At 46.7% G+C, this 71,434-nt stretch overlaps 1 protein-coding gene and 1 long non-coding RNA gene across 10 annotated transcripts; one reads left to right on the top strand and one right to left on the bottom strand.

Moving 5' to 3' along the window:
* Positions 1 to 14,887: 14,887 nt before the first annotated feature.
* KDF1 (keratinocyte differentiation factor 1) lies at positions 14,888 to 67,597 on the top strand. 8 transcript variants are annotated; one of them, XM_053268778.1, is made up of 7 exons: positions 14,890 to 14,933; positions 19,704 to 19,925; positions 27,831 to 27,897; positions 29,338 to 30,427; positions 43,277 to 43,357; positions 66,237 to 66,376; positions 67,400 to 67,597. In XM_053268778.1, the coding sequence occupies exons 4-7, from the start codon at positions 29,359 to 29,361 to the stop codon at positions 67,502 to 67,504; spliced, it is 1,395 nt and encodes a 464-aa protein (XP_053124753.1). In that variant the 5' UTR covers positions 14,890 to 14,933; positions 19,704 to 19,925; positions 27,831 to 27,897; positions 29,338 to 29,358; the 3' UTR covers positions 67,505 to 67,597. The 8 variants fall into 8 exon arrangements, with proteins under 8 accessions (XP_053124755.1, XP_053124753.1, XP_053124752.1 ...); XM_053268780.1 differs by lacking the exon at positions 19,704 to 19,925 and having other exon boundaries at positions 14,888 to 14,933; XM_053268777.1 differs by lacking the exon at positions 14,890 to 14,933 and having other exon boundaries at positions 19,403 to 19,925.
* Positions 21,947 to 26,178, bottom strand: LOC128333352 (uncharacterized). 2 transcript variants are annotated; one of them, XR_008310922.1, is made up of 4 exons: positions 25,143 to 26,178; positions 24,870 to 24,982; positions 24,633 to 24,740; positions 21,947 to 22,155 (listed from the first exon to the last, which is right to left on the bottom strand). It is a non-coding gene; the product is annotated as an uncharacterized LOC128333352 (long non-coding RNA). The 2 variants fall into 2 exon arrangements; XR_008310921.1 differs by having other exon boundaries at positions 24,870 to 26,178.
* Positions 67,598 to 71,434: the final 3,837 nt, after the last annotated feature.

Below are 71,434 nucleotides of genomic sequence, written 5' to 3'. Positions count from 1 at the left end.
ATTTTAAGGCTTCCCCTCCATTCAGAACCTAATCACCCCCCACCCCAATTCCCACAGAGTTTAGGTTTCATTCTTTGCGGTTTCCATATCCGATTCCACGCCTATAGGGCTACCTGTATCTCCAGTTACTCCAAGCTCATCTTGAACTATCTATGCCCAACATAATGTTCTTGGAAGAACAGAATATGCGATTGCACAGCATAACCCTAAGGATCAGGGTAGTTACCTAAGGATAAGTGTTTTGCATAATGAGCCTCAGAGGAATTGGTTTAACCAACACCAATAACAAGGAAAATAAGTAGAGGTGATTGAAATTGGCAATTGGGTTTTCCCCTAGGGAATCTCAGTACAACACTGTAATAATAAGTCTTGTTGCCAGAGAGCTAGTTTGCCTCAGGAGACCAAGGTAAGAAACAGCAAACTGGCCCTTAAGTATCTGGTATTTTCCAAGCAAAACTGTATAAGCCACATAAAGGCTGCATTCCCACAATCACAAGGATCCTGGTTAAAAAGTTAATCAGGATCAGTGAGCCCCACAGAGCTGATTGTGAGAACCCAGAAGACCCATTCAGACATTATGCTGTATGAATGTAGAGATGTCTGTACACTAGTACATGTGTTTGTGTGAATGACTGTACTTGTATTCATGTTAAAAGTGAACCTGGGTACAGTCCCCACAAATGCTTGGTACAGAAAGGAAGTGTACAGCTGTACCTGTGTTCAACATAATGAGTCAATGACTGTACCTGTGTACAGATCTGTAACTTTATATATTGTACACTCATTGTATGAGTGTTCAACATAACATGTGATTGGGACTAGAATTTCAGTGAAATCCTGGTCAAATAATTCCAGTTAACCAACATTTAACTAGGATAGGTAACTAGGATCCTATTAATCTTTGCTGGCTAAATACTGGTTAACTAGAACAATCTGCTCAGAACTACCTTGAAGTTCTGCATTCTCATGATCAGCTCAGCAAGGCTTGCTGATCTTGATTAACTGTTTAACCAGGAACGTTGTGATTGTGAGAATGCAGTCCAATGGCAGCTGATGGTTCCTGGGACTGGGGTGGGGAGGCTAGGCAGGGCATGTGATGTGTGGAACCACAGGTATTGAGGGATGGAGATGGAGCCAATTGTTGCAGCTGGAGAGGTGGAATAGGTGGGTGCCTTAGCAATAACTGGCAAAATGCAGATTTATTGCTAAGGAGTGGGATCAAAATATAAACATGGACACAAACATATAAATCTCAATTGCTCATCAGCAGAGATACAGAAAAATATGGAAAACATCAGTTGCTTTATAGTGCTTAACAGAAAATGTGTAGATTTATAGTGTGTAGATTTGTATCTAACACAGCAGGATCAAAACACAAGCACACACTGTAGCAAATTAAAGCCTTGTCTCAGAGCAAGCTCACATGAGGGAAAGAAATGCTGAATCAGCCCTGTTGAGCTGCTTGGCTAGGCTTCTCCTAAAACTATCCTGTATTATCAGTAGGTTCATAATGCTGCCGCCGCCACCACCCTGAGAATCCCAAGGAAAACTCTATTTCGCTATTGGATAAGTTCAAAAATCTTCCACATGCAAGCCTGCACATGGTGGGGAAACTGATAGCTTCTGACCATTTGAGGATGTGACTGCACCAGAGAAAAATCCCCCTTCGCACCCCCCTTTCCCCCTAGGTGTATTGAGCATAGGCTAGTGTTTCTTATTTCAATTACGTTACAGGTAAACTATAACAGAACAGTATCTAGAATATGCAGAGCACACACACAAAAGAAATATAACATCCCTAATGCAAAGTCTGACTAAACAAACTTTTCCTTAGACTAAACGTCCCTTTTCCTTGAACTCACCAAACTCCTGGTGGGACTTCAAGCCTCCTGTAATCCTGTCTTCCCAGGCTTTACAGTTATCCTTCTGCAGCCAACCTCCATGGCCACATGTCCTCCTGTGCACCTCCAGCCTAGCTTAGTTCTTTCTTGTTCCCAGAATTCCCAGCAATAGCTCTCTAGGTACACCCCCCTCCAGTGGACTGATTGGGCAATCTCTGTAGGTCACCAGCCTGTCAGTCAAGACAAGGATTCACTTCCAGTTAACTTTTTAGAGGGAGGGAAGCCTGGTCACTACACTAAGACATAGATATTTCTCTTACTGGAGAATTGGCTGTTGCTGCCTTTATGTTTCTGATTTTTTTTAATTGTGAGCCCTTTTGGGAGAGGGAATCATTTCCTCATACTTTTGGTTTTGTAAGCCACTTTGAGGACTTTTGTGTTGTAAAAGTGGAATATAAATATTTTAAATAAAATAATAATGAACTAAATTAATTGCCACTATGTACCACTGTTACAAACAAGCAACAGTCTTTCAGGTGTTGTATAAAAAATACAAAAATATTGTGTTTGGTTCTCCAGGGTTGTTTACTACCCTCCTACCACCCAAACTGTATAAGTAAAGGTTGCATTTTGGAGAACCCTCTTACTTTGGCTGAATCAGGAACAGATCTTATCTACAGGCAAAGTGGGTAGCACTCACCTTAAATTTCTCAGTCAACCATGTTGTCTCTGCCTCCATTTTGTGTGCCTACTGCCTCCCTTTGTTGTTCCCTACTGCTCTTGCTTGCAGCTGCTTTAAGAGTTGTGAGGTGGGCAACAGTAGCACCAACCTCAAAGAATAAATGAAAAGCCCAGATCTTTTTGGTATCACAAAGTGGGCTGTCCTAGGACTGCCCTGTAAACCAATCAGAGAGGGACTGGACTGATTGACTCCTCAAGCAGCCAATCAGAGTGGGGAAGCCAATCAGGGTGGGGAAGACTTTTTCTTTTAACTACTCAGAAGAATCCAATCACAATTTTGGTTAGAGAAGGCTGACTGGCTGTTAGTAAGTCTGATCCTTTGCTGGCCTCTTTTGTAGCTGGTCTTTGCTTTACCTGTGGCTTATATAGATTTATTTACTTTTACATGCACAGCCTGTACTTTCCTCCAAGAAGCCCAGAGTGGTGCACATGGTTACATTTTTCTTCCCAACAGCCCTATGAGAAAGGTTATGCTGAGAGATAAGTGACTATCCCAGTCACCCCGTGAGTTTCATGGCTGAATGGGGATTTGGACGTGGATTTCCCCATCTAGTCCAGCACACTAACCACTGTACCATTCTGGCTCAGAGTTCTTTCTTGTTACAGTATTCATAGTAGTATTATATTCACAGTATTCGTAGTAGTACTACATAATATTTATAGTAGTATTCATATTATAGTAATAGTATTCATTTTTGAAATTATTAGGCAGACTGAGCTGATGACTTCAGAATGCATTTATTCTCCACAGAACACTCTTTAGTAGGTGGTCTGTGCTTTACTTGTGGCTTGTACAGTTCTCTTCCGCTGTGTGTGTTTGTAGTGATCAGACTCCCCTCCCCCTAAAGAGTTAACTGGAAGTGAACCCTATCTTGACTGACATGCTGGTGAACTCCAGGACAGCCAATTAGTACACCAGGTGGGTGGGACCTAGAGAGTGGTTGCTGGGAATTCTGGGAACAAAAAGGGCAGTCTTTGTTGGAGATAAGTGCATGCGGAAAGGTTTAGTGAGGGGCAATGGAGTTTACTCCCTCATGGTTGAAGCCAGCATGGAGGTTTCTCTCATGGAATAACTTCATAGATCCTCAAAAGAAAGGATTGCAGGAAGCTTGATTCTCCTCAGGAATTGGGTGAGTTCAAGGAAAAGAGAATTCAGTATAGGGAACAGTTTGGTAGTCAGATTGCACATTAGAAACTTATGTTTCCTTGGGGTGTGTGCTCTTGCATATTCCTGATACTGTTCTATTATTGTTTACCTATAATATAACTGAAATAAGAAACACTAGCCTACACCCATCCACCCAGGGTGTTGCAAAAGCCTCTATAAACATTTAAGTGTGCATTAAGACAACCTATTTTTGTAATCCTACTAAGTATTCTTGACTGTATCTAAAAGCTGAGAAAGCCTCAGACAGAAGCAGTATGTAGTAATTGAATAAAACTGCTTTTTTTGTTATATTCTTTTTACAATCCTCTCCGAGTTGGTTTTTTAACTCAGGACAAGGTGGAGTGAAGGGGGTGGCTTCTCTGGTGCAAATGCATCCTTATACAGTCAGAATGTATCAGTTTTCTCACCACATGTAGGCTTGCACCTGGAAGATTTTTGTATTGTCCAAGAGTCAAATTAAGAGAGGTTTTTTGGGTTTATCTCACCCCAAGCCCCGAGAGTTTCTGTATACAAAAGCGGTGGTGGCGGCAGCATTTTGAACCTACTGATAATACAGAAATGTTTTAGGAGAAGCCTAGCCAGGCAGTTCAGCAGGGATGATTCAGCATTTCTTTCCCTCACGTTAGTTGGCTCTGAGACAAAGGCTTTAATCCGCTACACCTAGTTCTGGTGTCAGGGGTGTAACTACTATTAGGCAAGGGGAGGCGGCTGCCTGGGGGGGGCACGCTTCGAGGGCCACCCCCAGAGGCAAGTCACATGACTATATATTGTGAAGTGTGTGTGTGTGTGTATCAGCGAGGGGCCCATTTTAAAATTTTGTCTCTGGGCCCACTCCAGCCTCGTTACGCCCCTGTCTGGTGTATCAGACTCTCTAACAGCAATGTTGTTATTGCTTAAAATAAATTAAGAGTGCCATGACTTTAAACAGTTTAAATCCACTCAACAGAAGGCAAAAAAAACCCCCAAAAACGGAGGTTACCAAAAAATCAGTGATCAACTAATTTCCTGCCTAAATATCACTGGCTAAATGGTTTAAGCTTTTAAAAGCTTAACTCCCTTATTCCAATTTTTCATTTAGAGCAAGAGTACCATAAAACACCACTTTATTCAGTAGGCTGAAATAACTTCTTGAATTTCTTTATTTTCCAGAATCCAAGCAGGGGAGCTAGGAGGTAGGTTGAGATGATGTTTTATTTTGAACAAAGCTCCATTTCCCAGGGTGACATCGGTCAAATATCTCAGAATGAGATTTCTTTTGCCAGCTACAGAATGTTCTCAAGAAGCTCCCTGGCTAGTGTTTTATTGCTGAAGCTTTTGTGTTCCTCCTTACTCATGAGACATGGTATTTAGCATTGATTTCTGTGTGGCTGCAGGGAATTTTCCCACAGTTTCCATCATCTTCAATCATCCATGAGTATTTATTTCTCTTTCATTTAGGCTCCAGACCATATTATCAGTGTTGCATTCATAGCACTGCTATCAAATTACTATCACCATCATATTTTACTACAACTACTACCAATAATAATAATAATAATAATAATAATAATAAATTTGTAGCATTTCTTTTGAAACACAGCAGTCCTGTATTTCATTTACTCCATCTGGAAGGGTACAGATACCACCTACCAAATACCAGGCTTTGGTGACCTCCCTTTCCTACACAGGGCTGCCATTCAAAATGGGGTCATAGTTCAGTGGCAGAGCATCTGCTAGAAGGACGAAGGCTCATTTCTCTGCCAGCATCTCCAGGGTATTTTCCAAACTAGGAGATTTGCAACGGGTAAAGTGCTGCACAGTGTGACGGAATAGTGCAACGGTTTAAAACCGAGAGCAAAGCATTATTCAATGCTTCATTATAGCCTGGTGGCCATTCATTTTTTCCGCCTATTACAACATGTTTTCAAGGCAGGACTGTCCATATTCTCCTTGAAATGCATTTATCTGCCCTGCCCCCCCCCGCTCCATTTGGGCCATTGGAGTTGTGGCGGGGGGGAGAGTTGACGTGAAATTTTTTTTGTAACTTCTTGGCTGCCTTGAGCAAATCCACCAGCAGGGGGAAGCAATGTTCCAAAACAAAAATCTAGCTTTGCCTTGCATCATCCCAGTTTTGCACAAGCAATAACTGAGGGAGGGGGATTTAAAAAAGGGGGGGGGAATGGTGTGCGTGGGGAGATCCTTTGGAGTGACAATACAGCTTGCGGTGGGTGAAAGGGAAACATGTTGTGAGCCAGGAAGGGGGAAAGACAGGAACTGGCACACTTCCAGAGAAAGAAAGAAAGTAAGAAATAGGAGGGAGGAGGAAGTGGGGAGGTGAGTGCTCCTCCAGTGAGGGCTGTGGGTTTGCGCAAAAGTAAATTAATCATGATTCAGTTCAATGGGCTTCCTTTTAAGTAAGTGACTGTTCTCTCTCCCTACCATTTGCCTTATAGTAAGCAAGTGGGATTGCACAGTAGTAAATTATTTAGTTCAATGGGCTTCCTCTTCAGTAAAAGTGCATCAGAAAGGGTTGGATTCAGAAATCTGCTCAGCTGCACAAGTATGAGTCTCTGGCCAAAGTAGCAAATTAAAAGGAGAATGCACAAAAGAACCTTGGTGGAAAAATATTATTATTAATAATAATAAAACCCCTCTGATCTCCCCCCCCCTCCATTTCCCCTCCCCTTCTGTTCTGACAAGCTCAAGTTTATTTATTTATTTGATTTCTATACCACCCTTCCAAAAATGGCTCAGGGCGGTTTACACAGAGAAATAATAAATAAATAAGATGGCTCCCTGTCCCCAAAGGGCTCACAATCTAAAAAGAAACACAAGATAGACACCAGCAACAGTCACTGGAGGTACTGTGCTGGGGGGTTGATAGGGCCAGTTATATTGGAAGAAAGCAGAGGAGGGAGGTATGGGGTTTGGGAGCTGTGGGGAGGAAAGGAGGGGAAAGCCAAGATTTCTCTCTGCCTGTTTCTCTCCCCGTGGCGAGGGGATGGAGGAAGCAAACAAGGGCGGCCGGGGGACTGGGGGGGGGGGAGAACTGTCCATATTGCAAAACACTGCAATGCATAAACTTCATTGCAAGTCTCCCTACCACGGAAAAATACTTTCCTGCAACGCTATTACCATGTTATAGAGGCATAACACATCATTAAAATAATGATTCATTATTTGACATTAAAACAAGGTATCAAAAATATGGACGGCACCCTGCTGACAGTGCAGTGAGTGTGATGTCAAAACACTGGCAATACGGAGGGGCACTTATGGGGCACGTGGCAGCGTGTAATCTGGAAAACGCTCCGGTGGGGCTGGGAAAAGACTCCTACCTGAATCTAGAGAAGCCGCTGCCAGTCATTGTGGACAACACTGAGCTAGGTGGCCAAATGGTCTGACTTGGTGGAAGGCAGTTTCCTATGTACCCCACCCTGACTTAAGCTAGGAATGCCTTGCTGTCACCACAGCATGGCTTGATGGCACATCAGTCATTCACACAATCAAAAACTGTGTTCTAACTGGGTTTGGGAGCTGTGTGTGCCCTCAATTTTCAGTTGTGTGGAAGCAAGGTAGAAATAAAAGCAGGGTAGCTTTCTCTCCTACCTTGCTTCCACGCAATCATTTCTATGCAGCTTTTCTTAGGAACATAGGAAGCTGCCTTATAATGAGTCAGACCATTGGTCCATCTAGCTCAGTATTGTCTTCACAGACTGGCAGCAGCTTCTCCAAGGTTGCAGGCAGGAATCTCTCTCAGCCGTATCAGATGCTGCCAGGGAGGGAACTTGGAACCTTCTGCTCTTCCCAGAGCGGCTCCATCCCCTGAGGGGAATCTCTTACAGTCCTCACACTTCTAGTCTCCCATTCATATGCAACCAGGGCAGACCCTGCTTAACTAAGAGGACAAGTCATGCTTCCTACCCCCAGACCAGCTCTCCCTACCTTGCTTCCACAAAACTGAAAATTGGGAGCACACACAGCTCTCAAACCCTGGTAGAACAGTTTTTGATCATGTGAATTACCTCAGAATCTCAGTGCTCACATATTGCCACCTGCTGCCTCAGCAGCATGGCCTGAAAAGGGGGGGGATGGTGGTCACGTTTTTCCTTCACCTCCAGCAGCAACATGTTTTGGCTGTCCCCAAATTCATTTTGTGTATGTGATACTTTCCAGGTCATTCTGAATGAATCCAGATTTATTTCAGACAGCTTGTACCCTTGGAGCCTTGGCATTTAGCAAGAACACATTTAATCTGCTTTTTTTTTTTTTTTTTTTGCATTCCATCATCAAGCAACAGCTCAGCTGTTCCCCAACGCTTCTGCTTCTCTGCCCATACCTTGCATCCTCTTCACACCAAGAACCCGATTTCCTTCCAGGGTTAAAGGAACAGTAGATTCCAAATTATGCCCTTATGTTGCATGATTACAGAATCACAGTGCAGTTTGTTTGTTTTTCCCCTTGCGAGGCAGAGACCAAGTCATCTCTGGATCGTCCTTCCTTCCTCTACCCTCCCTTCTCTGTTATCACTCTCGACTACTGCATTGACTCAGCTCTGCAAAGCATCCGGCGGCACAACTGATGCTTTTACGCAGTCAGGGCTGGCTGTAGCCGTTTCAGCTTTGTATCCATTTCTACCACTTGGCTGAGTATATACGACAGCAAATTCCATTGCCAGGCAAGCAAGGTGACCCAGAGAACATGTTTCAGGCAAGGTGACCTGGTGCCACCACATTTAGGCTGCAAGTGGAACCTGCTTGTTCTGATTCTTTTCCTCTTTGTCTTCTGATTCCACTCTGCAGATATCTGCATGGAGAAATATATCCACAGGCAACTCAGTGACGTCTGTAGATGCACATAGGTTGAGTAGTGGAGCTGCTAAGAAAGCACACTCACTGTACAACCTTTTCCCCAGAGCTGTGTTCAGGGAAAAACTCTGCACATTTGCAGCAGAAGCACTCTGCACAGTGCTGACTGGCTGGTGTTAGTGCCATCACTAATCTACCTCCCCACCATTCTGGAGTGGTTTTTTCAACAGTTTAAAAATTCTTGCTTTTAAAAAACAGGCTTTAAAAAAAGTAATTGCTTTTTAAAAAATCAATAAGGGGACAAATAGTCACTGCACTGAATGGGTGCAAACGTGATACTTAAAACGTATCCCATCCCCTCCAAAAGGCACACTGCCTGCCTGAACCAAGCAGGGTGGTGCAAGCTTGCTGGCTGAATCAGCATTTGAATCACTGGCCAGCAGTCTATCAAATGCATTGTAAAAATGCAGGGAGGAAGCCAGGCTCACCAAATGGAAGGAAAACAATTTAGAACAGCACCTTTTTAAAAAATTGCACTTTTTTTTTAAGCCCTGCCATCATGTATGTGTATGTGTGTATTACACTGGCCCTTATGGGTTACAGTTCTTCATGAAGTCCACAGAGAGAGAGACTCAGGAGCTTGATTAAGGCTACTATGAATCTGGGCTTGGTTTTTACAAGGCATTTGCTGTTGCTACTTGCTAGCTAGTAAACCCCTGCTGACTGGGCAAAGAGGCACCTTTTACCGTGGTGATTCTCTTTATTTAGCAGGGGGAGAGTAACTGGCCCTATCCACCCCCAGCACGGTACTTCCCGTGACTGTTGCTGGTGTCTATCTTATGTTTTGTTTTAGAATGTGAGCCCTTTGGGGACAGGGAGCCGTCTTATTTTTTTGTTGTTTCTCTTTGTAAACCGCCCTGAGCTATTTTTGGAAGGGTGGTGTAGAAATCAAAATAATAATAATAATAATAATAAAATAGTATTTGCAGCTCTGTTGCCAGATTTAGCTTGTTTAAAGCCAAATTTTGGGTTACAGCCCATTTGACTCACGAGTATACCCCTTAGGTTCTGGCCACACAGGCTCCTCTGTTTCCTACCTAGGCATCTTCAGATCCACTTGCCAGCTCACTGGTGGCAAGTGCTCTCAGTCCTCTGGCAAGCAGGACACCCAGCACCACACAGATCTCCTCACCAGAGGCCTCATTTCTGCTGCCATTTCTGAGAAGGAAAGAAACAGCAGGAATCCTTCCTGAGCAGTAGGAGGGGACTCCCACGGCTTCTTACCATCTCCAAATCCCAATGCACATGGCAGTATTTATCTATATTTATTACACTTATATACCACCTCATACAAATGTCTCATGGAAGTTTACTAATAAACAATAAAAACAGAATTAAAACCCACATTAAAACCGTTTAAAATAATAATCAAAATTAAAATAGTTAAAAACAACCAATTAAACAGCAGTAAAGTAAAGTGTGCCGTCGAGTTGGGGTCGACGGGGAGACCCGAGTTCAAATCCCCATTCAGCCATGAGACTAGCTGGGTGACTCTGGGCCAGTCACTTCTCTTTCAGCCTAACCTACTTCACAGGGTTGTTGTGAGGGGAAACATAAGTATGTAGTACACTGCTCTGGGCTCCTTGGAGGAAGAGCGGGATATAAATGTGAAGAAGAAGAAGAAGTTGTTGTTAAAATAATCGACATAGCAATACCAGGGGATAGCAGAATAGAAGAAAAGGAAATAGAAAAAAATCACCAAAGATCTACAAACTGAAATTGAAAGGCTGTGGCAGAAAAAGACCCAAATAATCCCAGTGGTAATTGGCGCCCTGGGTGCAGTTCCAAAAGACCTTGAAGAGCACCTCAACACCATAGGGGCCACAGAAATCACCATCAGCCAATTACAAAAAGCAGCTTTACTGGGAACAGCCTATATTCTGCGACGATATCTATAACAACAGCAACAACATTGACAATAAAATTCTGGCATCCCAGGTCCTTGGGAAGGACTCGATGTCTGGATAAAACAAACCAGTCAATAACACCTGTCCAACTGTGTAAATAATAATAATAATAATAATAATAATAATAATAATAATAATAATATATCACTGCTGCCCGATATAGGTGTTTCCCATCGTCTGGAAAACATAACAGCGGGGGATTCAAACCGGCAACCTCTGGTGTGGTAGTCAAGCCATTTCCCCACTGTGCCACAGCAGTAACACCACCATAAAAACCCATTTACAGCTTGATGAAATAAATGCATTTTGAGTGCTCTTTAAAAACCTGCTAGAGATGGGGAACAACAGGGAATTCATTTCAGAGCCTTAAGGCAGCTATAGAAAAGGCCTTACCCTGCAGACAAGCTGGGGGCAGCCACAGGCGGTCCTCCCTCAAAGATCTTAAGAAGTGGTGGGTGTCCTGAAGGAGAAGGGCACTCTCTTAAATACCCTGGGCCCAAGCCATTCGGGGCTTTAAAGGTCATCACCAACACTTTATAGTTTGCCCGGAAACATATGGGCAGCCAGTGGAGTACTTTTAAAATAGGAGTAATGTGGTATCTTCGGGTTGCCCCAGAGACCAACTTGGCTGCCACATTTTGTACCAATTGCAGTTTCTGGACTACATACAAAGGCAGCCCCATGTAGAGCGCATTGCAGTAGCCAAGTCTGGAGGTTACTAGCAAATGTGCCACTGTTTTAAGGCCACTCTCTTCCAAAAAATGGCCGTAGCTGCTTATCAGCCTAAGTTGATAGACCTGCTTGTTGCCTAAGAGGGTCTCTGCCTGTGTGCCAGAAAAGGATCAGAGGGAAGAGAGGGGGTTGGTGGCAACCACAGATAATGGCTGCATAGTGAGCTAAACCTAAAGTTGTGGACCCCTTCTTCACTCACCACAGAACTCTGCATTACAAATATTTTAAAACTGTTATATGTAGCACTTATTAACAGCGCCACATAGATTCATAAGAACAGCCCTGCTGGATCAAGCCCAAGGCCCATCTAGTCCAGCATCCGGTTTCACACAGTAGCCCACCAGATGCCTCTGGGAAGTCCACAGGCAAGAGGTATGTGCATGCCCTCTCTCCTACTGTTGCTTCCCTGCAACTGCTATTGAGAGGCATCATGCCTAGGTGGCTGGAGATGGCCCACTGCCACCAGACTAGTAGCCACTGATAGACCTGTCCTCCAAGAATTTGTCTAAGTCCCTTTTAAAGCCATCCAAACTGGTGGCCATCACCACATCCCATAAATTGTGAATTCGTGCTATACTTGATTTCTTTGAACTCTTTCTATTGGATAACATTCTAAATCCTAATATGATGCATATTCCTGTATTTGCTCTTTGTTGTAAGGCCAGCCCTTCTTTTTAAAAGTCCTATATCCCATTCTAAGGTCACCTTAAGTGGCACAGTGGGGAAATGCTCGACTAATAAGCAGAAGATTGCTGGCTTGAATCCCCGCTGGTACTATAGCGGGCAGCAGCGATATAGGAAGATGCTGAAAGGTGTCATCTCATACTGTGTGGGAGGAGGCAATGGTAAACCCCTCCTGTATTCTACCAAAAAAACCCACACCTGGAGTCGAAATCGACTTGACGGCACACTTTACCTTATCCCATTCTAAAGCAGGAAGGTGGCCCCCAAATGCTTGAATGGCCCTGCAGAGAGAGGTTGCCACTTGCACTCCATGAAGCAAGAGGAGGCATATGTCTCAGGCAATGGCTTCTGGGGCCATTAAGGACAGCAGTGTGGGAGGCAGGCAGACCTGACCCATAGGGCCCGATCCACTGGGGAAATGCTCCTGCACAGGCCTCATTGATAGGAACAGAAGTTTTGATGCAGCTTGAACAGGAAAATGTCTCAGACTTGAGCTGTCCCCAGTTGTGGGAGAGAAGGGCTGGAGTGCATTTGGCTTTGGGGAGGGTGCATGGGGGTCTCGACCCCAATAGTCTTTGAGCCAGGCCCCACAAGTTTTGGCCACTGGTACCATTTCAGGGACGGATGCTCATGATGATTTTTGGCAATGTCTACCTCCTCTGGAGCTGGTGGTATTGCACTTACAGCTTTCTCTGTGATCACCCTTTTTTTATCTCTACTCCAGAATGATTAGGGTAAAATTGCAGGGTTAGGGTAAGACTAGGGTCAGGGTAAGGGCCATAGTGAACAAATGGTTGTACTCTCTCCATGGAGTAATCTTTGGAGTACATTCCTGCCAATTTTCACTTCCATTCTTCTGAGAATGATAAACTTTTATAATCGTTTTTTGTGTTTTTAAAATGTTTTAAACATTTTAAAAACAAAAAAATGATTATAAAAGTTTATCATTGTCAGAAGAACGGAAGTGAAAATTGGCAGGAATGTACTCCAAAGCTTTAAAAATACCATTGCAAATGTGGATGCTGTAGGCCTGGTGGTCAGGACAATAAAAGCATGACAACACACTGAAAGTAGAAAGAATTGCAGTTTTGCCTCCTATCTCCCACCTCTAGAGGTGTAGAGTGACTAGATTCACAAATCCAATCAAAAATCACGGCGCGCATTGTCAAAAATCAGAATGAGCATTCATCCCCGCCCCCAGATGGTACCCCCCACTCCAGCTGGTTCATGTACTCCAAAGTGCTTTGTGCTGGCTCTGGCTGCAAAGCTACATAATCTCAGAATCAGAATCTCACTGTAGCATCTAGAGTTCTAGAACATGCCAGGGTTGCTCCAATCGGCAAGCAGAAAAGATGCTTAAACTAGCAGGCAGCCCACCTTGTGCTGAAGATGCTTTCAGGCCTTTGGCAGAGCATTATTCATCTGGGAGCTCAGCCACCAATAAGCAGCTTTGACGTCAGCACCGGCTCTGTCTGCTGACTAATAGTGCAGCCTTTTGCTCTGGGATGGTGTAGGATGCCACTCAGGCAGCAAACCTGCTGACGGTTCTTTCCTGCCAGTGCTGTAGCCAGTGATTCTAGACCGACATTCGGGTTAGGGAAGCATCTCTGGAAGAGAGGCAAGGAAAGCATCCTCCCCTCCACCGATTCAGAGATGAACCAAGGACTCAGAGCATGCTTAAAACTCCCCAGTGCTCAAAGGATCACTTGTGCACCTCACTGCCTTCCACTGGTTGCTGAAGGCTCTTTCTGGCATATGTGATTTACTGTGTTAATTGACTCCGTGACAACTCTATTCCGCCTTTGATTTAGAAGCCAAGAGGCTGGTTATTCTCTTTGGTTAAATAATCAAAGAGATCCATTGGTGGGAGGCACTCTGGCTTGCCCGTTTCATTGCCTAGCATTTCAAGAGGTTTTTTTCATACTAAGGAGGGAAGACAGGCAGTCATTCAGGGGCGACTCTAGATCAAATAGTTTGGGAGAGCAAAGGGGTGGCAAGCAATATTATTAGCAGAGTGAGGATTTTCCTACGCATTCAATATGTATGGAAAAAAGTAATTAATATTGTTAGTTTTGACCTTATAATAAAGATTAATTGATGTTTTCAAACTTATTCAGAAAATGGGCCAGGTTTTTCTTTGAAAATACTAAGGACGTTCACATGACCTATCTGCTTGGAGCCAGGGAGGACTGGAGAGGAGAACCTAAGAACAGCCCTGCTGGATCAAGCCTGAGGCCCATCTAGTCCAGCATCCTGTTTCACACAGTGGACCACCAGGTGCCTCTGGGAAGCCTACAGACAAGAGCTGAGTCAAGCTCAGTGCTTGATCCCATGTTAGTGAACTCCAGACAGAGGAAAAACAGCCCTGGTGAGTTCTCGAACTATCTTATACCAGCCAGTTATCTCACTGGTCTGACAGTCTTGAGCCAGTGGAGAGCATTTTCGATGGCATGCTTTAATGCTTTCCCACCTGCGGTTTTTGAGGTCAGATAGTGGAAACTCCACTTCTGGACTGGAAACGGCCATGTGGCACAGAGAAAATTGAAACTGTGATGCATGCATGCATGCGCTTTTATATTGTCCATTCTATCAGGATATTTGCATCATTTTATTGCCTCGCTTCTACTGAATATGCCAGGCAGATCAGCTGAGTTTTATACCTTGTAAGGGGATCCCTGAAGCAGAGCCAATTGCTGTGGGTAAATGCGGCGAGCTTCATGTCAGGCCTTCCCCCACTCAGGTCTTGCAGGGAGGACCCAATCTGGTGGGGAAAGAAGTAAGCATCCATACATCCACCCTGAAGCGTTTACACTGGTCCTGGCAAGGAGATGTTGCCTCGCTATCAACAGTCAGCATAGCTTCGCAGGATCGGGAGCAGTTCTCACGAGATCTCAAGGTACTTGCCCCAGCTATCAGGAGCTATAAAAAGGAGGACTGGCCAGAGATAGGAACCAGTCCAGGAGGAGGGCTTGATATGGAAGGAGGCTGGGTGTGTGTGGGTGGCAACACAAGGGTGAGTGGAACAAGCCCTGCCTGTAAACATTAAAACTTCCCCAGCTGAAAACTTTGAGGCTACTTCAACCTCCTTTGGCAGCCAATGGCTTTACCAAGAGTCTGATACACCTCCTTTCTTTGTGCAGACTTCAACATCATTTATATTATTTATTTATTTATTTATTTATTTATTTATTTATTTAACGCAGTCAGACAGGTGTTATTGACTGGTTTGTTTTATCCAGACATCGAGTCCTTCCCAAGGACCTGGGATGCCAGAATTTTATTGTCAATGTTGTTGCTGCTGTTATAGATATCGTCGCAGAATATAGGCTGTTCCCAGTAAAGCTGCTTTTTGTAATTGGCTGATGGTGATTTCTGTGGCCCCTTTGGTGTTGAGGTGCTCTTCAAGGTCTTTTGGAACTGCACCCAGGGCGCCAATGACCACTGGGATTACTTTGGTCTTTTCTGCCACAGCCTTTCAATTTGTAGATCTTTGTATTTGGTGGTTTTTTTCTATTTCTTTTTCTTCTATTCTGCTATCCCCTGGTATTGCTATGTCAATTATTTTGACTTGTTTTTCTTTCTTCTCGACTACAGTTATATTATTATTATCATTTTACATTTTATATCCTGCTCTTTCTCCAAGGAGCCCCTTGGAGGAAGAGTGAGGCCAACTGTACTGCAGCCTGAAAGGTCAGGCAAGAGCTGAAAAATTTAAGAGTATAGCATTACTACTTGGATTAAGTATTCTGATGGTTAATATGTAGTATATAGATTTTTAAGATGGGGTGTGTGTGTGTGTACTCTAAGGTCACATGTAGCAAATCCCGTGGTACATGGCACATCTTGTGAGAGAGTGTTGCCCAGAGGAGAGAAAAGGCGTGGGGTAGGGCTGAGTGGTGGACAGAGGTGCAGCTGCTGCTGAGGAGGGAGTGTTGAGGAGGAGGTGCTGCAGCAAAGGAACACAGGAAGCTGCCATATACTGAGTCAGACCACTGGTCCATCTAGCTCAGCATTGTCTTCACAGACTGGCAGTGGCTTCTCCAAGGTTGCAGGCAGGAATCTCTCTCAGCCCTATCTAGGAGATGCTGCCAGGGAGGGAACTTAGAACCTTCTGCTCTTCTCCATCCCCTGAGGGGAATCTCTTGCAGTGCTCACACATCAAGTCTCCCATTCATATGCAACCAGGGTAGACCCTGCTTAGCTTAAGCGGACAAGTCCTGCTTGCTACTACAAGACCAGCTCTCCTCTCTGAAAGAAGAGACATTGAGCAGCGCCATCTGTTGCGCGGCTGAGTCTCCTTGCAGGGAGGATGGCCAAGCCGGGGCGAAAGAGCACACGAAGGGCCATCCCTACAGGCTGGAAGGGAATCCCCAGCTTGGCCGTTCTCCCATCCCAATCGGCCATCCTCCTCACGAGGAGACTCAGCAGGCCGCCGCAATGGAGGCTGGTAGTAGGAGCAGCTTAGGCCACCAATGCCGCTCTGGCTGGGGGTGGGGCTGGCTGAGTGAGGGGGGTGGGTGGGGATAAGGTCCCAGAATGCAGATGATCTGCGTGGCATAAGCTAGTTCTGTCTTAACTTGTTAAAATGTCGATTTTGCTGTTGATGGCTATCTGCTTGTTGGTTCTGGTCAATGATTGCAATAAAGTAATCTATCAGAAGGCTAAACTAAAGGTTTACAAGAGAAATGCATTTTTAAAAATTGAGCCTGTCAATATTTGGTGTTCTAGCTGGAGATTTATTGTAAAATTTAGGTGTGCCCTACAAGGAACAGAAGATTAAAAAGCAAACAGGTCTAGGCTGCCATCTAGTGGGCCTCTGGGTGTTTGTTGTTCCTTTTAAGAAGATGCTTTTTTTTGGAGCAGCTTTAATCTCAAAGATCTGAAAGCTCTGCTACACTAACTTAGTTAATTAACTAGGTCCCAGTGATGAGAGAGATCTGTATCAGTGCCCCCTGACATGTGGAAAGCAAAAATATGCAAAGATCAAGCAGCAATTTCCTTCAAAGTCACAATGAACATCAATAAGTTAGTTTTTATTGTATTTTAAATTGTTTTAATTATGTTAATGTTTTAATTGGTTCTATATTGTGAACGGCTCAGACTTTTTCGTATGGGGCAATATATAAATATACTAAATAAATAAATAACAGATCCCAGGCCAGAATCCTGACTCAAGGAGTCCTAATAAGGAGCAAGAACTTCCTCCTGGTGCTGTGGTCTGTGCTTGTTTCCTGCAGGGTACTTTTTCTTGATGGGTAAAAAGCCAACAGATACAGATTTTCCCAGCATAGTGATTTAGTGCTGGGGAAAGCTATACATGTTGAATTCTTGCCTGCAGTGCAGCTGTTACAGGGAAGAAGCTTTGGGGGTGGGGGCGGGGAGACAGTAACTGTACTGCATTTTGTCAAGATGCCTGAACCTGGGGAAACCTCTAACAAGCAGGCCTGGGTAATGTATGCACTCTGATCAGGGCTGTATGTGCATTCAGCATGCATGTTTTGAGTGAATGACACAAACGGTGAATTAAGTGTCGTTCACATGACAGCCACCACTTAAAAGGTGCCTCTTTGCCTAGCTAGCAGGAGTTTAAAAAAAAAAACACCAAAAAACCTTAACCACAATAACCCAGAATCTAAGTTGACTGTGGGTTACCAGCATTAGTGAGTGGGTCTTATGGCAGCAAGCATGAATTGTCCCCTTTGCTAAGAAGGCTCCACCCTGGTTGCATTTGAATGGGAGACATGTGAGCACTGTAAGATATTCCCCTTAGGAGATGGGGCTGCTTTAGGAAGAGCATCTGCATGCTTGCATGCAGAAGGTTCCAAGTTTGCTCCCTGGCATCTCCAAGATAGGGCTGAGAGAGATTTTTGGAGAAGCTGCTGCCAGTCTGCATAGACAATACTGAGCTAGACGGACCTATGGTCTGACTCAGTATATGGCAGCTTCCTATGGTTGTTTAATGGCCTGAAATGAATCTGAGATTCCTAACTTGGCATGCGTTCACACAATCACACTAACATCAGTAACCCATAATCTAGATTCAAATGACTGTGTGAGCAGACCCAGGATGTTGTTTGTATGTTCAGGTGTCTGTAGGCATGTATATGTACACAGTGTAAATGACTGTATAGGCATTCATTTTGAAAGTGAAACAGGTTACAGGTCCGACAGGTGCATAGTACAGATAGAGTGTGCTGTACATGCATTCCAGAGGTGCTCTTAGATAATTTTGGAGCCTGGACTTAAAGGCCTTTTGTGGGCTACCCTGCTGCCGCTGCCAATAGATAAGCTGCTATGCATTCTTCTTTATTCCAGAACATGTTCAGGGAAAGCTGGAAACTTTTTTGCGGGGGAGGGGAGAGATATTCGGAATAAGATACCTCCCACTGACTGGCAGGGAGATACCACATCTTGCAGGGACAGTCCTGTCACTTAGATTAGTGGACCACTCAACATTTGGAGGCCCCCCCAGGCCTGCAGGAGACTGGACCTCTGCCTGGAAGTCCAGTCCAAAGAGCGCCACTGCATTCAACATAACTTGTAAAGAACGGTACATCCATACAGATCTGCACATGCACACATTGCACAGAGATTCTACATGCATTGAACATAATGTGTGAGCAGGGCTATTGACTCCCAGTACTTCACAGACATAAAAAGGAAATGCTTGTATAAGAACAGCCCTGCTGGATCAGGCTCAACGCCTATCTAGTCCAGCATCCTGTTTCACACAGTGCCCACCAGATGCCTCTGGGGAGCCCACTGGCAAGAGGTATGTGCATGCCCTCTCTCCTGCTGTTGCTCCCCTGCAGCTGGTATTCAGAGGCACCTTGATATTGAGGTACTTTGTGAAAAAGCAGAAAGAAGATTAGGAGCTATCATGAGAACTGGAATTGCTTTATAAATCACCCTCTCAACCAGACTGTCTCTTTGGAAACACTGGCAAGTTAATGCCTGTTGAGGAAAATGGGATAACTATTAATTCTGAAGGGAACTCCATTGCATAGGAAAAAGAAGGGTGGGGGGGGGAGAGAGAGAGAAATAAGACACAGCACATGCTCACACCGTTATTACAACTTTCCCCAACTCTGCAGCTCTCTTCCTCTCCGTTGCAATTTTATCAGTGACCCGGACCCCTAATACATTAAATCGGGGCTTAGTGGACAGGACTTAACACTGAAAACAGTTTCCAGAGGCAAGACAACCCCATTCTGAGGTTGGGAATACGAAGAAATAACTAGTAATGCCTTTGAACATGTACAGAGTGCCCTACCTTCACCCCAGAGTAACTGCAGAGAAAGACCCTTCAACTCTGATATTCGCCAGCAGGGTTAAGCCCAGAACTATCTGGGATTAGAGATGTGTTGCTTTTCTTGCTATCATCGTTTTTATCTCTCTGGTTTGGTTTTATTTTAAAACTTCGGCTGCCGCGCGTTCAAAGGAGGGCAAGAGCGCGCTGGGGGCGTGGAAGGGAAAGGACGGGTTTGGCTCCTGAGGAAGTGCGTCCCAGGAAGCCACCGTCCCGTGACGTCACCTGGGCTCAGGTGAGGGAGGGGCATTGGACGCCGTTCACCTGGCTGGGCAGGTAATGCCGAGGCGGGGCTGGGGGGACGGAGAGACCGGTGGGGTTGAAGAGGCGAGGCGAGTGCGCCGCTGGGGTCCCCCAGTGAGCTAGGCGCCCCCCCCAGCACCAGGCCTCGCCGGTCGCCCCTCCCAGCGCCCCCATCCCTCACCTGCGTGCTGCCGCGCCCCAAATTATTAGGAGGGGGCTCCTTTCTCGCAGCCACCCACGGAATCTTCCGATCAAAAGGAGGAGGGGCCGGGGCCAGCTTGCGGGGAGCCGGCCCGGCTGGGGAAGGTGCGCCGCTTTGACCGTCTCCAAAGCCTACCGAGCTGCAGGAAGGCTGGTCTTCGCTCTTTTACTAGACGAGATCAACACTTGCACGCCAGCCCTGCGCACGTCTACCTGGAGGTCGTCTGGATTTCGTTGGGGATCCCCTCTTCAGTAAGTATGTCTGGAACTGCAGCATTCAGGGCGAGCAATGCAGGGGTGTGTTGTTCAAAGGTGCACCTAGGAAATTTTGGAGCCTGGACCTAAAGGCCTTTGGAGCACCCCCCCCCCCCCGTCTTGCAAATTAAGCATCATCATGCTCTGCTGGGTGACCACACCACCTGGGACAGACCAAAGAGGATTTGGAGACCCCCAGGGGCTGTGGTTGTCCAGGACTTTGGCTCCAAAGGCTGGGGGTGGCGGGTAAGAGTGCCTCTGGTGTTTCTTCAGTAGTACCCACCCCGCTCCAAGGGCTGCACAAATTTGGCCCTGTGGCAGATGTTGGACTGCAATCCCCATAATCCCTGACTGTTGGCCACTGTGTCTGAGGAGGATGGGAGCTGTAGTCTAAAACCAGCGGAAGGGCCGAAATTGTGCAGCCCACCCCAAAGACAAGATTTGAACACCCCCAGTCCTCCCTGCTTGGTTAGGATGGTTCGGAGCGCTCTTGACTTCTCTGGGATTCACTTGCAAATAAGAACAATTAGGACTGCAACTTTAGCACAGAGTTGTACAGAGATTTTAAGATGTGGAAGCTAATTTAATCCAACATAGCTCTGCTTTCCAACAATTTGTTTACTGGTCGGTCACCCACTGCTCCACCAGATTTTACTACATGGCTGCATTCCATTTCCCCACCTGGAGCAGGCACACAGCTCTTCCTGAATCACAAAAATATCTTTGAGAATATGCTTGCCCATTTCCTGAAGATTTTCTGCAATGCACAAGGCTCTTGTAAGCATAACTGAAATCAATTTTCTTAAAATATCTGGATGAATTAATCCAGAAAACTGCTACCACTTTATTTTGCCCTTGCAATCCATACAGCTACCATACATGTCAATCTTCACTGAAAGTAAGAAAAGAATCCACCGATTACCATTCAGGGACAATCTAGATTGTATTGTTGTTTACTACATCTCTAGATAGATAGATTGCAAAGCAATTTAAGTAGCTGAGGGAATGAGAAAATACCCAAAGGGGATCACAATCTTAAAAAGAAACACAAGGAAAATATCAGCATTAGTCACCAGAGAGAAGCTGAGCTGAACTGAATTGAATATTAAGTGCCGCCACCTGCTAAATATGAGAGCCACTACTTCAAAAACTGCCTCTTCACCCAGTTTAGCAGAGGCTCTGGGGAATGAAGGGTGGGAAGATGATGGGCTACAGAGTAACTAATCTGTCTTGTCCTTGATTTTCCTCCTGCAGAGCATTGATAGGTCATCACCTGCTCAGTTCTAGCTATTTTCTTTACAGTGGAACCATTGCCAAAACAAAGTGACTGACTTGCTCCTAAAGCTGTTAACTTTGTTGGCTCTAGTCCTTGGTGGCTCAGTGGGAAAGGCTTGCATTAAATGTTGGAAGAGAGGTGTGTAGAAGAAGTCAACTGGGCAGTAACAGGAGTTAACAAGGTGTGGTGGGTGTGGGCGACAAATCACCATCAGGGAATTTTTAAAATGTCAAACAGCAGGGGTGACATGATCCAGTGATTCCAGAATAATGCATGAAGGGGATTCAGTAGTCAGATCTTCTGTTTGTTCAACACATGCTTCAGGCAGTCTCATTTGTTGATTCGTCGATCCCACTGTGCAGCAATGTTAATGGTACTATCTCAGTAACACCAATGTTCAACACTGAATGCTGGCCATATACCTTAATTGTTCCTGACTGTCAAGGACATTCTGATTTGAGCCTAAGTTGTCCCTCATTACTCTTCCAAAGCCCTTAATTCTCACCATGCATTCATGTTGTTCTGGATTTTCCTGCATCTATATCCAATAGCAGATGGAAATTAATTAGTTCTTTGCTCAGCTGCCTTTTTACACCTGGTTCTATATACTCCTAGTTCTGCTGAGACACCCCTGATTCATTATTGACTTGTATATTGCTTGTCAGTATGTAAAATGTGTCCTTTTTCATGTATGTGTTCTTAAAAAAATGTTATGCCACCAATCAAAAAGGCTCTTAAAATGGTTGGTGAAGTGAGTTATTTTTAAATCAATAAAACAAAACCTAAAATCTATACATTATTAATAAGCAGGGGTGAAGAAATGTTGGCTCAGTTTATCAGCCAGACAAAATTGTTGAGCTGTGTTGGTACATTGCTCATCTGGACTTTTTTTCACTCATCGGGCATCATTTTTCACTCATCAGACTAGTAGACTAGTGGATTTCTGCAGCCCTGTTAATAAGAATATTTATATACCTCTTTTCAACAGAAACAGTTCTCAAAGTGGTTTATACAACAAAGTTATAAGGAAATGATTCCCTGTTCCCAAAAGTTCACAATCTAAAAAGAAACACAAGGGAGACACCAGCAACAGCTACTGGAGGGATGCTGTGCTGGGGATGGATCTTTCCTGCTAAATATATGAGAACCAGTGCTTTTAAAAGGTGCCTCTTTGCCCTTTAGCTGAGAAATGCTCTACCTAGGAGCAGCAAAACAATTCAAGATCAGCTAGTTGGCCAAATGCCATTATGAACAGGAAGATTTTATCTTGCTTCCTAATTGAATTCAGCTTGTTGGCCATAATAAGGAATAAACTTTGTTAGCCACTCCATTAAAAATGTTCTCTGGGTGGCTCACGACACAGGATTAAAACATACAATAAAAACACAAATCATAACAGACAAAAAGGAAGGAAAGAAAATACAAAATACAATACAAAGCAGTTTAAAAACTCATTTTAAAATTAGTTAAAAATCAAATCAGATCTGAAAATCAGAATTTAAAAGCCTTGGTGAACATGTAAGCCTGTCGGGGAAGAGGGTGCCAGCACAGAAGAGGTCCTGCTACTCACTGCTGTCAGCCTTGGTTCCCAAGGAAGTCATATCCAGAGCAGAGAGAGGGCATGCTAGAGAAGGTGCTCCAGGTACACCATTGATGTGTATGCCACAAAAGTATTGCACAAGTGCAGATTTTAATACCTTGTGCACAATTCCACATCCTAAAAATCTTGGCTATCATAAATATTTAACTGTAGGGTTGCAAAAATAGGCTTGAAGGCATGTAAGGCAAAGCCAGTGAAAATCCAAGAAGCCAGCTGAGGCATAATCAATTGTCTTTTTGTTTTTTAAAAGGCCTTTAAAAAAAATCTTTATAATTTGCCCCACTCTAACCAACACCGATCCTTTCTTGGCCACAACCTCTCTACCTCTTTAGGGCAGTTCACACGATCAACACTGAGGTAGGAGGAGCCTCCCACCCTAATTTGGGAGCATGCATAACAAGGTTGGAAGCTTGATCATGAGCAAAGCCCCAGCTGGATAGGACGGTTTTCCTTCCTACCTCATTCTGAAGCTGGGGATGGAATCTGGGTAGGGTCTGCTTGTCCCACTCAGCTGGGGCTTAACTCATGATCAAGCTCCTCACCTCTGAACTTATTTTTAACTTATCAGTAAATGGGAGCTCACACGGTTTCTGAATTAGGGTAGGAAGCTTCTCCTACCCCAGGGATTCCCAAATGGTGATACTCCAGGTGTTGCTGAACTACAATTCCCATCATCCCCAGATGTAACTTATTGAGGTTGGGGATAATGGGAGTTGCAGTTCAGCAACATCTGGAGTACCACAGGTTGGGAACCCCTGTCCTTCTCTAATGTTGAAGGTGTGAACCAGTGCTCCCTGTAACAGGGAATCCCAGATATTAACTACAGATCCCAGCAGCACCAGCTGCAATGACCCTTTTCAGGGATTTCCTGTGGCTTCGGATAGACTTGAGTGCCCTCTGCCCATCCCTGTAACTAACATAAGTGGGAAAGTGGTTTGGTTTTTTTAAAAGATGTACAGTAAACAAATGGGTAACTGTATGCAAAATTGCTAGATTACTCTCCTGCTCTTTTACATGGGGCCATGGTTTTAATGATGGTGGCTGAGAGAATGAACTCTCAACAGTGGCCATCATTCAGACGATTTAGTCATGATTAAGTGCCATTGAAATCAATGTGAAGTTGTTAATGGCTAATTTAAGCCTCGTTAATTTCAATAGGGCTTAGTCTAAATGATGCTGGGCATTTATAGACGCAGTCACACATGCATGCTAGATTACTCTTAATGCACTCTAAAAGGGTGTCCAGGAACCTCGGTTGAAAATGCCATTTCAAGAGCGCTATCGGAGACACTTTGCTTAGAGCATATAGCTCCAATATTGTATCATGTTTGTTAGCTTCCAATCAGGGGCATAGCAAGATTGGAGCAGGCTCCAGGACAAGATGGAGTGGGGTAGGGGGGCTGCCCCACTTTCTCCCCGCTCCCAATCTTTGTGCAGAAGAACTGTACGACCATAAATTACCTAAGACTAGGATCTCCTAAGAACCTCTCGTCCAATAAGCAGTTGGGTTAGCCTTAAATGTCATGCAGTGCTGTCCTATACATCAGGGGAGCCAACGTGAGGCTCTCCAGCTGCTGTTGGACTCCAACTCCCTTTAACCCCAGAGGCAATGAACTGGGGGTGATGGGAGTTGATGGGAGTTGTAGTCCAACAGCAGAAGGAGACTGTTCTCCGCCACTGCTAAACATGTCTACTCGGAAGTAGGTCCCAATGTGTTCAATGAGACTTTTTCTCAGATATGTGTGTGGAATTGTGGCCTGAGGAACAGAAAAGTTACACATTAACCTTTTAACCTACCTAAGCCCTGAATGGCTTAGGTCCAGGTTACCTGAGAGAGTGCCTTTCTCATCAAGATCATCAGGAGGGGTCCGTCTTTTGGTGGTGACATGAGATCAAGCCACCTTAGTTGTCACCCCTGGGTTGTGGAAGACGCTCCCTGTGGGATATAAGAGAGTTATCTTCCTTTTTTATTTTAATGTAAACTGCCCCGAGCCACTTTAGGAAGAGCAGTATATAAACAGAATGAATACATAAATAAACGTTGTGCCTGGCTCAACTGTCTTACACGTTTTTGAGGTTAGTCTGTTTGTAGTTTATCCAATTTTGGCCCTCTAGACTAAATTCAGTAATTCTGTCAAGTGTGTTCATTGTCTGGCTCCTAAATCTTTGGCCTGGTTCCTAGATCCAAAGAATATTTGTCAAGAACAGTTTTATTAACACACATTTTGTATGTTTGGCATTTATATACTTTTTTCAGGTGAACCTCCCATAGAAACAAGAAAGCTTAAATAAAGAATACATTAAGCCACATGTTTAGATTGTTACGCAGTGGGCTCACTTCTTTCTTCTCTTCTGCCCTCGGAGCAAGATGGTCTCTGGCCGCTCTGTAGTGGCAGTTGTGAGAAGGAGAGGCCACCCCAACTGGCCCTCCACCTCTGCCTCCTGGCCACCACCATTATTTCTCTTCACTTCAATGCTGGAACTCTTGCGCACTCTAGAGCATCTGCACGTTAGTACTTGATTGCTCCCCTCACCTCAGAGATCTCCCCACCCGCACCTGAGCTGCACTCCTTCTCCTCCTCCATCCCGTTGCTTCCATCCCCCTGACCCTTCTTGGTCGTGGCTACAGCATTGCTGCCGCCTATTGACCAAGCTGCAGCCCCCTATCCCCAGAGACCTCCTCACCCGAGCCCTGCTCCTTCCCCCAGGAGCAGCAGCAGTGGTTGACCTGGCCATTCCTTGCTGCTGCTACCACCATGGCCACTCATTCCCCTTAGGCCACTGACAGGCCCGGGCCTGTCCATTGCCTGCCTGCCTACCTTCCCGACAATGACCTCGGTAGCCCCAAACAGCAGCAGTGGTTGACTGGGCCCTTTCTTGCTGCCAGCGCTGCCATGGCTGCTCATTCCCCTCAGGCTGCTGACAGGCTCGGGCCCGTCCCTTACCCTTCCTTCTGTCTCTCTTCCCCCTCCCTTCTTTTTCTCTCTTTCGCTCTTCCCCACTCTTCCCACCCCCACTTCATGTTCTATCTCTCTCTCTCCCTCCCTGAGTTAACAGCTCTTGTTCATCTTGTTTCCTCATCTAATTCACACAACGGCAGCCTCCTTCTCCTGAAGGTGCTCTTTCCTCCCTCACAACCCGTCTTTTTGCAGACCCCTGCCTGCTATCCTTTTATATAGAGAGAGATTCCTCTCCTCTACAATCAAGAACATCTTCCGACCAGTAACAGTTGCATTCCAACTGACTTTAACCATCACAGGCTCCTCCTCCTTATCTGTATATGGACTCCCCACTGCCCAATCACCACAGTGCCACAGGCACCTCCTCCCTATCTGCATATGGAATCCCCACTGCCCAATCACCATGGTGCTTCTGCTCTCACAGGCTCCTTCTCCCTATCTGCACATGGAATCCCCACTGCCCAATCACCATGGTGCTTCTGCTCTCACAGGCTCCTCCCTATCTGCATATGGAATCCCCACTGCCCAATCAGGTGCTTCTGCTTACGAACTCTGTCAGCCAATCACCTCCTTTCTGCCACGTCCCCACACGTGGCCCGTCCTGGAGAATTAATAATATAGATTATTGCTGCTTCTGGATTGTATTGCAGTGTAAATTCTCAGTTCCTGTCATCTATATATTTAAATCTTCTCCCATCATACTGCTTGATAACATTATATTATCCCACCCACCACCCACATATGAAGGACCCTTGATGGACGTGGAATTATCGACTCAGCCACCATTTAGATCAGGCCTACTCAACTTCGGCCTTCCTGCAGATGTTGGCCTACTATTCCCATAATCCCTGGTTATTGGCCACTGTGTCTGGGGATTATGGGAGTGGTAGTTCAAAAACAGCTGGGGGACCTAAGCCAAGCAGGCTTGCTTTAAGGGAATGACCATATAGAGAAAGTGGGTTAGTTGGCTTCTGTAGCTGTTGCAGTCCAGGCTTCCCTTGAGGTACAGTGACTCAAAACACCCTGGAGCAGTGTTCTTTCTAATTTATTTCATCTGTGTGCGGAATAAGTTTTGTTCTGGGTGGCAGTATCAATGCAGTGTGGGTGCACGTGTATTCAGAACGGGGCCTTCCTGATTCAACCTGAGCAGGATCTAAAATTAACTGAGTGGATATCAGAAAATGTGTGAGTGCGTGCACATGTCCATACCCTAGAGAGAACACTGCCCTGGAGTACCTTGTGCCTTCTTGACAGCAGGCCTGAAGTAACTTTTGAATCCTTTCATAAGCAAACAAGCTTTGAGCTTCCTTGAATGTATATGTGGTGCCACCTCTGTCCTCTTTCAAATCCCTTCTCTCTCCCCACTTTTCTTGTCCTTTGGGTTATCCCCTTAATCATTTCCAGAGTTGACCAACCTTTATCAAGCAGCACTTGCCCACAGTTATCTTCTCCCCCTCCCTCTGTTTCCTCATTGTCTGTGATAGTTTGTGTTGGTGTTGCGCCCTGCTCGCAGAGTCACGTTCCAGTACCCCAGTGGAAATGTAAGAAGACTCCAACACACAGGCAAGGGTTTAAACTGAAGAATATATTGTAGAAAAGGCACTCACATGATGTTGCAGCTCAGTAAGTCCATTACACATAAATAAGTATATACATCAGGCACATGGATACAGCGTTCACATAGTTCAGCCGGGTGGACCACAGTGTAGCAGCATCTGCCACTGTGGATACTTTGCTCTTCTCTGAGCCTCCTTCTTATACTGGCCTTGGCCAATCACTGCAGATCATTACTCAGCAGCTTGTAATCGGCCTCACATGTTGCTAGTCACTAATCACAGTAAATACAGTGACTTGCAGTTTTCACCAGAAGGCATGTTACTACAACACCTAACAGAGATATATCCTGACAGTTTGTAAATTTGCTGGGGGCAGAGATCTATCTATTTTTACCCATTCCTAAAAGCACCTTGTATACTGGTGTCCAAATTATACATAGAACTTGCACTTGATTAAAACTTATACTCTGAATCGACTTAACTTCTTTGTTTTGGTCTTTGTAAGCATAGGATCTTCTGAAATGGATGAAGCAGCTGCTTAGAACCTCTGTTCATCCCAAAGAAGGCAAGAGAGAAGGTAAATCACTCCATAGATAGGAAGCTGGAGTGGAGGAGAGCTGGCCTTGTGGTAGCAAGCATGAATTGTTCCCTTTTCTAAGCAGGGTCCACCCTGGTTTGCATTTGATTGGGAGACTACATGTGTGAGCACTGTAAGATATTCCCCTTAGGTGACTGGGCTGCTCTGGGAAGAGCATCTGTATGTAGAAGGTTCCAAGTTCCTTCCCTGACATCTCCAGTTAGAGCTGAGAGAGACTCCTGCCTGCAACCTTGGAGAAGCCGCTGCCAGTCTGTGTAGACCAGGGCTACTCAACTTTGGCCCTGCTGCAGATGTTGGCCTACAACTCCCATAGTCCCTATCTGTTGGCCACTGTGGCCTGGGATTATGGGAGTTGTAGTCTGAAAACAGCTGGGGGGGGCCCTAAGTTGAGCAGGCCTGATGTAGACAATAGTGAGCTAGATGGACCAATGGTCTGACTCGGTAGAAGGCAGCTTCCTATGTTCCTCTAAGCATGCCTGTGTATGTTCTAGGAAGGACTAATATATATTTCTGCCTTCAAGAAAAGCCATTGTTGAGCTCTGTATAAATGAGAAAAAGCAGCTAGAAGGCATAGTTTATTTTTCTGATTCTGCAAAGCTTGTTCCTTTGCATAATTTTTTCTGCTGTTGATAGTCACAAGATAATCACATGTAGAAAACCAAAGCCCTACCAGCCCCACAACTGCTGGAAATCTTATTTAGTGACCTCTCTGGCTTCTGAGACTTTTATCAGGCATTGTCCATGTAGGACGGGATCTAAGGGCCACACATGGTGTTCAGCACCCATGCTAGAGCTCTTCCTGCATTTGTGTGAAATTGAGTGAGAAAGAAACAATGGCAAGCATGTCAATCAGAGGCTGCTGACCCTTCCCAAATCCTACAGTGAACCAGCTACTAGGTCCCTACATCTCTATTCCACGCACTGTATCACAGGCATATCGCTATAATGGAGCAGAGGATGAGGGACAAAATGTCTAGGAGGCACCAGAGGTTCACCCTTGCCCTCTGTCTCATGGGTCACCCAGACACCAGGTGGCCAGTGTTGCCAAGCCCGGCTTCCACCCTTCCCAGCCTCCTGGCCTGAGGCCTGCTGGCCTTCATGACCCCTGTTGGCCTTGTGGTCACATGCTGCCATCAGCCAGCCTGCCCCCCTCCCTTGGTGAGCCACGAAGTAGTCTAATAACATCATGGGACCAGCTTGCACCAGTGTGGTGATGTCATCAGGCTACGACGTGGGAAACGGCACCGGTGGCCGTGCGGTGTGTGAGTGGCAGACCACTCACGTGCTACTCACCACAGGTGGTGTTGGTGACAGAGACTCCAGGATCTGGTGCTATTGGTCAGGTTGTCTGGTTTAATATGGGTTCATTCTCTCTCTCTCTCTCTCTCTTTTTTACCCCCCTTTCCCACCCACCATCAGGGGTCCAAAGGGCAGCAAGTCATGCTTGGAAGGAGACCAGGGCATCCTGTAAACCTAAGCAACAATTACCTGCCCCCTCAAGATGTCATACCGCCAGGGATCAATTCACCTAAGGCAAGCGATGTTAGCCTGGAAGTGTTCAGCGGCTCCACCCCTGAGCTCAAGCCGACCCGCAAGACAAAACGGGATAGGAAAGCCTTCAAAGCCAAGCCCAGAGATTTCAATGGGAAGGGGGAAGAAACCAACACCTTTATCCCTGGCGCCACAGACACTCCCCAGCCCCTGTGCTGCCCCACTCTGTCCCAGGCCTGGAGCGCTTACAAAGCTATATTCTGCTGTATTGTGACTTGTGGGGACTGCTGTAGGGACTGCCAGGCCAGTATCCCATATCCGTACAATGAGCCATTGACAGATGACGGAAGGAACCGTGATTCCAACGGGCGTTTGCCAAACACTCCTGCCAGTGGCTCCCCAACTGAAAAGAATGGGAGCCAACCCAAAAAGAACACAGTGGGCAGCAGTTTTAGCTACCCTGATCTGAAACTTAAAGGGGTTCCGGTCTTCCAGAACCAGAATCCTAGTTCCCACATGGACACTGATTCGTGTTACAAGGAGCCTTTTCCAGACAAGACCTCCAGGAACAGCATTGAAAAGCAGCCTTTCCCCAGCAGCCACCGAAGCTCTGAGGAACATTATTCTTTCCATGAGTCAGACCTTGAGTTTGGAGAGCTGAGCGGCTCCATGTCCAGTAGGGAGATTGACGTCTTAATCTTCAAAAAGCTGACTGAGCTCTTCAGTGTCCACCAAATCGACGAGTTGGCCAAGTGTACATCGGACACGGTCTTCCTGGAGAAGACCAACAAGATCTCGGACCTCATCAACAGCATCACTCAGGACTACAACTTGGATGAGCAGGATGCTGAATGCAGACTGGTCCGAGGGATCATCCGCATTAGCACCCGGAAGAGCAGGGTTCGGCCCCGTGTTCCTCTCCCTGCCCTCCCCAGCCCTGAGGAGAACATGAACCATGGCAATCTCCCAGATAGCGGCAACGAGACAATGGTGCCATCCATGGTCACCCGTGAAGAAGGTACGTGAAGACCAAAGGGCAAAGAACAAGGCCCAGAAAAGGGTAATTCACATGATCAGGAAGCTGGAGCATCTTTCCTCTAAGGAAAGCCTAAAACAGAGCTGTACATCTTTGCCCCTTGAGCCAGTGTTTGCTGTTACAGGGATTTCCACGCTGCAATGGCTGAGGATGATGGAAGCTATAGTCAACAACATCTGGGAATCCCTGTTATAGGGAGCACTGCCTCCAGCTGTTGGACTACAGTGCCCATCATCCCCAGCCACAGTAGCCAGTAGCTGGGGATGATGGGTGTTGTAGTTCATCAGCTGGAGGACCAAAGTTGTGCAGCTCTGGCCAATTGTGTTTGGGGCTTTTAAATAGAAGAAAAATATTATTGCAGGCAGGGTGGTGGGATGAAAAGAGATGGCGGAGGCCTCTAAAACTGTGAATCATGTGGAGGGGGAGAAACATTTCTCCTCTCATAATGCCATAATGTGGGTTTGCATAATGCAACCGGTTTACAGGTGGTTCAATGCAGACAAAGGGGAGCATTTCACGCAGCACCTAATTAACTTACGGAATTCATTGCTACAAGATATGGTGTTGGCCCCTGGCTTAGGGTGGACGTGAGGGACTGGGTATGTTTTTGTTGTTGTTAAATCTGTGGGTTTCTCAGCTCTGCTTCTCTCCTTGGCTGACACCCTCACACACTATCATGTTCAAAAATACACATGTTTTTTTCAAAAAATAATTAATTCAAGCTTTTAAAAAATAATTAATACGAACTATAGGACCATAAAGGAAAGATTGTGCTGTCAAATCAGTGTCAGCTCCTGGTGACCACAGAGCCCTGTGGTTTTCTTGGTAGAATACAGGAGTGGTTTACCATTGCCTTTCTCCCAAGCAGTATAAGACGATGCCTTTGCCATTGTCATTAAAGTCAGCATCTGCCTCCAACAGCTTCCTATATCACTGCTGCCCGCTATAGGTGACTACAAATATATATTTACTAGGCACAGTCTGGGAAGCACACCGGTGGGGATTCGCACTAACAGCCTCATGCTCCCTAGGCAAGCTGCCTCCACCTGTTAGATTTATATCCTGCTTTTTCAAACCTTGAAAAACCTGCAGCAATCAACGACGACAATATTGCTTGGCAGTTTGCTGTAAAGTTGCAGTCTGCTAGATGGGGGAGTGGGAAATATTTGTGGGGGGGAGTTAAAAAAAATACACACCACAGTTCAAAAATACACACGCCTTTGCTTTAAGCGGGCTGTCCACTCTCTCGTTGGGCTTCTTCCAAGTGCCCAGTGTATTTATCCACCTCGGTGTTTGTTCAGCACTTTATTTTATGTGTTCACTGTTGGTTTATTTAATCATTGGAATTGATTGTGGTAGGCAGGAATCTGTCTCCCCTCCCCTCACATGCTGTGCAAATCCAGATTCTGTGCTAAAGTCGAACTGGCTTCCTCTGAGCCCGAGTTCTCAAAAATGGCCGTGTGCATATCAGCTGTGCAGTGAGTGGGCTTCCACAGCGGACTCAGCATTGAAATTATGTCTGTCTGTTTGCACCTCAGGGATGACTCCAAGGGGTAACAGGTGCTCCCACCCCCCTGATATTTCCCACTCCCCCACCTACCAGACTTTACAGCAAAGTGTCAGGCAGTACTGTCAGAGCTTATTGCAGTAAGCTGCTCTGAGACAGCTTGGAAAAGTGGGATATAAACAGGGATGTTCGAACAGGTCCGACATCGAACCTGTTCAGTTTGAACCCCCACCTACCCCGGCCATTCGGGGAAGGAACATAGGAAGCTGCCAAATACGGAGTCAGACCATTGGGCTATCTAGCTCAGTATTGTCTTCACAGACTGGCAACAGCTTCTCCAAGGTTGCAGGCAGGATTCTCTCTCAGGCCCACCTTGGAGATGCTGCCAGGGAGGGAACTTGAAATCTTCTGCTCTTCCCAGAGTGGCAGCTCCATTCCCTGAGTGGAATATCTTACAGTGTTCAGACATCAAGTCTCCCATTCATATGCAACCAGGACAGACCCTGCTTAGCTAAGGGGACAAGTCATGCTTGCTACCACAAGACCAGCTCTCCTCCCAGCTCAATCTTTTTTTAAAAAATGTACTTTTAAAAGTACTCTCTAGGGGGCAATCTCTATCTCTGGAGGTCCCGTCCCCCAACCCCCGGACCTCCATTATGTGTGAAATCACCCTGTTCGGGCAGTCCTTGACCCATTCCAGGCCTCACTCCCATCGCGGCAGCCTCCAATGGAGGCAGTGCCTTTCCTGCCATTTAAAGCAACCCCCCACCCTCCGAACTGGTTTGAATGCCGGTTGCTGAAACTGGTGGAGCACACATCCATTCCGTGCACATCCCTAAGTGCAGCCAGGCAGGTAGAAGACTCATTAATGACCTTCCCTCTGTAAGTATTTAATCATTGCAAAATCTTTGCTCCCTTGATAGTGTTCTTTGCTCTCTGAGACTTCTTATTCTAGAGTAGGGCTGCTCAACTTCAACCCTCCTGCAGATGTTGGCCTACAACGCCCATAATCCCTGGCTATTGACCACTGTGGCTGGGGATTATGGGAATTATACTCCAAAAACAGCTGGCGGGCCAAAGTTGAGCAGGCCTGTTCTAGAATAACTCCTGGTTTGCCAGGATTGCTTTAAGAAAGGATTCTGTTCCTGGAGGATAAGTCTGCCCAGTATTTATTTATTTGGTTGGTTGGTTGGTTGGTTTTGGTGATGCTGTGAATACAACGAACATTTATTGCCCGCTTTTCAACCAAAGTCCCCAAAGCAATTTACATAGACAGAAATAAATAAATAAAATGGCTTCTGTCCCCAAAGGGCTCACAGTCTAAAAAAGAAACATAGGTTAGATACCAGCAACACTCACTGGAGTGCTGCTGTGCTGAGGATGGAGGATGGATAGGGCCAGTTGCTCTCCCCGCTGCTCAGTTAAAAGAGAATACCACTTTTAAAAGGTGACTCTTTTGTTCAGTTAGCAGGGTACTGGGTACTGGCACCTTTTCCCGGCCGGGATCACAGCACCCTGGCAGGGTTTTGTCTTTGTTCCCTTCCTCCCCGCAGGGAACGAAGAGAAATCCTGCCAGGTGCCACGATCCTGGCTGGGAAATGAGCTCCGAAGCGCCACGCCGGACACTTCCAGAGCTTCGCCATGCCCTTTTCAGTGTCTGCTCTAATTTGGATTCCCAGATGTTATTGACTACAACTCCAGTAATCCCCAAGCAAAAGCCATTGCAGCAGGGGATTCTGGGAGTTGTTGTCAACAACATCTGGGAATCCCTGTTAGAGGGAACACTGCCCCCTTCACATGCGACGGGCCGCGAGCGGACTCACAGACACCAGGGTGCCAAAGTTGCCTATGGAGTGAGTGCCTCTCTGGGTGCTTACATCCACCAGGAGTATGCACGCATCGGAAGAAAACTGTCTACTGGGTTATGCATCAACTTCAAGGCATACTGCAACTTCCTGCACCTGCTGCTGATCGTCTGAGGTACTTCATATGTTAGTTACTTATGTACAGGAAAACCTCGCTATTCGCGGGGGTTCCACTTCCCACCATTACCACAGATAAGGAAACCGTGAATACTTAGTCATTAGGTCTGTGGTATCGTTGGGGTTAGTTTCCTGGAGGTTGGGAAACCCCACTCAGATGGTGGGGGTGTTATGTTAAATAAAGTGCTGTGCCGTAATCCGTGGGCCTTCAGCAGTGCCCCCCAAAGTACTAAAATCTGTTCTCTCCCCCCACTGCAAAACAAATTGTGGTCTTAAAAGCTTTTTTAAAAAACAAAATGAGCCACAAAATGTCTCCTAGTCACAAAATGGCTGGTGGAAATGACATTGGAGGTCATTTCTGCCGACTCCCAACCTGCGGATATGCGGGTCTTAATCTTTTTTTTTTTTTTTTGCTGGTATTAATTGTGTATGCTACGACGACAAATATTTATATAGCGCTCTTCAACCAAAGTTCACAAAGCAGTTTACAAAGAAAAGTACATAAATAAAATGGTCCCCTGTCCCCAAAGAGCTCACAATCTAAAAAGAAACATAAGGCAGATACCAGCAACAGCGACTGGAAGGATGCTGTGCTGGAGCTGGATAGGACTAGTTGCTCTCCCCTTGCTAAATAGAAGAGAATCACCACTTTAAAAGGTATCTCTTTGCTCAGTTAGCACGGATTGGTATGCTGAGAATGGGTGCCAATTACCCAACTGCAGATACACGAAACCACGATTTTGAATCTGAGAATGCAGAGGTCTGCTGTATATATTAATCTAGATAAGAGTGCTGGCACTTTTTTAAAAAGGAAAACAAGCATGACCATTAGCCAACATTAACTACAGGATCTCCAGGTTCAGAGGCAGTATGCCACTTGATTGCAGTTGCTGGGGTCAAAAGAACATGTCTTGTTCATAAAGTTCCCAGAAGCTTCTGGCAGGCCATGTTGGAAACAGGATGCTAGGCTGGATGTTGCAGGCTTGCTTTTATGGGAAGAGTTAAAGAGGGATTCAGCTGATTCCTAGACAAATTCATGGAGGACACATCTATCAATGGCTATTAGTCTGGTGGCTATGGGTCACCTCCAGCCACAGAGGCAAGATGCCTCTCAATCCCAGTTGCAGGGGAGCAACAGCAGGAGAGAGGGCATGCCCTCACCTCTTGCCTGTGGGCTTCTCAGGGGCATCTGGTGGGCCACTGTATGAAACAGGATGCTGGGCCTGAAACCTGGGCCTGATCCAGCAGGGCTCTTACGTTGTTATGTCCCCACTCTAGGGATGTGTGTGCATGGGAGGAGGAGGAGCAAGATGGGCTCCCTCTCCTCTATGGACATCTTCTGATTCACTTTTCACAACATGGTTGTGTCTGCATCTGTTGTGAAAGCACAGGGTGAGAGTGCTCGGAAACAGGATTTACTGGCTCCAGCCATGAACTCGCTCAAGTAGCCTTGAGCAAGCCCCTATCTTGGCCTCTGCAGCAAGGGGATAACGCTGGCTGCCTTATCTCAGACATTCTTACACTGACCCTGTAATATAAGGCACTTTGGTCAAACTGTGGTGTACATGGGCCCCAGAGCATGGCCTAAGGCAGGGCTGCTCAGCTTCGGCTCTCCTGCAGATGTGGGCCTATAATTCCCATAATCCCTGGCTCTTGGCCACTGTGGCTTGGAGATTATGGGAGTTGTCGTTCAAAAACAGCTGAGCAGGGGCTAAGTTTGGCAGGCCTTTATAAATAAAGGTGAAGTTGTCCTGTCAAGTCAGTGTCGACTCCTGGCACCCACAGAGCCCTGTGGTTGTCTTTGGTAGAATACAGGAGGGGTAAACCATTGCCTCCTCCCGTGCAGTATGAGATGATGCCTTTCAGCATCTTCCTATATCGCTGCTGCCCGATATAGGAGTTTCCCAGAGTCTGGGAAACATACCAGTGGGGATTTGAACCAGCAACCTCTTGCTCCCTAGGCAAGGCGTGGTCAGTATCTGGATGGGAGGCCCATGTATGAGGCCACAGCTCAGTGGTAGAGCATCTGCTTTGCATGCAGAAAGTTGCAGGGTAAATCCCTGGCAGCATCTCCATGTACGGCTGGGAGAGACTCCTGCCTGAAACCTTGGTGAGCCACAGCCGGTCAGCATAGACAGTACTAAGCTAGATGGAGCAGTGGTCTGACTGGTATAAAGCAGTTTCCCCTGTTAGATGCAGAGTAAGGAATAGGTTGTCTGTATTTACTGCACACACCATGCATGTGTTTAGTCTGGCAAATTACACACAGGGCTGCAAACGCCAACCAGCATGACAAAACATGGTATCGGCTTATTTCAAGGACTTCTGTCCGTGCCGGCTTTAAGTAATCTGTCTGAAATGAATATAGTGCTGTGGTGAAGGAGCGCAAATGATGGCAGGACGCTGGTGATGCCAGATTGAGCCAAGAGAATGGATGTGGTTCAAGCGGTCTGACTCTGTGAAAGCCAGTTCTGTGATTTTTATCCAGAAGGTGCCTTGAGCAAGCTCAGAGTGCTTGAATTGGCACATAAAGTGTATCCCTCGATTTCTGTTGATGGCCCCTGTGCCATAGGAACACAGGAAGCTGCCTTCCACCAAGTCAGACCCTTGGTCCACCTAGCTCAGAATTGTCTACACAGACTGGCAGTGGCTTCTCCAAGGTTGTAGGCAGGAGTCTTTCCCAGTCCTATCTGGAGAGGCCAGGAAGGGAACTTGAATGCTTCTGCATACAACAACAATAAATATTTATATACCACTTCTCAACAAAAGTTTCCAAAGTGGTTTACATTGAGAAATAATAAATAAATAAAGATGGATCCCTGTCCCCAAAGGGCTCACAATCGAAAAAGAAACCATAAGATAGATGCCAGCAACAATCACTGGAGGTACTGTGCTGGGGGTGGATAGGGCCAGTTACATACAGGTGCGCTTCCCAGAGTGGCCCCATCCCCTAAGGGGAATATCTTACAGTGCTCACACATGTAGTCTACCATTCACAAGCCACCAGGGTGGACCCTACTTAGCAAAAGGGACAAGACCAGCTTTCCCAATACAGTATCCAGTGCCATTCTGAAGGGTCCCCTGACCCTTGGGAACAGCTTTTAGGGAGAGTATAGGGCTACAGTGACTAAGGGGAGATGTGAAGGTCCAGCTGTGTGAGCAGATTTCAACTTTCACATCTCTGTATCCCACCCAATATGTTCATAGGCATTGGGAGGGATAAGATACACCACATTCTGTGCTAGAAGCTATCTTCTGCCCTCCATACTATGATTGTGGTTTTTAGTGCCTGACTTTAAACACAGCTGACTCACCTGCAGATACCTGAATTACCCCTTTTCATTGTCCAGTGCTGATTGGATTCTGTATTTACCCGAATCAAAGACTAGGGTTTTTTCTAAGCTGTTTGATGTTAGACATTGGGAGGTCATCTTACATTCAGGGCCCCCTTCCTTTTGGGTAAATAGTGATGATTCTCTATTTAAACCAATTTTTTTAGGAGGTCCTCATAAATTCGGGGTTGTCTTCTATTTGGGTAAATAGGGTATAATGCCCCTATTGTGCAATATGTCTGCATGTACGCAAAGAACAAGGGGATGATCATCCGTGGGCTCCAAAGTACAGCACAAAATCTATTTTCAAGGGTGCAAAGTTGGGTGGGATGCAGAAGAGAAAAATGAAAGAAAGCAGGCCTACAAGAAAGAACAAGTCAAGAACCGAGCAGGAAAATGGAAAAAGAAGCCCCTGCATGGTCAATATTTGCACAATATAAGTGGAAAATCAGACATCACCAAGACCTGGCAATGGCTTAAGAATGGCAACTTGAAGAAAGAAACAGAAGGTTTAATACTGGCTGCACAAGAACAGGCACTAAGAACAAATGCAATAAGAGCAAAAGTAGAAAAGTCAACAACAAACAGCAAGTGCTGCCTTTGTAAAGAAGCAGATGAAACAGTGAAGCACCTAATCAGCTGTTGTAAAAAGATCACACAGACTGACTACAAACAAAGGCATGACAAGGTAGCAGGGATGATACACTGGAACATCTGCAAAAAATACAAGCTACCTGCAGCCAAACTGGTGGGACCATAAAATTGAAAAAGTGGTAGAAAATGAAGATGTAAAAATATTATGGGACTTCCGACTACAAACAGACAAACATCTGCCACACAATACACCAGATATCACTGTAGTCGAGAAGAAAGAAAAACAAGTGAAAATAATCGACATAGCAATACCAGGGGATAGCAGAATAGAAGAAAAAGAAATAGAAACAATCGCAGAATACAAAGATCTACAAATTGAAATTGAAAGGCTGTGGCAGAAAAAGACCAAAATAATCCCAGTGGTCATTGGCGCCCTGGGTGCAGTTCCAAAAGACCTTGAAGAAAGCTCATCGAGGCGGCAGCGTATCTCCCTCCCTCCCCGGTCTTCTGGATATGACCAGAAGTCATGTGCACAAACACATGCCGGCGACTTCCGGTCACATCCGGAAGACAGGGGCAACGGGGCGGCAGGGAGGTACACTGCCACCCTGATGGGCTTTGAAAAACATGGATGCTGGCAGGGGAAATGCGGCAGGAGGGGTAAGTGCACCCTTCCCTGCTCTTAAAGATAGACCCCTGCCACCTCCTCTGAGCCGGGTCTGTGCACATCCCTAGTAGCTGACGCAGAAGAGGAGAGAATTCTCTCTCTCAAGGTGCCAGTTTAGGTGAGGCAGAACACTGCTCAAGATTTCAGCACACATATTTGCTTTCTCACTAAGTCAAGGGTTCTCAAACTTGGGTCCCCAGATGTTGTTGGACTACATGTCCCAGAATGGCCTTTGGCCAGTTTTTGGACTGCAACTCCCATAATCCCCAGCCACAGTGGCCGATAGCCAGGGATTATGGGATTTGTAGGCCAACATCTGCAGGAGGGCCGGAGCTGAGCAGCCCTGTCTTAGAGGGAACACTGGCGGGACCCCTCTCCCTCAAGGGCTCAGGGACATTCGTTGCTCCTCTCCTGTTCAGTTATAGCTCCACCCCTGGTTAAGGCCCCCAAGCCCAACTTCAGCCATTTATCTATCTATCATATTTTTATGCCACCTGATATGTATATCTCTAGGCGGTGTACAAAATCTAAAATATTTAAATGTCACAAATTACAATACATGACACAATAAAAATAGAATAAAATAGTTATTAAAACAAGTTTTTAAAATTATTAAAAATAATTATTATAATTAAAAGTCTGAGAGAACCAGAGAGTCTTAAGGTTCTTCCTGAAAACAAACAGAAGGAGATGCTCATTTCAGCAGGAAGCTTATTCCAAAGCTCTGGGGCAGCCACAGAGAAAGCCCGGTCCTGGGTCGCCACCAAACGAGCCAGTGGCAATCGTAACCGGACCTCTCCAGAAGATCGTAACAGGCAGCAGGGATTATGACAAAGGAGGCGCTCTCTCAAATAGCCTGGACCCAAGCCATTAAGGGCTTTATAGGTAATAACCAGCACTTTGTATTTCACCCAGAAACATATTGGCAGCCAGTGCTGTTCTTTTAGAACTGGTGTTACATGGTCCCTTCGTGTTGTCCCAGCGACCAATCTGGCTGCCGCATTCTGTACCAATTGTAGTTTCCAGACTATGCACAAAGGCAGCACCACATAGAGCGCATTACAGTAGTCAAGCCTGGAGGTTACCAGCATATGTACCACTGTTTTAAGGTCATTCACCTCTAGAAATGGATGTACCTGACATATCAACCGAAGCTGATAAAAAGTGCTCCTGACCACCACCTCAACCTGAGAAACCAGGCAGAGCTTTGGTTCCAGGAGCACTCCCAAGCTATGTACCTGATCTTTCAGGGGGAGTGTAACCCCATCCAGAACAGGCAGATCTAAACCATCTCTTGGGTCCTGGCTCACCACAGTCAGTACCTCCGTCTTACTTGGATTCAACTTCAGTTTGTTATCCCTAATCCAGCCCATTACTGCCTCCAGGCAAGCATTTAGGGAAGATATGCCATTTCCTGATGAGGTTGGCACAGAAAAGTAAATCTGGGTGTCATCAGCATATTGATAACACCCAGCACCAAACCTCCTGATGATCTCTCCCAGTGGTTTCATGTTGATATTAAAAAGCTTTGGAGACAGTATGGAGCCTTGTGGGACTGCACACTTCAGTTCTCACTTAGCAGAACAACAGTCTCTAAGCAACACCATCTGGAATCTGTCAGAGAGGCAGAAGCGGAACCACTGTAAGACAGTGCCACCCAATCCCACCTCCCTCAGGCGGTCCAGAAGGATACCATGGTCAATGGTATCAAAAGCCGCAGAGAGATCCAAAAGGATCAGCAGAGTCACATTCCCTCCATCGATAGCCACTTGGAGATCATCCATCAGGCTGACCAAGGCAGTCTCAACCGCATAGCCCATACGAAAGCCAGTTTGAAATGGGTCTAGATAAACTGCATCATCCAAAACTGCTGGGAGTGGGGTGACTTGCACAGAACTTGAGCACTCTTACATATGTACAACCTGCTACGTGTGAGGATGTGGAAGGGAGTAGAAAGGCTGATGAGCAAAAAGGTCCTGCCTGCCACAGGGAACATAGGAAGCTGCCATATACTGAGTTAAATCATAGGTCCATCTCGCTCAGTATTGTCTACACAGACTGGCAGCGGCTTCTCCAAGGTTGCAGGCAGGAATCTCTCTCAGCCCTGTCTTGGAGATGCCAGGGAAGGAACTTGGAGCCTAGATGCTCTTCCCAGAGCGGCTCCATCCCCTAAGGGGAATATCTCACAGCGCTCACACTTCTAGTCTCCCTTTCGTATGCAACCAGGGCAGACCCTGCTTAGCTTAAGGGGACAAGTCATGCTTGCTACCACAAGACCAGCTCTCTTCCCTTCTCCCTTCCCCAAACATTATGGCCCCATTCTCTAGATGTTTCTCTCTAGGGCTGTCTTCAAGAAGGCAGGGGTGCTGCAGTGTCAAACTCACCTTTTCCTCAGTGAGGAAAATTCACCTTTGCAACCACTTCCTGTCCTGGAACTTCACATCCCTTTCCGGGTGTCTCGGTTTTGCCAGTGCAAATGCAGAGGTTGCTGGCCCTCTAGGAGTGGCCTGAAGTTTCCGGAAATGGGCATCCATTTCCAGATGACTATTGAAGATAGTAAATAGTCCTTGAAATTTGAATGGCTTGATAGTGTGAAAAATATTAAGGGGAAAAAATCTCCAAGTATAGCTTCAATCGGAGTTGGCAAGCCTAAACGTACAATGAGGCCCTTCCCCACAGTTTGAGAGTCTCGGGTTTATGGGCAGCTCATAAAAGCTGGGAGACTTCCTTACTCTTCCTTAGGCCACTGCTTACAGAGCAAAGAGGCACCTTTTTAAAGTGGCGGTTCTCTTTTATTTACCAGGGAGAGAGCAACTGGCCCTATCCATCCCCAGCACAGCATCCCTCCAGTGGCTGTTGCCGGTGTCTATCTTGTGTTCCTTTTTTAGATTGTGAGCCCTTTGGGGACAGGAAGCCATTTTATTTATTTATTTATATCTATGTAAACTGCATTGGGAACTTTTTTGGCAGCTAGGTTCCAGACCTCACCCATGTTACCAGAAAAATAAAAAACTTTGGGGAAAATAGTTGCATTGGCTGGGAAATGTGGGGAAATGCTCCCATTGGAAAAGCCTAGGGAATTATACCTTCCAATAAGATAGGCAGTTCTCTTGGATACTTTTTGAGCAGGGGCATGGCTAGCATGTGAGGAGCTTGTGTGTTCTCCCCCACCACGTGACCCTCCCCCAACATGTGCCACTCTCCATGAGGGTCAGAAGCATAAGAACAGCCCTGCTGGATTAGGCCCAAAGCCTATCGAGTCCAACATCCTGTTTCCCACAGTGGCCCACCAGATGCCTCTGGGGAGCCCACAGGCAAGAGGTGAGGGCAACTGGTATTTAGAAGTATCTTGCCTCTGAGGCTGAAGGTGGCCTATAGCCACCACACTAGTAGCCAATAAGCAAGAAGGGATGGTGGGCAGGCAGACAGGCAAGTGAACAAATGGGAGATGGGCTGATGGTGTTTGAGGAGACAGAGGCAAGTGAACTAGCGGCACATGCAAGGAGACGGAGGCAGACAGGAGGATGGGCAGGAGGCAAATTGGTGGTGCGGGTGAGCAGCAGCGCAGGGAGAGGCGATAGAAGGAGTAGGGTCATTTTGTGGTACAGGAGGAATACTTGCAAACTGTGAACCCAGTTTACAGAGAGCTTGAGAGGTCATTCACACAAACAAAAATTATGTTCTATCCGGGTTTGGGAGCTGTGTGTACTTCCAGTTTCCAGTTGTGTGCAAGCAAGGTAGGAGGAAGACCTGGCTAGCTTCTCCAGTGACCTCTGTGTGTATTGGGTGGAGCACAGAGAAAGCAAAGGATATTTCTGGGATAGCAAACTTTGTCCCACATGCTGGATTTCTGAAAGAATAATAATGCTCACATCCTAAGCACAAACAGAAGTGAACTCTGAGGGAACCTCTCCAAATTAGGAGTCCAGCAATGTTGTGGAGGGAAGAGCTTGACTGGGGAAGCACTCGCCCTCTGGCACCTCTGAGTTGCCATGAGGCAGGAACCCTCAGAAAAGGTCCAGTGCATTATGGTCTTTGCAGCCAACACTTGGACATGCTGAGGAAGTATAACTTGTCCAACAGTTCACTCTGAACCTTTCCAGATAACCATTTGATTGCCATTACTGAAATTAGGGGTGTGCACAGAACTGTTTTGCCCAGCTTGGTTCAAGTCTGACCCAGACTCGAACCAAACTGGGGATGTTTCGTTTTGTGCCCTCAAACAGATGGCTTGAATTTGAACCAGTTAAAAAACAACAACAACAACCACCGCCAGGTCCAGTGGCTTTGGGGGTGCTGCCGCAAGGTGGTCTCTGCCATTTCCCTCACCCCCCGCTGGCCTCCCTGTGGTCTTCTGGCCTCCCTGTGGTCTTCTGTAGGCCATTCCGGCCCACTTTCAGGCCATTCCAGCCCTTTCTCTGGTGGCGGTGGCCATTTTTTAGGCCACTGCGCATGCACCCTGGCCATTTGCATAGCCTCGGTCATGGCTCAACAGGGACTTGCAGCCTGTTGCGGCTCCCTGACAATTGTGTGTCCGTATGATGCATACTATTTTTTTTAAAATAAAAATTGAAATGGGAACATAGCAAACATATACTTGTAAAATATAATATATAATGTACAAGCACGTCTTTGCTATGTTCCCTATTTTTAGGTATACGTCTTCTTCAAAAATAAGAATTGTGATATAGCCTTCTGTAGGTCGGTGTCCCTCCAAATTTCAACTTTTTAAATCATCTTCCATTCCAGATTTATCTGTTCAGATATCTGTAGAAACCACAGAGGATATGAAAGCCAGGGGCATGCGGCACGTGGCGTACAGCTCTACAGGTAACGTGTCTTCACAAACAGACCATTTTAGCCCCTCTCTTCCTTTCTCTTTCTTGGCTCCCTTTGGTTTAGACCAAGGATTCTCAACGTTGGGTCCCTAGATGTTATTGGACTTCAACTCCCATAATCCCCAACCCCAGTTTCCTTTGGTTGGGGATTATGGGAGTTGAAGTCCAATAACATCTGGGGACCCAATGTTGAGAATCCCTGGTTTAGACAGCTGGGCGAGAGTTCCTTTCCCAAAATGTGATATGAGACCAGGGCAGCCGAAAGACACTTCTAATTTGCTTAACTATAAGGATTGTTCCGGGACAAGCAAGTGACTGGATGTTGGTACTGGTGTTCAGGACTGCCCCTGGTGGGTGTGGCGCCCTGGGCAACTTGACTTGTGTGCAGGCACGAAGGGATACGAGAGCAAGGTAAACAAATGTCCCTGGGCCATGGGGCCTAGGGGGACGACCAAGACACCCCCTTGTCAACTCCAGGAACCCCCACATCCCCCTTGCTCCATTATCCCCCACTGCTGGGGCCAAGTGAAGGCAGGGGGGTGGGGTGAGGAGAAGCATCCAGCCAGCAAAGAAAGTGCTTTACCAGCTAGAGAAGGCAAGGGTCTGCCGTGCATTCATTCCTAGCACTGGCCATGCCACCTGTGCGGATGTACTGATGTAGGGGTGTGTGACCAGCACCGTAGCATGCTCAGTGGCACCCTCCAAGGCTTGTCCTGGGGTGCCAGCAACCTTGCCACACCCCTGTTTGTGTGGAACCCCTTAACATGTGTTTATCATTAGATATACCCCACAAAGGGTTTCCAGAAGCCAAGTGGTCTGCCAGTCGCCTGTGGTACAGAGATGGGAGCAGGCTTGGTGGTCACCTTGCCCCTGAGCTAAAGGCTACTGGCACTGACCCTCTTCCCTCCCACCGTGCCCTTGGGTGCATACGCCCCTTCTCAGTGCAGGGGTAATAGCGCAGCAGTGGCCGCATGCATCTGCCAGCTGCTTCACCCCCTTAGGATCAATCCGTGGTCACTCTCTGCCCTCTGTTTCCACATCAGCAACTTGCTCCCCCATCCCACTCCCCAGAATTACTTTTGTACAGCTTCATACACTCTGCACAGTCGGGAACTCTGGAAAGCTGGAAGGGAGCTTGGAAGCGCATACAGTTGTACAGGAGAATCTGGGCATTTGTGCGGGTTCCGTTCTCCGCTACTACCGCAGTTATGGAAACCGTGAATACTGAGTCATTAAAGTTGTTCCGTTGAGTCGGTGTCACCTCCTCAGTTAGATTCCCGGAGGTCAGGTAAAGTTCAAAAAACTGGGGTAAAAGGCCCTAGAAATGTGGAGTGGTGGGGTGGCCTACCATGGTTTGGGGGTCCCCAACTGTCCATCAATGCTCCCCCCAAGAATTAAAAAATGGCCAAAAATTGTGGGGGGTTTTGTTTACCCCAAAAAATGAGCCATAAAACGGCTCCTAACCTTAAAATGGTGGCCGGAAATGACCTCCAGGGTCACTTCCGGCCACCTCTGATTTAACCCTTTTAAAACCTCCCCCTCTTCCCACATATACTGAGGTACGCAAATCCACAGATGCTGGATCCGTGAATATCAAGGTTCCTCTGTATATGTGCACAATCTCCATAAAGACTGAATAATTTTAACTGAATGCGCCTGGGTCTCTCCCTTTCTCCCCGACATTCCCTCAACCCTAGATATGTCATCTGAACAGGGCTTCTGATCCGTAGGGCCTGGGGTGCCTGTAGGGTGACTGGGGGTTTTCTGCTTGCTCATGGCAATGTATAAGGATGCGGTATTCAATAAACCTGCTCCAGTCTTCTGGAATTTTGGAATGAGCGCACAAAGGATGATTGAATAGCACTTTGCTTCTCCCACCCCTGACCTTTCCCCCTGTGTCACAAATACATCGTTAGTGCCAAGTTTGTTTCATTGCTATGAAATGTTGGAGGAGGAAGGATAAGTTGGGAGGAGATAAGGAACTGTTGCAAATGTCATCACGTGATTTCCTTGTCTTTGCATGATGGACTTGTATTATCAGATAATCGCCATTTGTGTATAATAGAAAAAAGCATTCTAAAGTTAAAGAAACCTTAAATAAGGTTTATTGAGTCTACCATACCTTTCCCCTGCCCAATGTACCTTTGGGCCCCTCTGCAACAAAATTTCTGGCTACAGGCCTGCTGACCTGTCTAATGCATTCAAACGTTCCTAATTTATTCTCTTTCTACTAGCCACCAGGAGAGGCAAAGAGCTATGCAAGGTACTGAAGCCCTGCTCTCTGACCACAGGAAACCATGCTCTGCTCTCTGCTGCCTTCTGAGGTTTCACCATGCATCTTCCAACCTGTTTGCACAGCCTTAAGGGTTAAAAACTTGCTCTCGGTTTTTTAAAGCAAAAGCTGAGGTTCTTGAGATGCTGAACTCTGTCTGCAATATCCTTTTCCATACAAGCAGAATGTATACTCTGGGGCTCTCAAAATCTGTATGGCTGTAGTTGTTTTATTTATTTATATCCTGCTCTTCCTCAAAGAAACCCAGAGCGGTGTACGTAGTTATGTTTATCCTCACAAAAACCCTGCGAGGTAGGTTAAGCTAAGAGATAAGTGACTGGTCCAGAGTCCCCCAGTGAGTTTCATAGGAATGTAGGAAGCTGCCTTCTTTAGAGTCAGGCCATTGGTCCATCTAGCTTTGTCTACACAGACTGGCAGTGGCTTCCCCAAGGCAGGAGTCTCTCTGTCCTATCTTGGAGATGCCAGGGTGGGGACTTGGGATCTCAGATGCTCTTCCCAGAGTGGCCCCATCCCCTAAAGGGAATATCTTACAGTGCTCACGTGTTTCCCCTCATTCAAATGGGAAGTGGACCCTGCTTAGCAAAGGGGACAACTCATGCTTGCTCTTGCAAGACCAGCTCTTCTGCCCATAGTTGAATGGTGATTTGAACTTGGGGCTCCCTGGTCCTAGAGTGCAGACTGAAACATCTAATGGGGAATCCATCAGGGTAATAAAGGATCTCAGGTTTCAGTGGTGGTCACTGTCAAAAAGCAGGTACCAGTCCTTATGCTTACAGACTTTGAGAAGGCCCCATCGCTTGTATTGGATTCTAAGCAGGTACAACGTACCTGTACCCCCTTTCTGTGCCCACCCCCCTTCACTTTCTCAAGTACTTAAGACATCCCAATCCTGTGTGTCTCTCCTTCCTTCCTTCCTTCCTTCCTTCCACATTCCTCCTGTTCTGACACTGACTGTCACCTGCCTTAACTGTGCTTTAAGGATACTAACTGGGATAAAGTTTGTGCACCTGGTATAGCTGGCAGTTGAGCTACGTTCTCCAGGCTTGATGCAGGAATGGCTGGGTGCAGTCCTTTGGTCTTATGTGGGATCTTGGGTTAGTTATAAACAGGGCTGTGAGTCTTTCACACATCCATGATGAGAGTGGGATTTGTTTGAGCTTTGTTTCTTTTTATTTCTGAGTGTCTGGCCTTTATGGCTATATTTATGCCTTGTTTGGTGAAATCTTTCGAAATCCGCAGGGGGTTGAGCAATACTTTCATGGTCAGCTGAGCTTTAGTACTCCTTCTCTTCCTATGGCAAGCAGAAACCAAGGAATTTAGACCCAAAAAAGCTAGGGCTGCGACCTTTAGTTGGATAATTAACCTTTTAATCAACAAAAAAGGCATCCCTGAATATAATCAGACAATGCACTTTTTTAAAAAGTTAGTTTTACAAAAAATAATGGTGCCATCTTAGAGGCATTCTCTTTTTGCTCTCACAGGAGGGAATGCCTCTTCTCAGATGGCGCCTGCTGCAACGTATAGGTATACTGTTCTAAAATAGTATGTGCTCTTATTTTCTTCAGAACTGTTTATATGTGGATTTGATCAATAAAAACTTGTTTGGACTAACTTTTTAAAAAATCAGATGATAGCCCTTTAAAAAAAACAGAGTTGCATAATTCAACTTGCAGAATTCAAGGGGGGCTTCGTGCAGATTGTGTACAGCCCTGGTTATAGTCCAGCTTGGCCCTTGGGCGTGTCTTTTCCAGGCTCTTGTTCTCTATAGCTTGTGTATATAACTCAATTTGAGCTTCTTTTTGTTAACCCCCACCCCCACCCCCCGTTGCTGTTTTTAAGGACCCCCACTGAGCAGAGACTCATCTTTCCAGGACACAGAAACAGACTCCTCCGGAGCCCCTCTACTTAAAGTATATTGCTGAGGAGAATGGACCTCAGGGACATGCACTAGGCAGCAAGTGAGTCTTGCTTTAAGCAGGTCCCCTTTTGTAAATGCCAACTATGATGTCACTTTATTCGGTTAATGTTAAAGCCCAACTTGCCTACTTCTAACTTGCATCTTAAAAATCGGCCTAGAAGCAACACGATGAGCGAAAAGAGACTGACACCAGCAATTGATTATGCCTCCCCAAGAATCCCAGATTCTGTTGCTGTTTGGGTCTGCTGCAAACGTGCCTTCAGGTGATCTGCTGGTGCCTTTCACCAACATCTGGATCATGTTTCACTCTTGCAAGCCTAGAGATGTGAACTGGACTCTCTGTAGCAACGATGGCACTTTACACATGCCTTTCTGAGAGTGGTGATTCCAAAGACAAATGCCAAAGGTTTATGGACTCCTGCCATGCAATATGCTATGTCTGGACTTGGATTTTACCAGCTGGGTGGCGTGTGGAGATACAAGACTGCTGCATTCCCCTCCACCCACCCCGACGCCATTTACTGGTCCAAGAGTGCCTTATCTGTGCTTTGGGCAGATTGCATGTAGAGAGCAAGTGACAGAAAGTCATTCTCTAACTACATGCAGTCTTCACTGTCTAGAAGTTGCCAACTCAGTCAACCAAAGCCAGTTGGTGTCAGCTGTAGGCAGCTCACCCAAGATGCCACATGGGGTGGCTCACTGACCGACCATTGTAAAACTCTCTTTCTGTCCTTTCTAATATTTTCCCTTCAGTTCCTTGGAGAGCCTCCAAGTTAAATCTTAGCAGGTAAGAGAAGCAGCTGGCTCTAAAAACTGATTAGTTTTTTTTTTTAAAAAATCAATCCAATCATTCACTGTAAATGTCAGGTTCCAGAATGCTGTTTAGGGTGAGGGGAACCCAGTAAGGCCCCCTGTTTGGGTAGAAATCCATAACAATGTGGCACACCTGCCTTTCAGATTATTACTTATTTGAAATCAATTTATCTGTCATAGCTTCCCTAAAAAAGGGGGAGGGGAGGGACAGTAGTATCAGCATGCACTGAATTCTTTGAATCCTTAGTTCCTTCACACAGCTAAAATACCCCAAGGTCACTGGTTGGGAGCCATTTATCGTTAAACCAGTTTGAAACTGGTGTATGTTTTTAGTGCAGATGTGCCAGAGAGCACTTGAACAGAGGTGCTTTCAGCTTTGTGTCTGGGTGTCACTTCCACCACTGTAAAGCAGTCTGCCCATTGATCTCTTTCTCAGTGCTCCCTTGTAGGGCTGGCCCAAGGATTGGGGGCACCCCAGGCAAAGCCTGGCACTCCCCCATCCTCTTCGCCTGCACAGGCAGGCAGTCATCGTCGCCCACCCTGGCTGGCTCCAGTGGTGTGCCCGCCTGCCCACTAGCTGGCTGACTTTGGTGCACGCACATGACCCAAGCTGTCGGTACCCCTCCCCACTTGGCACCCTAGGCAGCCACCTAGTTCTCATAGGAAACATAGGAAACTGCCATAGACTGAGTCAGACCATAGGTTCATCTTGCTCAGTATTGTCTACACAGACTGGCAGCGGCTTTTTCCAAGGTTGCAGGCAGGAATCTCTCTGAGCCCTATCTTGGAGAAGCCAGGGAGGGAACTTGAAACCTTCTGCTCTTCCCAAAGCGGCTTCATCCCCTGAGGGGAATATCTTGCAGTGCTCACACATCAAGTCTCCCATTCAGATGCAACCAGGGCAGACCCTGCTTAGCTATGGGGACAAGTCATGCTTGCTACCACAAGACCAGCTCTCCTCTCCTGTCGGGTGAGCCAGCACTTCTCCCTGGGCAGTAGAACTGCCTCAGCCAATTAGGTAAGCTGCCATCACTAGAACTAATCCTACCAACAAAAAAAACCCCAACCCACCCAGATGTAGATATTGCCGGTATAGCAATGCACGGTTAAATCTGAGATCGGTTTCTTGTTTCATTTAGCTAGCACAAACATCCTCAAAAGAAAAAGACAGAGAGACTGTGTGTGCCCACAAAGCACCTTAGGAGATATGCTGGCAATGGCTATGTGGTAAGACCGTGTCGCTGCTGCCACAGATATGGCAGTCGCCCACCCGCCAAAATGCACTTGCACTCACAGGCAGCACTTTTGCAGGGGTACTGGTAAAACTCCTGTTTTTTTTCCCGTCAGTCGCATTTGGCTGTGATGTTTGTTCTAGCAGTTAGAGCAGGGCCGAACCAAGGTTGAGCAGGCCTGAGCCGGAGGAATGTTTCAGCAAGGAAACGGGCCCCAATCCAAAGCCCTGTCACTCCATACTGGGCAGCTTCCCGTGGCTGCTGGCTTATTGAGGGCTGTCTTTCAATCGCTCGCTCTGCTGGAGCTGCTCTGCAGCGTACAAAACTCTGACCCAGAATCAGGTTGTCTGTGAATGATTTAGGTTGGAAGCAGGCTGCTTCTTGCCCGTAGCAACACTTCATGTTTGTGGGGACCCCGGTGCGAAATCCTCCATAGACAGCCTGATTCTGGGTCAAGGTTCCATATATAGCAGAGCAGCTCCGGCAGAGCAGACTGTCGAAGGCCAGCTCTCGACACTCTCCCAGTGTGAGCAGCCTGTTTCTGGTTCTGATTCCTGAGCCACACTTTTCTCCAGTAGCCCAACTGCAGATGTCAGTTACCAATGCTGGGCTTCTGGGGGGGATGCAATTTGGGAACCAGACAGTGGCAGGATCAGGCGGCACAGAAATGAGCGGTGATCGCTGCTTGTGCCAAGGACCAGCAGGTTCGGCCAACATACTTTCCAACAGCCATGTGAACCTTCACTGTCTGGAGACTCTTGGAAAGATGTCGGGAAGAAAAGGACACGTAGCACACACCTTCTCTTCCCCCACTTGCACGGGCATCACAAGCTGAAAGACCATTACAGGTGTCTTCTCCTTTCCCCTGCCCTCCCATCCTTGAAGCCTCAGCAGATGAGATCTCTGATCCCTCCTGAGGCAGTGGGGAAACCCTTCATCCCAGCGTCACTAATGTGTACAACTGAGAGTGTTCTGATTACTCACTGTTCACTTGTCCTTTGTCACATTGTCCTTTCTTCAAGCTCAAACCTGATCTCGGGCGGGTGTATCTTTGTGTTTTCCTCTTCAGATTTGGACTGTAGATAATTGAGTTGCACATATGATGATGGGGTGTGCTGATTTGGTGTGTACTGATCTCTTCCAGGTCTCTCTGTTGCATGGGGAACTTGACCTGTCTGGAGGGATAGTTTGGAAGTGGGGGAGGCAACATTGTTATTGAATCATCAATTATGTTGATTTCTGTTGTGTAACCTTTGCATTTGTGTAACCTTTGCAATAACCTTTGCATACTTCAATGAGTTGGAACTTTAGATTTCTGCATTTGTAAAAAGCTATTCTTCTCCATGTACTAAGGAATGAACCCACGGATTGCATCAGCACCCGGGAAAGGCCTTTGTCAATGTTTCAATAACCTTTGCATACTTCAATGAGTTGGAAATTAATAATAATAGTATAATAGTAATAAACTTTATTTGTTAGCTGCTCCTAACAAATTGTTCTCTGGGCAGCTCACCAGGATTAGAACATGCAATAACACATTGAGGACATTCACACAGTCAAAAACTGTGTCCTAAATAGATATAGTGAGCATAGCAGAAACATGGTGGATCAGTGAGAACCAGTGGGATACTGTTATCCCTGGATATAAACTGTATAGAAAGGACAGGGAGGGGTGAATTGGGGGTGTAGCAGCACTGTATGTTAAAGAAGGGATAGAATCTAACAAGCTAGAAAACCTAGGTAGACTGGAGGCCTCCACAGAAACCCTGTGGGTGACAATACAAGGCCTGAAAGGAAATGTCCTACTGGGGACGTGCTGTCGCCCTCCAGATCAAAATGCTGTCTGTGACTGGGAGTTGCAGCAGGAAATCAAGGAGTGGCAGGGCAGTAATAATAGTGACTTCAATTACCCACACATAGACTGGGTAAATTCACAGTCAGGTGACAAAGAAGTCAGATTTCTAGATATGCTGAATGACTGTGTCCTAGAACAGCTGGTCTTGGAACCAACCAGAGAGAAGGTGACCTTGGACTTAATCCTGAGTGGCACCCAGGACCTGGTGCATGATGTCAGTTTCATCAACCCTTTAGGAAACAGTGACGATAGTGCAATCAAATTCAGCATACATGCGGGGAGAGAATCGTTAAGGAAGTCTAACACAGACACTTTTAATTTCAGAAGAGGAAACTTCTCCAAAATGAGTATGGTGAAAAGGAAGCTGAAAAGGAAATTCAGGAGAGTCACTTCACTCCAGAATGCATGGAGTTTACTCGAAACCACAATACTAGAAGCCCAGTTAGATTTCATACCCCAAAGGAAGAAAGGTACCACTAAGTCCAGGAGGATGCCAGCATGGCTCACAGGTACTGTCAAGGAAGCCATAAAAGGGAAGAAGACTTCCTTCTGAAATGAAGAGAACAGAAAGGAACACAAACTCTGGCAAAAGAAATGCAAGGTGACAATTAGGGAGGCGAAAAGAGAGTTTGAGTAACATTTAGCTAAAAGCATCAAGGGGTATAAAAAAAACTTCTTTAAATACATCAGAAGCAGGAAACCTGCCAGGGAGGTGATTGGACCTTTGGATAATGAGGGAGTGAAAGGAATTATTAAGAAGGATATGGAGGTTGTAGAGAAGCTAAATGAGTTCTTTGCATCAGTCTTCACGGCAGAGGATACTGAGCATATACCTGTTTCTAAACCAGGCTCTTCAGTGATGGAGGCTAAAGAGCTGAGTCAGATAGAAGATATGATGTTCTACTTGAAAAACTGAAAACTAGCAAATCACCAGGATCAGATGGCATCCATCCAAGAGTCCTCAAAGAACTCAAATGTAAAATTGCCGACCTGCTTGCTAAAATATATAACTTATCCCTGCAATCAGGTTCTATACCGGAGGACTTGAAAGTAGGGATGTGCACAAAACCGGTTTGCCCGGTTCGGTTCGAATTCGAACCAGGTTAGAACCAGGAGGGGGTGGTTCGGTTTTGGTTTTGCTCGAAACTCCCCCTGCTTCGGTTCGAGTTTGAACCAGTTCGGACATCCAAAAATTGGTAGGATGGTAGCTGGCACCCAGGGGTACCTGCCACCCAAACCCCAAAGCAATCGGACACTCGTACGATTTTTTTATGAATTATTGAAAATTATTTTTATTTTTTCTCATAGGGTATAATGGGACTCGAACCAGCCCATTATTCCCTATTGTGGAGCACCCATGGGTGCCAACAACCATGCAAACCCCAAAGCAATTGGACACCCCTATAATTTTTTATGAATATTTGAAATATTTTGAATTATTTTTCTGATAGGGTATAATGAGACCCAAACCAGCCCATATCCCCTATTGTGGAACACCTAGGGGCACAAATTTGGGGTGGGTGGTAGACAACCAGGGGTGCCTACTATCCACCAAGTTCCAAGGCAATCAGACACTCCTCTGATTATTGGTGAATTTTAAAATTATTTTGGAATTCCTCATAGAGAATAATGAGGATTGCAGCAAATGTATAGCTTCACGTCGGGGAGAAAGGGGTGTCCAAGAGCAGAGTGTGGTGGGTGGTAGTGCCCAATGGGGGCCAGGAAGCTATCAGAATTATTTGAAAGGAATTGGGCAAAGGGTTGATTTTTAAGTGATTCTTGAAGTTTATGTGTCTTTAAGGTTAGCAGATGAGAGTGGATTCATGGTTTGTCATTGAAAATCTTATATGCTACCAAAGAATCTACACTCAGAACACTTCAGAAACAACAAAACCCAGTACCCCATGGGTTAGCAACCCATGGAGGTGGTTGGCACCCTCGCTCTGGGCCACCCCAGCACCCCCCAAGTGCAGTTATGGGGCTGCTGAAACCTGCATTCTTCCCTATGGAGAAAAACCTTAAAACCACTTGCGGGGTGCTGGGGTGGCCCAGAGTGAGTGGTGGTCTAGTGCAAAGAGGGTGCCAACCACCCTCTAGGGTACATCACACGTGGGGGGAATAAATTGGGGGGGTCCTGTTTGCTCAGCTGATTCCTAATTTTCCTAATTTTGATTCGGGGTTATTACAGCACACTGCTCACTGACCTGGTGTGGTATGTAGGACGTGACCACTTGCTCCTCACTCTCCCCCTCCAGCTTTTTGTCCCAGGGCCCACTCCAGCCTTGCTGCGCCCCTGAACACTCCCTATGTTTTCCACGATGAGAAAGCCTTACCATGTTGTGAGTTACATTCTGCAGCATTCCTCTCCCTCTGTGGAGTCTCTAGAGCGGAGGATCTCACCCTGTGGTACTACGATAAATTGTAGCTGGGGAGGATGGGAGTTGTAGTTCAGCGAAACCTGGCGTGCCACAGGGTGAGAACCCCTGCTTTGAGGGAAAGAGTTTGCACTGAGGGAAAGAGATTGACAGGAGCTGCTGCAAGGCATGCATTGACGCTGACAAATGGAAGCAAGTGCCAATTGCACAGACCCAACTGTGGGTCTGTGCAATTAAAGAAACTGACTGGAAATGGTGCAAAGCAAAGGCCCAGGTGCTCCTAAGGAAAATACTGTGGTTCAGTCTGAATGTGTTCAAGGCTTCACTTCCCAGCTGTTGGACCAATTGCTTCCGAGGAATCCAAGGGTTAGACATTAGAATTCACATTGTCTTCTATCACCATCACCCACCCCCCTCATTCTAAGCTTCTCCCAGGATTAAAAAAAATGTGCATAAAGCTCCTTTAATTTGAAGGATGGAAGTGTCATTCAAACACATTGTCCTATGGCAGGAGCACCTAACTTTGAGACCCTGTACTACAACTCCTATCATCCCCATCCACAATGGCCTTTGGATGATGGGAGTTGTAGTCCAACAACATCTGGGGACCCAAGGTTGGGGACCCTTATGCTATAGCATGAAGGAGGGTCGGTCAATTGTTGAGAGGGAAAAAGAAAAACTTGAAAATCCCCCATGCAAGCCCTCACACTTCCCCAACTTAAAATCTAGTCTTTTTTTTTTCCAAATTCAATTTTTATTAATTTTAACAATAATAATATTGTCATTGATTACAAATAGACAAAAGTGGACTTCCCGCACACATCTCTTCGTGAATCATCAGCTATAAAGTTTACCCTTGCTATAATAATAGTTCAAAACATAAATTTAAACCCTTACAAACACAGCTAATCTACCCAACCTGCAGTTTTTTACTAAATTTCGAACCCTGCTGTAAAGTCCATAGTAGGAAAATAGTTCTTTAGATACAACAAGAATGGTTTCCAATCTTCTTTGAAGCATTCCAAATTTTGGTCTCTTATTAATGTTGTAAGTTTTGCCATCTCCGCATATTCCAAAATTTTTAGCCAATCTTCTTTTGAAGGCAGTTCATTACTCTTCCATTTCTGTGCATATATAATTCTAGCCACCATAGAAGCATACATAAAAAACGTTGAATTAGTTGTAGAAATTGCACCTTATATTATTCCCAGCAGGAAGGATTCTGGCCTCTTGGGAAATGTAACTTAAAATTTAGTCTTAAGGTCATTTTTAGACCTTCCTTGGTTTGGGTCCAGGCTGCAATCTGTTTACCGGAAATTGATTGAAAACTAGCCAGGGGCCTGGTATAACTTCTGTTCCCTTTTGTGCTGATACTCAGTGGTGGAATCTACCCCTCTTGTCTCTGATGTCATCATGCTGAGGGGAGATAATGATATTTTTCCCAGCAGGTGTTCAGATCTGGTGACTTTCAAACTGATTGATTATCCTTTTACTGCATATCCCTGTTAAATGTTTTTGTTGCAAAAGCCCCACAGGTGAGGACGGAGTGGGAGGACAGGATTACTTTGCTGATACAATCTCGAAAAAAATGTCTTGCCTTTTCCAGTTCAACTGTGCTCTTCAAACATACTTTGGGGGGCAGGGGGCAGGCAACATGATATGCAAGTACTGTCAAGAAAAGGGAAGGTCCTCAACATGTATTTACTTACGAACACATAAATAATAGTGCTTCGCATTTCTATAGTGTATTCCAAATGTTCAGACCACTTGAATACACTACCTTTATAACCTCTTCAGTTACCGTGCAAGGTAAGAACACAGGAAACTGCCTTAAAACTGAGTCAGACCATTGGTCTATCTAGCTCAGGACACAGAGGACAACTTCTCACGATTACCATAAAGGCAGGGAATTGGGAGATTTGTGCCCCATGCAGAGGTGCACTTAGGTCATTTTGGAGCCTGGACCTAAAGGCCTCCCACACCCCGCCACCTCCACCTCCAGATAAGCTGTAAAGCACACAAAAACCCAAAACACCAGAACATGCTCAGGGAAAGTTGGAAACTCTCTTTATTTCTATTTTTAGAAGAGTTTCTGAATAAGATACTTCATGCTGACTTGCAGAGAGATACCACATTTTGCATGGACAATCCTGCCACTTAAATTGGGGATGGGGCATCCCAGGTCAGTAACATCCCCACATTTCAGATAGAGAGCTGAGGTTCAAAGCACAGGGAATTGTCTAGGCCACTATGGCCGATGTTACATTCACAGCCCAGCTTAAAAACAGCATTTTAAAAACCCAGACATATGTCGAGATAAGCTAGAATTCGCATCACAAAGCCCAGTTTGTGTGTGTAGTGGGTCCAAAAATCTCAAAGGGACTTTGAGGTAAGTTTGGCTGGTGTGTGACTGAACACACACACTCTTCTGAAGGAGCTTCGGGGCAGAAGCCCTGTGTGGAAAGCCTCCTCGGGAGCTACCACCATAAAACAGGTGGTAAGAAAATGGTGGCCCTGGGAGGGAGAGCTAATTGCCAGAATAGCAGATTGCAGAAACGTTTACAATGAGCGAAAAAGGGATTTCCTTATCAAAAGCATTGAACTGTAGGAGATTTTTGCTGCAGGACAGGAGGAAAGCAAGAAAAACTGTTTTGTGAAGAAACTGGCAGAGAATTAACAGAAGAGAAAGGAAAAACAACTCTGAGCACCAAAGGGAGAGATTAAAAATTGCATGGGGGTGGGGGTACTGGAGGAAGATGTTTCTAATCCATATAATGCTAATAAAAATTGTTAATTTTAAAAAAGTAGCATGGTCATGGTCTCGATGGCCCCAGTTTAAGGAGAACCGAACATTAAAAAGCCCTGCTGGATCAGGCCGAAGATCAGACCCATCTAGATCCAGACCCATCTAGTCCAGCATCCTCCTACCTCGCTCACACAGTGACCACCTGGGAAGCCCGCAAGTAGGAAAAAGAGGGCAAGTGTGTGCCCTCCCATTGGTGCTGCCTAGCAGGGGCCTGCCACCTCTGATCCTGATGCTTTGTCAGGGAAAAAACTGGAAAGAAGCTCATGGAAGACAAAGTAAAAAGCATCCCAATCACTCAAAGGGAGAGATTTAAAATGGCATGGCCAGGTCCCTTTACAGCCAATCAATCCAGTTAGCATTATTGGCAGCACAAGAAGTTAGGGAGAAGCAAGCCCAAATGCCTGGAGAGCTAATTCAGATGAGTCCGGCTTCTACCAGTAATGCCCATCCCTGCTCGTAACCACTCTGATGAACACACACTCTAATCTAGTACATATTTATCCTGGAACTAAAGTTGGTTGAATCAGAGACTGATTCACTGATTTTTTTCTGATTCAGTCGGGAAAAAAGGAAAATTTTGTTTTAGGAGAAACTAAATTTGGCTTCATATTTGGAACATAAGAAGAGCCTTGCTGGATCAGGCCCAAGGCCTTTCTAGTCCCACAGTGGCCCACCAGATGCCACTGGGAAGTCCACAGGCAAGAAATGAAGGCATGCCCTCTCTCCTGCTGTTACTCCCCTACAAATGGTATTCAGTGGCATCTTGCCTCTGAGCTTGGTGGTGGCCTTTAGTCATCCAGATTAGCAGCCAGTGATAGACTTGTCCTCCATGGATTTGTCTAAGCCCCTTTTAAAGTCATCCAAGCTGGAGGCCATCATCACATCCCATTGCTAAGGTGCCTTAAAGCAGAAATGTTTTTCCTTTTTTGACATTCTACATTGCCCCATTTTAAGCCAAAAAGACAATGTTTGCAGGAGGGAGAGGTTTGCTCTGTCAATACTACTATATTTGTAAATTAATAAAGTCATAGGTTAATTCATAATGTAGCTGCCATTTTGGTTTCCAAGAAGGACAACTGGCCCCGAACAGGTGATCTTTTCTGTGGATCAACTATGTTCATTAGAAGTTGTCAAATTTATTATTTATCATATTTTTATACCGCCTGATACATCTCTAGGCGGCATCAAACTGTACTCTCTACAAATGTGTTCTATCACTCAGAGTTAGTAAGCCAAGTTTTTATCAGCACAGTTGATCAACAGTTGACCCAAATGATAAGGTGCTCTGCTTTGATTTGGCATCTTGCAAAGTTCAGCTTACTTATCCCTTTGGCAAGTAACATCATTTAGAAAAAAGTAAATAGGTCAGGATGATAGCCAAATAACATTTTTGCATGTTGTACATTTGGCTTAGGATCAATCCTATGCATACTTATTTGGGAGTAAGTCCCATTGTATAGTAGAGCGTACTTCTGGGTATACACAGGATCTGACTGCACAACAACAATTTATATACTGCTTCTCAACAAATGTTTCCAAAGCGGTTTACATAGAAAAACAACAAACAAAGAAACAAGATGGGTCCCTGTCCCCAAAGGGCTCGTAATTTAAAAGGAAACACAAGACAGACATTAGCAACAGTTACTGGAGTTACTTTGCTGGGGATGGATAGGGCCAGTTTCTCTCCCCCTGATAAATAAATAAAGAGAATCGCCACTTTTAAAAGGTGCTTCTTTGCCCACTTAGCAGGGGTTGCTAACTCCTCAAAACATCAACAACTGTCATCAACAACAACATCAACAACTAAAACATCAACAACTGTGATGTTTACACACTACAGATGAAATTGAACAAAACCAAGACCCCAGAGTGATGGATGCATCCTCATAGTTGGAATCTACCACCTAGAAATATAGAATTAGTTGCTAGGCCCAAGGATTTCAGGAGCAGAAGAACCATCAACCCAACAAAGGACAACACTCATTAGTCCTTCCTTAATTATCTTATTTCTACCCTTCATCACTTCATGACAATCTTGATCCAGTAGGAGGTGCCAATGGAGCATAGCAGAGGCTTGGCTTCTCTCTCATTTCCATTCCAAACAGATTTTCCAACACTAGATCACTGGTTTTGTTTCAATGAGACATGATGTGACTCCATTCAAAATATAGCCATAAAACACTCAGCACCTGTCTTTCCCAGAGGATGGCAACATCCATATGACAAATAGACTGAACCATTCAGACACTTAGCTATCAGAACAGGCAATTTAATGTAAATCAAAGATGCAATACTAAGAGATTAGAGACAGAGTCTACAAATATTGCTATTACAGTACTACTGTTATTTATGCCACTTATAGACTAAAAGGTTCTCAAATTGGTTTAAATAGAAAAATGAATAATAAGGAGAAGTTGGTTTGCTGTCCTGTCCCCAAAAGACTCACAGAGGGGAAAGGCATTAACACACACACCCCACCTCTGCCACCAAAAACACACGCTGCGCTCCCACACTGATCAGATGGCTCTTTTGTGACTGGAAAAGAGTACTTCCAGTTAACTTTAATTCAATGTTTTCAGTAGCCTTCATAGTGAGGACTTTAAGGTCACATGGGAGTTATTCACACATGGCTTCATGCCACTGGGTATCCGAGGAGTGAATCTACTTCACAGTAGATTCGAGGCATTTTAATTCGGGGGATTAGATGGACCATTCACATAGCCGTGGCTACTCCCTGCATTCCCTGCGATCTTTCTCCTTCGTGAGTTCCCACTGTTTGCTCCGGGTATTTTCAATATTTGCCCCTCAAGGAATATTAACTATACAAATAAAATAAGCAAACCAAGCTTAACAAATGAGAAATGAACTAAATGGAAATGGGAAATAAATATAAAAGAAAGGTAAAAGGTGAACCCTCCCTCGCCTCCTGTGGCTTAACCCCAGGATTCTTACCAAAAGCCCAGGTATCTCATCACCTCCTCTCCTTTGGAGCTCCTTTTTCCTGTCCTTTCTGTCTTCCCAACAGTCATAATTTAAACTGGGTGCTCCATCCAACAGGGACCTTTTTTTCCTGGTTTCTGAAACCCTGGCAAGTGCCATGTTTCTTGAGACTATTAGAAGCAGTATACAAATCCATGGTGCCATAAATAAACAATGGGCCCTAATAATTCTGGGGGAGCAGGAGAATGTACCAGAGAGAAGCCACAGGAGCTTGCTCGACGAGGCTGCCAACATCGTGGAGTAATGGGCATCCCTTACCCATGTCCTGCAAAGAAGAAAGGAAAGCAGGAATCCAGCTGGGTCAGAAGTAAAGATGGACCAGGCCAGTTCATTCATGCCCACCTGGAGATGGTCAGCCCAAAGGGACCAAGAGGGACTCGCTTCCTAGATTTCTCCACCTTGACCCCATTAAAACTACTTGGGGCAGGGCAGTGAACACATGGCCTGAGGCCATGTTCAGCACTCCTTCATGGCCAAATATGGACAAAAGTTGGCATGAGCAGCAGGAGAGACCAGAAAGCCCTCTTGCCAACAGTTGCGTCCAGGGAGTTTAAAGGCAACCACGGAGCCTTCAGACACATCAGAATCCATGGGAACCTCACCGCCATGGCAACTGGGTAAACACACCTGGACCTGGGATCCAGTGCAGCAACTGACACAGGGGCGTATCTAGGGATAGTGCCTAAGGCAAGCACTGAAATTGCCCCCCCCTCCCATCCAAACATCTGACAGTGACACCCATCTTTCAGATAACTTTACCATAATATCAGCTCAAATACAAGTATTTATTTTATTTCACACTTTTATATCCCGCACTTCCTCCTCCTCCAAGTAGCCCAAGTAAAAGCGGGGGGGGGAGAGGAAAGGTTGTGCCATCAAGTCTGTGTCGACTCCTGGTGACCACAGAGCCCTGTGGTTTTATTTGGTAGAATACAGGGGGGCAGGGTTACCATTGCCTTCTCCCGCACAGTATGAGATGATGCCTTTCAGCATCTTCCTATATCAACTATTTGCTCAGAATTGAGTAATGAAGTGCAACTTTACTAAAAGCAGTATCTAGACGATACATTATAATGGATATGCAAAAGGAAAGACATGGAATCCAGACTTGATAGTACTACTCCACAGGCATGAAATTCTAAAACTGCCCTGATAAGAAGAAAATATTTAAAGAAGCTGAAAACAAATGGACTGCTTGTACTCAAGATCTTACCAACAGGAGAGCTACAGGGATTGGAAAAATAAAACACCATTATCAGATGAGCCAGACCTAATACTTCAAAAAAGGGGTCATTCAAAATTGTATAATGGACAATTCTGCAATGGATCGTTGATCAAATAATATGTTTACATACAAAAGGCACCAGATTCAAATGCTGCCTCAGTCACAAAGCTCATTGAGTAGTGTTAGAGAAGTCAAATTGTGAGAAACAAGCTCTCAGTCTGACCAGCTGAAGTCACTTTCCTTTTTTTCTCCCACCCCCCCACCACCTGTTTTTAAGCAGATTTTTCTTGTATTTTAAAGTTATAAGTTTAGCTTGCTCAGGCTCTTTGGAGCTTGAGGCCACACACCCTTTGACATCACATGCAAAGGGGGTGTGGCCTCGAGCTCCGAAGAGCCTGAGCAAGCTCTTTGGAGTCATTTCATGCAGGGCTTCCTGCCTGAAAGCATCTATTTTTCCTTTCTCTCCCTCTCTGGAGGGAGAGAAAGGGGAATAGACGCCTTCAGGCAGCAAACGCTGCCTGAAATAAATGGCAAATGCTTGCGGGGGGGGGGCGCCTCTCCGACAGCAGTTAGAGTGGGGGGTGGGGCATGGCAGGCACTTTGCGCCCCCCTGCAATGGGGCCTGGGGCACGTGCCCTGCCTGCCCTACCCTCGTTACGCCCCTGCTGCCGCTCATGCATGAGTTTGTTCTGACAGGTAGTTTCGGTGAGATCTCTCCCTGTCCCAGCTGCTCCAAAAGGGAGCCCTGACCTGGTGTGAGGGGGAGAGATCTGAGGCTGAACGTTTTGACTTGCCCCAGCTAACATAGGACCAGCTCCGGGAAGGGGAAGAGGAGCCAGGGGCATAGTGCTTGGTCTCCACCCATCCTCCTGTGTAGAAAGGTAGGGAGGAGGAAAGGGAGCTGTGGTGGCCACCATTTTATTATTGATAGGGCTGGGAAACACCCCCCCCCCTCTCTTTTCAGCAGCATTTGCCCAGACAAACCAATAATCCATTTGCCCAGGCTGTGGGACCTCCAGGAACCCTCGCAAATAGCTGAGACGATCATGCTCAAATAACCCAGTTGCTGGCCATTGTCTTGCAGGTGTCTCAAAGGTATATCCTGGCCAAACGGAGGTACAAAGAGTGACCATCCAAACCCGTGACTGTCCCACAGTCCCTGTCAAATCCCTCCAGTTTTCATACATGTATGCTAAGGGAGTTCCTGGAACTAGTCCTTTGCTCTGTCCAGTCCCCATCCTTTCCCCAGTACTTTAAACCCAGAGCACGTACCTGATTCTCAATGTGGAATCTTGGAAGCTGTCCTTTTCACCTTACCCAACCCAGGGGGTCCCACCGAGTCCCAGCAATGGTGAACTCACTGTTTGGTGCCAGCTGGTTGTCGCTGGATCCTCTGGGCTCAGGCAGACAGGGTGGACAGTCCCATCTGATTGGGGTGCCAGGAAATTGTTGCGGGGAAAACCTCTAGAATCTAGCCTTCCTGTTTGATTCAGCCACTGGCATTCATCCTCCTAACGTGGATAGGGAATGGGGCATCTTGCCAGAACCAAAGAGGATTAGGCTAAATTCTCGCTGATATACTTGCTATCTAACTGAATGGAGTCAAACTACAAGGGTGCGTTGCTCAAAAAAGCTTTTATTTCATGTCATGAAAGGCACGAGTATCATCAGAGAGCATCTGGCTGATAGTGTGCGCCCAAGCCATACAGTTGGCTAGTTTTTATAGGTCTCAAACATACAAGCATATCAACAAAGCGATTAATACACATTATTAATTATTAAACGTACATATTTCAGAGGTGTCATCTAGAGCCTGAGAAGAGGAGTTACTACCTGGCTTTTATGACAACTTTAATCCCTATGGTATATCTTCGTACCAGCAAGACCCTCTTTCTGCTGATTGAGGAATTTAGCTAATGGCCTGTGTTTGACCACTCCTGGTACCTGTTATCTCTGGTGGGCTTCTCAACCCACATTCTTGAGAGGGGGCCTCCCACTCTTGACTTTGGCCTCTGTTACCGAGCGGCTTCTCAACTCTGAATAACCTGCTAGCTTAATATTCTATTAAGGATATGAACCAAACTTTTGAGTTATACTTTGATACACACTTTTATATACTTATCTGTAGGCCTGGATTAAACAATTCATTATCAGCAGCTCTCCAGGGTTTCAAGCTGTGTGCTTTCCCAGCCCCACTTCAAGATGCTACCAGGGACTGAACCTGCGCTCTGGAAGCTCCTCTGGAGCTCTTCCTGGTAGCTGCCTGTGTCAACCATTCCCCCCCTCACACACACACCCAGAATCCCCAGGAATGACACAACATCATGATCTGTTCAGCTCAGCACTCATTAGGATGATCTTCTCTGGGCTTCAGTGTGACTCCACACAGCACCACCACCACCACCACCAAGAAAGCACTACAGTTCTTCACCTGACATGGCTGTGAATCCTTTCAGCTTCTGCCTGGGTAACACTCTTGCTTAGGCCTAGTTTATCTGACTCATGGGCTCGTTTATCTGGTTCATGCCAAGGACTCAAGATCACTTCACAGTGTCAGTGTCAGGAGAACCTGATCTTGTATCTACTTGATCTTAGCTGGCCTGTGGCCTGCCACGGAGGGTACGGCATGCCAACAGAACTTTATGGCTTTTAAGAGTTGGGGGGAGCATTTCATTCATCGTGGTGCTTAGCAGTCCAGTAAAACATAATGGGAATTCCAGCAAAATGAAGGCGCTCATCCCACTGCCGCTCGAGGCAAGCCTAGTTGTGCATCTTAATGCCAATTTCGTGATGGGATGATCCTTGAAATATGAGGCATTTGGAAGAAGGCTGTTCTTTCTGGGCCATTGATTGGAAGGTGCAGATTGCTCCCAGGATCCTGTGCTCAGCAAACCTCCTTGGCGGCAAACCTCAACTGGGCTTCTCTGGAGTGATCCAAGCCAATCGTCTGAGAGGGCGGTTCAAGGCAAGAGGCATTTGCATGGACATGCAGCACTGTAGCAGCGTCTCCCTCAGCCAAGAGATGAGCTTTGGAGTCTGTGGGCTTCTGGCAAGAACCCAGGCAGGCAGCCCAGCAAGTGAGCGAGCATGGGTGGGTGAGATGGGGCCTGGCAACCAAAACTGCACCTCGAATGGGTGGAGGATCCCAGCCCATTTGTGGGGAGTGGGTGGGAAGCGAAGCCCGTCTGCCGGGACAGGAACGTGGCCTTCAGCTTGGGCCATACTGTTGAGGGGGGGCGGGAAGAGTGTGTGTGCGCGCGTTTGGCTGTATTTGGTAAGAATAGAAGTTTTGTTTTCAACGCCACCATAGGTGACAAGCTGCCACTCCCTCTTTGGCTCATGATTGTACTTATACACTAATGGGCCCCAAAATCACTAAGGTGAGAAACTATATGGGGTGTCCATTGAACTTTGCTACCAGTTAATGAGGAGGTTGCAGCTCTAATTTGGGTGGGATTCTGCTAGGGTGGGGAACTGGGGCACTCTCTCTTTCTCTGATACTGCCGGCCTATGGTGTATGGGGCAGGGGCAGCTCTGATGGGGGGAGGTGACTGGAGGGGGGGCTGAGGAACTCTCTCTCTAGCGCCCTCTCCAGGCTGAGAGCAACATCATAGAAGAAGCAACAACGATGTCGATCAATAACCATCACTGACTAGATATGGCACAAACACTCCAAGGGAGACAGGATGAAAAGAAGAACTCAGAAACAACTGTACGTGAACAAAAGTGGCAACTTTATTAATACACTTCACTAGATTTCAAGTCACTACATAACTTTTTAAGGAAAGGAAACAAAACAGGACAGAATGGAGTTGGCAAAAAAACAACAACCCACCTTTCTATCTTAGCCAATCTGTTGGAAAGCCAAAAATTCCTACTCGGTCCTCAACAGGACAGGCCTCCAACAGGACGACCAGCAAAGCCCATTTGCCCCTGGGAGAGAGGAGGGAGGGAGGGAAGCCGGGGTCACACAGAACAAGGGGATGGTAAAGGCAACAAAATTTGGAGGAGTCATAGCCAGCCCCACACCCAACCCATCCTTGCAGTCACGTGGTCTCCTCTTCTGAGGCAGATCAGGCAGGGGGTGGGGGTTGACGGGGTGGGGGAAAGCCAGGGAATTCTGCTTTACCTTGGCTTCCCCCCTGAGCAGCAAGGGAGGATGTCTTGGGCACACCTCCAGCCCTGATTCTCATCACGGGGTCTTCTGCTAACCTTCTCCTGCCTGCTGGAGCAAAGGGGGCTCTTTGCTTGCCCAGAGCAGATGAAAGGGAGCAGGAGTGAATGTGGAAGTGGGAGATAGAGGCATCCTCAGCAAGGCCTGCCAATGCAGAAGGAGCCTGGCTGAGCCAGTGGGGACATTGCAGTCCAAAGGGTGGCCCATCTCAGGAGGAGACTTGGGGTGCCTGATGCCTCCTGGCCAAAAAGCTGTTCTCTTACGGGACAGGGGTGGGCTTCCAAGCATGGCCTCCGGGAAGCTCCGTGTGAGCTCGTGGTCGGCGTGGCGCACACGGGGAGGTTGGCATAAGGAGGGCTGCGGCCCCACAGAGCTCCTCCAGCATCCCTGCTGCAAGAGCTTATTGCCAGGCCAAGAGGGTGCGGAGGGAGAGGGGGGTCCATTTCCGCTTCCCCACTGTCTTCTCCTTTCCACCCACAGGAACGTGCTAATGAGGGCTGGCTGACCCACAGGAATAGATCCCAGCAGGTGGAGAGGAGAGGAGGGGAGAGAGGTGAGCATGGCTCCCCCCTGCTCCTCCATGCCCAATCAATCAATCAATCAATCAATTAAAGTTTATTACGGTCTATGACCAGCACAACAATGGGGGGAAAACAATACAATTAAAATATAAATAATTTAAACAAACAAACAAGTCATCAATCAATCAGCTGTGCAACAATGCGCCATCACTGTTCACCCAGGCTTTTAATTAATATTGTTTTAATGGTTTTAATGCTGTTTTAAAATATTCTTTAAAAAATTTTAAATTGTTGTAATGTTTTAAACTTTTTGTTTTTGTTTTAACTAATCTTTTACTCTCTGTTTTTATTTTTTTGTAAACCGCCTTGAGACATAAGTTTTGGATGGTATAAAAATATGCTAATAAATAAAATAAATGAATAAAAGTAAGGACTGCAAAAACCACTTACACTTGCAAAAGATCCAGCGGTGGGGGGGGGGGTATTAGATATATTTCATTTGAGCAGATGATCCCAACTACAGAACTTGTCCCAGGAGAACGAAGCAATATTAGCAGACTGAGGGCTAGGAGCTACTAGATGTGAAAGGAGGTGATGGGGCCCTGTGATGACTGTTGGGATTAGTAACTGTTCCTGTACTTTCTGAAACAATTCTGCAGTGACTACCCCCCTGAAGTACGGTGTGAAACCTGCTAAACAGTCAGTTGGGAGGATCAATGCTAGAGGAAGAAATGCATTGGCTACCTTGGCCCTCAGTCAAAGGATCAAAGCTTGTATGACCCTGGCTCCATCTCAGCATGTGAGTAGAATTGCCATTTGGCTAGGGGCAACAAACCAAAACAAACAAATGGTTTTCTAGTTTCTCCCTCTCCCAACCCCATCTCCCTTATGCCTGAGGTATGTGTGTGTGTGCAGGGGAAAGAGAGTATCCGTGCAAGTGTGTGTGTGTGTGTGTGTGTGTGTGTGTGTGATGTTTTTACATTTATATCCCGCTCTTCCTCCAAGGAGCCCAGAGCAGTGTACTACATACTTAGGTTTCTCCTCACAACAACCCTGTGGAGTAGGTTAGGTTGAGAGAGAAGTGACTGGCCCAGAGTCACCCAGCTAGTCTCATGGCTGAATGGGGATTTGAACTCGGGTCTCCCCGGTCCTAGTCCAGCACTCTAACCACTACACCACCTGCCCCCAAATCTGGCGGCCCCACCCCCCTGCCCATGGCACCACTTCTCTCCCCACAAAAGCCTGCCAATGGCTGCTCCCTCAGGGAGGCTTCTGCCGCTACCACCACAGTGCACAGTGTGGAGAGAAGTGGCACCAGCTGGGGGGGGGCACTGCCAGGTGCCTGTTATGGTGAGCACAGCGGGCCTGATGGCAGCTGCGCACAGGTTCTTGGAACTCGTGCAACCCAGTTACAGAGTTAATGCAACCTGGCAATGGATAGCGGCCCTGACCACACATCTTCATGGCCACCATTTATTAGAATTTTTGACTATCTGAACTTGATAAGACTACAACTGACTTGAGTATGCAAGCATGGCTTTAGGGTAAAATGATGGCGAATGGCTAGCAAACCCCTTGTCTTCAGCATACAATTGTCAACAGATTGGCCCTGCTGGGGGGAAATGGCCAGAAGGCAGAAGAGTAAGGCACTTTGGATTCCTTTGTGCTTCTTTGCTGGAGTGAATTATTAAAGAGAAAAATCCCCATTGGGGGTTTTTGACTTCCTGAGCCTGGGCAAAACTTATACCTGCACCCCACAACCTCCTCCTCCGCTGCATGAGGCCCTGATAAAGAACTCATATGAACCCTCTTTCTTTCTCAGGTGGGCTTATGCATTTGGAAAGTGCTGTCCAAAGATCGGCAACGGGCAGGGCAGGTATATTTGCCTTCACAAAGGAAGGAGAAGGAGGAAATGAAAAAGGGGTAACAATCTGAGTTCTGAGAGCTCTAGCAAAGGCAAATCCTGTGTATGAGTTAAAATCATATTGAATTGTGAATAAAATAAATTGGTGTTGCAAAGAGCAAACAGGATCTGTTTTGTGTCTGCATATTTTAAATGAATAACTTGTATCAGAACAGTGACATATCTAGGACAGTGGTGGCCAGAGTTCAGCTCCCTCCCACAGTGACTCTTGCACATGCTACCCCCCCCCACACACACATTCCAGTGGTGTGCATTACCCCACACACCCAGTAGCATGTATTCTGAGTGTGCCCCACTCACAGCCCCCATATACCCACTCCACACACCAGCAGCACACACTGCCTGCACCCACCCCCAGACTCTCACTCAAATACTTCCTGCTCCCTACAATCACTTTCTGCTTCCACCGGGGATCAGAAATAGCTGGTCAGCAGCAGGCAGTGGAGGATGCCAGCAGGCAGGTGAGCAGAGGAGGAAGAGGTGGAAGTGACAAGGAGGTCTTGTCACTTCCCAGGCCCTAAGTATTACAGCTGCTCTGCTCTGCTTGGCCCCTCTTTCTACCAAACTCTATGATTAAGATGGCCACCAGCAGCTCAGGAGCAGTTTAAATCATGCCGGTGCTGCAAATGACCAAAATAAAAGATAGGACAGGCTCTCTTCATGTTCTATCTCACTTTAAGCCTGGGTAGTAATATTGGGCTACCCATGTTCTACCTCACTTTAAGCCTGGTGTGTCAGGAGGGTTCCTGCTATTGCCACAGATGAGCAGACATGGCATTCCTGGGTTAACCCTCTTCCACCAAGGCATCTTTGATGGAAGAACAGCTCCAAGGTATGATCTCCTGATCCTAGCAAACTGGTGCAACTGAGAAGTCCTAGAATAAATAGGATCAGAGTTGCAGAAAAGCATTTCCTCCACTCTCATCAGTGGATGTGCAATTGGAAGAAATGTACATTGTTCACCTTGATGTGTTAAATGAGATGGCTTATTCCATGTTTGCTTTATATTATCTTTTTATTCCATGGTTTTAGCATACTTCCACCATCCATAGCCTTGATATTTTCCCAGAGTTCAAGCATCCTTTGGAAGCATAACTTTTTAGACGATTACATGGTGATGGGCTCTTTTGGGGTCCATTCGTATCCTTGGGTGGCACCCACCCAGGTCCTCTCCAGCTTCTCATTTGGAGGGACTGTTTCATCCAACAGACCATTGATGCTGAGATATACAGTACACATCATAATGAAAAACATGGTCTTTCCAGTTAAATGAGATGGCTTACTAAATGTTTTGCTGGATATTGTCTTTTTATTCCAGGTGTTTAGAGGTATTGCATACTTCCCCCATCCATAGACCCAATAATCTCTCAAAGTCCATACATATCTTTAAAGCATAACACTCAAGGCTATTATAGGGTGGAAGGTTCTTTTGGGGTCCATAAAGTCCCTCCGAATACAACCGCCCTAGACAAAATCCTCCCGCCAGCAGCCCCCTTTCCAGGCTGCTGAGTGCTGGGATCCAAGATGGAGGAAGACCGGCGGGGGGGTGCTTCTCTCCCATATCTCTGCGGCAGCCTCAGGACGGAAGCTTCCCCCAATGTCCAGAAGTGAGTCTCGGGGGGGGGGGCACTGGGTTAGGTGAGCCAGGTGGAGAAGAAGAGGGTGTCCTCAGGGTGGGGACACGCCTATGGACTGCCCTCCCCTGGCGGCTCAGAGAGGGAGGCAGCACCACAGGGGGTCGCGAGGGGGCTGCACATGTGGACGCTGCCCACCAGGAGGGAGCCGAGGCCTCTCCCACTGACATGCCTCACCCTAACCCAGCAGGGTAGGGCAGGGGACCCCTTCTACTGACCCCCAGACTGGACCGGGGGCCATCTCTCCTTCGCTTGAGGGCATCACCCTCTCTCCCACTTACATCAGCAACCCTGATGAGGTGCATCAGGGTGGGCTTTTCTTCTAGCATTCCTTAGAGCATGCTCCTCAGGGCCTTCTCAGGGGGCAGAAATGGGCTCTGAGATGGGGAGAGAGAGCCAGAATGTGGCTGCTGCTGGCCTGAGGGGTTTTCTGACCCCTCCTCAGGGAGAGGGAAAGGCTCCTCAGGGCCTCCCAAGAGCACTGCCAGTCCTTTTCCCTCATGGGGGATCAAGGCATCTGTCTCCATGGGGGGGGGGGCTATGTAACCCCACCACCACCAGCCCAGCCAGAGTCTTTGCCTAAGTGGCCAGGTGGTGGGGTCGAAGCTGTTCTTCCATCGGCCCTTCTCCGACCATGTGGCTCATCCAGAAGAGCGAATCTATAATCAGTTTTTGTTTGGTTTTCCCTCCCAAGCAGGGCTTAATCCGACTGCCAAAAAAAGGAAGAAAGATTAGAAAGCCAGCCAGGGTGGAGGGGGGAGAAATATAATGCCATGAAGAAACTGGTACAGGAGGGGAAAGGTATCACCCCGCCCCCCCCAGGGATCCAATCCACGATTCAGACCCCCAGCACGCAATGCAGGAGAAAAAAGCTGGATCCGGTGGCACTCAAGCCATCTGTTCTGAGGTGGGAGGACAACTTCTTCAAAGCCCGGGGTGGGGGCAGTGCTGAAGAGTGGGGAGAGCTCCTCTCTGGGCCTCCCCAGTCCTTTCTCTGATGCCTGAGGGTGTGGAGGGTCAAGTGGCTGGTCCCCCCCCCTTGCTCCCTGGGCTCCCTCCCACCGCTTTCCGCCACTTGGACTCTTCTCGACCTCCCAGGAATTCTCTGGGGCTTCCCGCCACTGTCCACACTACTCCCTCCCCCTTCCAGACCTATCCTGCCCTCCATGTACCTCAAGAATGTGATGGCCTCTGTGCAGAGGGAGAAGAGGTGGTGGGGCACGGGTCCTCCCAAATATAGGCCATCTCCTCCTGGGAGGGAACAGAGAGAAGGAAGGAGTCACCCCAGAGCCTCTGAGGGGCTTCCCTAGTCCAGCCCAAATGCACCCACCACCCTCTCCAGGCTGGGTTTCACCCTCTCCCAAGAATGACTGCCTCCACCCCGCTCACCCCCATCCAGGCCTCCACTCCCACCAGCAGGACCACTTTGCCTCAGAGGTCCCTACTAGGGATGTGCACAGGAGGCTCGAAGGTGGCGGGGATGCAACTTTAAGAGCGATGGAAGGTGCACCCCTAGAGGGGTAAGCGCCTCTAAACTGGTTCCATGCACATCGGCCAGTCCTCGCCCCAAATCACTCACCAGCACAGCCTGGGCTGCCAGCCCTTTAGAGAAGGGAAGGCGCCGGTCCCCTCTCTGGATCGCTTCTTGGCAGGCCTGGATGAGGGCCATCAGGAAATTGATCCTGCCCCTCTGCTCCTGAAAGGGGCAAGCATGGGTCTTTTAGGGAGGGAAGGAGTTCCCCTCCCTTGTCCAGAATGGACCAGGCAGGCCACCTTTGATGAGAGGCTGCCATCCCACTGTATTCTGGCACCCTGGACAAAGTCCTGGGCTTCCCACAGGACGTTCTGGGTGAGGGTGGTTCCATACCTTCCCTCCTCCTTCCTTCAGGGTTCTGGCTCGATTTACCATCTGTAGTCTGGCGTAAATCAGGTGTCAGGGTATAAAAGCTGCAGAGTGGGGGAGAGATGGAGAAGGCAGAACCGTGGGTTTTTCCACAGCTGGGCCACCACCCTCATCTTCTCCCCCACCTCGGTGGCCCCACAGTCCCCCTCGAAATGGGGCACCTCCTCACCTCCAGCATCCTGCGCAGGGGGTGCTGAGAGCCATGGCTTGCTGCTCTCCCCAACTGGTGGCAGAGAGGGAGGGAGCGGGGGCCACTTGGTTCTTCTGCCCACATATGCACCACCATGGGGTGGCAACTGGCTGGGAGGCTGCGGGCTACCCGGGGGCATTCAAGGGGGCCCACTCTACTGGCCCTCCTGGCCAGGAAGGCTCGGATCCTGCCCAGCCTAGAAGAGA

The sequence above is a fragment of the Hemicordylus capensis genome, chromosome 7 (assembly GCF_027244095.1).
Source record: "Hemicordylus capensis ecotype Gifberg chromosome 7, rHemCap1.1.pri, whole genome shotgun sequence".
In the NCBI taxonomy this organism is placed as follows: domain Eukaryota; kingdom Metazoa; phylum Chordata; class Lepidosauria; order Squamata; family Cordylidae; genus Hemicordylus; species Hemicordylus capensis.
Note: the sequence above shows the minus strand (reverse complement) of the source record. Positions and strands in the feature narration are given on the sequence as shown.

Bases quoted from the DNA above. Each gene is read 5' to 3' on its own strand.
- KDF1 (XM_053268780.1), top strand. From the start codon at position 29,359: ATGCTTGGAAGGAGACCAGGGCATCCTGTAAACCTAAGCAACAATTAC. The intron at 30,428-43,276 runs GTACGTGAAGAC...CTTCCATTCCAG, and splicing joins CATGGTCACCCGTGAAGAAG to ATTTATCTGTTCAGATATCT. The intron at 43,358-66,236 runs GTAACGTGTCTT...ACAATTCTGCAG, and splicing joins CGTGGCGTACAGCTCTACAG to TGACTACCCCCCTGAAGTAC.